The sequence below is a fragment of the Theobroma cacao genome, chromosome 9, assembly GCF_053813885.1.
Source record: "Theobroma cacao isolate CCN51 chromosome 9, ASM5381388v1, whole genome shotgun sequence".
NCBI lineage: Eukaryota > Viridiplantae > Streptophyta > Magnoliopsida > Malvales > Malvaceae > Theobroma > Theobroma cacao.
In genome coordinates, this window is record NC_142647.1 from 39937650 (window position 1) to 40009738 (window position 72089).

Here is a 72089-nt window from a genome sequence, read left to right on the forward strand (position 1 = left end):
TTTTTCAGAATTTTTTTAGTCTGTGATGATTTTGCCATTCGGTTTAAGAGATTTATGGCTTAGGGTTTTGTGGGTTTAAGAAGGAAGAATTTTTGTTTCAACAGGGTTGATTTTAGATGAGAGAAAATGAAGTGAGAATGTGTTAAGTGAGGTTGAATTCTATCAAAACTGTTTGTCTCCCCCTCTTTAAATATTTTTAGTAACCTCCTCTTTTAAAATTTAAAAATTTCCCTCTTAAATTTTATTTTTAGTGAGGCGATTTTTCTTTTCTGTTCCATCACCCGGTTGGCAGTTTCTTTTCATTATTTAATTCCTCCTTTCTTAAACTGACTGAGTCTTATTATTTAAAGAGATATAATGTTCTTAGTTGATTAAGTAACTCTTTTAGTCAACTAAGTGCCTATTGTCTTTTGAGAAAATTTCAAAATTTTTCTTAAAGCTTCTGCACACTAACCATTCCTAAATTTCTTCTAATCTCACAAAATCTTTCCTCATTTAGAGGATTTGTGATCATGTCAGCTAATTGTTGTAGAGTATTGACAAACTCAATCTTAATATCACCTTTCACTACATGATCTCTAACAAAGTGATCCCTAATCTCGATATGTTTAGTCCTAGAATGTTGTACAAGATTTTTTGAAATGTTGATTGCACTTATATTATCACAATATATTGGTATGTTATCCATTGTTACCCCAAAGTCTTTTAGTTGTTGTTTAATCTACAAGATTTGAGCACAACAACTACCTAGAGAAATATATTCGGCTACAGCTGTAGAGGGAGTAACTGAATTTTGTTTTTTACTTGACCATGACATAAGCATACTACCTAGAAACTGGCAGGTTCCACTAGTGCTCTTTCTATCAGTTTTGCTTCTATCAAAATCTGCATCTGAATATCTAACTAAATTAAAGGATGATTCTCTAGGATACCATATCCCTAAAGTTTGTGTATCTAAGAGGTATCTAAAAATTCTTTTAACAGCAGTTAAGTATGATTCCTTGGGTTGAGATTGAAAACGAGCACACAAACATACACCGATATCAGGCTTGTTGGCTATTAAATAGAGTAGTGATCCGATCATACCTCTATAGAGCTTTTGATTAACATCATTTCCCTTTTCATCAACTTCAAGTTTGGTGGATGGACTCATTAGTGTGCTAATTGATTTCAGCTTCAGCATGTCAAACTTTTTGAGCATGTGTTGAATGTATCTTTCTTGGCTGATGAAAATTCCTTCCTTACTTTGTTTGATTTTGAGCCCAAGAAAGAATTTCAGCTCTCCCATCATGCTCATCTCAAATTCACCCTGCATTTTTTCAGCAAAGTTATTGCATAAAGCCTCATTAGTTGCACTAAAAATAATATCATCCACATAGATTTGAACAACAATTAAATCATTTAAGTATCTTTTAATAAACAATGTTGTATAAATACTCCCTCTAATATAACCTTTTTCAACTAAAAACTTAGAGAGTATTTCATACCAAGCTCTTGGAGCTTGTTTTAGTCCATACAAAGCTTTATGAAGTTTGAACACATAACCTGGTTTTTCATAGTCCTCAAATTTGGGGGGTTGTTCAACATAAACTTCCTTTTGAATGAAACCATTAAAAAATGCACTTTTTACATCCATTTGAAACAATTTAAAGTTCATAAAACAAGCAAATACAAGCAACAATCTTATAACTTCTACCCTAGCAACAGGTGCAAAGGTGTCATCATAGTCAATTCCTTTCTCTTGGTTATATCCTTGAGCCACTAACTTCGCTTTGTTCCTAATAACATTTCCCTGCTCATCTACCTTATTTTTAAACACCCATTTTGTCTCAACAATAGGGTGATTTAAAAGCCTAGAGACTAATGACCACACACGATTTCTTTTGAATTGATCAAGTTTCTCTTGCATGGCCATTACCCAGCTTTCCTCTTTTTTTGCTTTTTCAAAGCTCTTAGGCTCAATTTTAAAGGTGGAAGTTCTATTTCTCTTCCTAGGGACTTTTCTTCATTGTTTTTCTTGTCATCTAAATTCATTTATTCCATTTGTCTTTCAAGATCATCCGTATCATCTTCATCACCAGGAATTTCCTTCTGCAAGGCATTTGATTCATCAAAAACTACATGAATCAATTCTTCAACAGTTAAGGTCCTTTGTTAAAAACTCTATAGGCCTTTGAGTTTAATGCATATCCTAAAAATATTACCTCATCACTCTTTGCATCAAACTATCATAGAGAATATTTTTCATTGTTCAATACAAAACATTTACAACCAAAACTCCTAAGATGAGAGATGATTGATTTCCTACCCTTGTAAAGTTCATATGGAGTCTTTGATATCATGGCTCTAATTGAGACTCTATTAAGAATTGTATGCTGTTGGGTTGACAGCTTCTGTCCAAAAATATTTTGATAAATTATTCTCACAAAGCATAGTTCGAGCCATCTCTTTTAAGGTTCGATTTTTTCTTTCTACAACTCCATTTTGCTGGGGTGTTCTAGGTGTAGAAAAATTATGATCCAACCCATTTTCATTACAAAAGTTTTCAAACTCATCTCCTTCAAACTCACCACCATGACCACTCCTAATACTAACTATGACCAGTCCTTTTTCATTTTCAACCTTCCTACAATGATTTATAAATGCTGGTAGTGTATCATTCTTATGACCAAGGAAGTAGACCCACGTATACCTAGAGTAATAATCAACTATCACAAAGTCATATGATTTTTCTCCTAGATTAGTTGTACTAATTGGCCCAAATAGATCAATGTGCAGCAGTTCTAGTGGTCTAGAGGTTGACACACTTTTCTTACTTTTGAAAGATGTTCTAACTTGTTTTCCTAGTTGACATGCATCACAAATTTGATCATATACAAATTTAAGCTCAAGCAATCCTATAACTAGATTTTTTCTTATCAATTTTGAAATGGTATGCATGTTTACATGACCAAGTCTCCTATGCCATAACCGACCATCATTTTCAACATTGGCTATAAGACATGTTTAACAATTCACTTTAAGATCTTCAAGAAATATAACATACATATTCTTAATTCTTTTTCCTATAAATGAAACTTTGTTAGTACTTATATCTATCACTTCACATTTATTTGAGTCAAAATATACCTTAAAACCTTTATCACATAGTTGGCTGATACTCAATAAATTGTACTTCAAACCTTTAACCAGCAACACATGACTAATTCGAGCTTAAGAGTTCTTACAAATGGTTCTTATAGCATAAATTCTACCTTTTGAGCCATCACCAAAGGAAACAGTGCCTCTCTTTTTCTTGTCTAGCTGAGCAAATAACATTTTATTTCCAGTCATGTGCCTTGAACAGCCACTGTCCATAAACCATGGTTCCTTCTCCTTTAGTTGAGCTCTTGAACATATGTCTTTTAGATTTAGCTCAACCTACACAATAGATTTTTAGTTTTTCTTAATAAGTACCCATACTTTGATAGGTCCTTAAAGGTTAGCTGCAATATATGATCCTTTTGGAACCCAAATTTTTTTAGTTTTCTGCATGCTTCTATTTCTATAACAATTATAAGATAAATGTCCATGTTTTTCACAATTATAACATCTAGATGAAGCATTATCATAATTTTTCTTAAAGTATGTGTTCCTCCTTGATGTTTCTTTCCTCAAACTTTTAAGATCAGATTTTCTTCAACTGCCTTTTGCAAGGCTTCTGTTCTGTTTTTCAATTCCAATTTTAGAGTTTCAAAATCTGTTTTTGAATGCTCTAATTTAATTTGCAGAAAATTTCTTTGCTCAAAAATAGAATTAAAGTCATGTTTTATTTTTTGCAAATCAGTCTCAAGGATGCAGTTTTTCTTTTCAGAGTTTTATATTTTGATGCAAGTTTCTCAAATTCATCATAAAGACATTCATACTCTTCTTGTAATTCATCAATTAAAATATCACAAGGGGATGAAGATACCTCGGATTCATCATCCCTTGCCATTAGACACAGATTAACTCTTTCTTCCACATTTTCTTCTTTATCATCAAAACTTGAGGTATCACTATCTGACCAGGTTGCAGCCACCATTACTTTTTTTAATTTTCTATTTTTCTTTAGCGTTTCTTCCTTCAGCAAGGGGCATTCTGACCTGAAGTGTCCTGGCTTCTTGCATTCAAAGCATATAAGCTCTTCCTTCTTGTTGGATTCGTTTTTATTTTTAGTTTTCCATGAAAAGCCTTGCTCTCCTCTATACCCTATTCTAGCCAATCTCTGGTTTCTTTGGCCCACAAGCTTCTTGAACCTTTTTGCAACCATAGCAAGCTCCTCATCATCATCACAAGATAAACTATCCAACTATTCTTCAATGATGCTTGTTTTTAAGGCAATACTTTTTTTCTTTTCCTTTACTTGCCTCTTGTCTTTTTCTTCCTCTTCCTTGAGTTCAGCTCGTGAGTAAGAAGAGAACCACAAATTTCATCTAGAGTTATAACATTTAAGTCCTTGGCTTCACGGATGGCAATTACCTTTGGCTTCCAATTTTTTGGTAGGCTTCTAAGAAGTCTTTTAACGATTTCATACTCAAGAATTGGTTTGCCTAGCTGACTTAATTTGTTTGTGATGTTTGTGAATCTATTTAACATGCTGTTGATATCTTCACCAGATCCTATCTTAAACATCTCATAATTATGGGTTAAGAAGGCTATCTTGGACTCCTTGACTTGTGAAGTCTCTTCATGAATAATCCTAAGTTTATCCCACACTTGTTTAGCTATGGTACAACTTGACACTTTATTGAATTCATTGGGAGTTAAAGCATAATGCAGTGCATTGATTGCCTTAAAGTTTGTTTGGACTTTTTTAGTTTCAACTTCGATCCATTCAGACCTTGGCTTAGGAATCATCTCATTGGTTACAACATTTAAGGTTGAAGGAATAAAAGGAATATCAGTTATGACATCCCACATCTCATAATCTATTGTTTTAATGTATATTGACATCCTAGTACTTCAATATGGGTAGTTTGAGCCATCAAATAGAAGTAGTCTATTTGTGAACTGTCCCTCAGCAACTACTGATTTTTGAAAAGCCATTTGGATCTTCCTAAAAGGTGTTAGACCTTAAGAACAGGGAACTGCTCTGATATCACTTGTTGGTCCCAAGTAAATGTGCTAGAGGGGGATGAATAACACTTTTTGGCTCTTACAAGAATTAACTTCTAATTGGGGACAAATGTAAGATAAAAGAGAGATTTAAAGATGAATGAAAAACTAAAAACAGAGCAGATAATCACACCAAAATTTATAGTGGTTTGGTCTAAGACCTACATCCACTACCTTGATTGTTCAACCAAGGATTTTCCAAACCAATTCACTATGAACGGTGAAATTCTCAAGCTTTCACCAAGCTTGTACAATGACTTTTACCAGGCTCAGCCAAAACCTTTCACAATGATTTTTTTCGAGATCAACCAAAACCCAACAACTAACTTTTCTAGGCTAAGTTGAACTTATACACTCAATCAAGCAATCCAAGCTTGAACAAATCCCTTAGAGTGTCTCGCACACTTTATGTATGCAAAGAGACCTATGATCACTTACTTGATCTAAGTGGTACAAAGTGAAGTGTTTATCTCAAATACAAAGATAGAAGTGAAATGCAGTCAAAATGTAGAGAGTTTTTACTGGTTTTTGAGCTCTTTTTGGATTTGGAAGCCTTAATTACTTTTCTAGCCGTTGGAAACCTCTTAAATACTTGGAAAATAAGCTCTGATAGGTGTTAGGCAATTTTTGACCGTTGAAAATAGTTAAGTGGCAGATCTGGCCATTAATCTGTCTTTTAATGCTCAATTCAAATTTTTTGACAGAATGATTTTAGTTGACTAACTGCGTTCTTAGTCGATTAAGTCGTTTCTATTTTCTGATCCCAGTTTTTGGCAGTGAGCACTTAGTCGACTAACTTCTTTCTTAGTCGATTAAGTTGTTTCTATCTTGAAGTCCAGATTTCTGGCAATAGGCTCTTAGTCAACTAACCTACTTCTTGGTCGACTAAGTCTTCTCTGTTTCTCAAATCTCTTGAACCCGCCAATTTCTGATTTAAATTTTAGCTTACTAACCCTTTATTATTCAACTAAGGAGCTTATGTTTTGTTGATCAATTGTGACTTCTTACACATATAATTTTTGATATGTTCCTTGGAATAATTTATTTATCATTGGCATACAATTCTTGTCCTGCACATTTAAGTAGAAATATTAGACACAAATGAATGGGAATATTTTGTTATCATCAAAAACTAATGGATCCAACAATTGTTGTTTATTGTTGTAAATTTTTAATGTTTGTTATTCATGTTTATGTTATTAGAAGGTGATGGTGATGGATTAATTAGTTGAAATTATGGAAATTTGGCTGATGATGTGAAAATTTTGAATGAGAATGAAATTCCTTCCCAATCCCATATATCTGAATTTGAACAATTGAGTAAGAGGGCCAAAAAATAAACTTCAAATGTTCAGATTTATTTCACTAAAATAGGCAAAAAGCAAGATTGAGCAGAACGGGCAACTTGTAACGGTTGTAAAACGGAGTATAAGGTTGGCCCTAAACTTGGTGGCTCTAATTACGGCACTTCACATTTGTGTCGTCACATTGAAACTTGTAAATTCATTTCATATCTTAATCCACATAAAATGCTTATGAATCGTGAAGAGAAGTAAGGGCTATAAAATTTAATCTTAGTGTTTCACGTGATATGCTTGTTGAAGCCATAATTAAGCATGACATGTTTTATGCATTTGTTGAATATGATAAGATTAAAGCTTAAGCTAAGTATGTAAATCCAGATGTTGTGACGCATTTTAGAAACACTGTTGTATTTGATGTCCAAAAGATTCATTTAAGAAAGAAAAAGAAACTTAAACAAGCAATGGCCAAGGTACCTAATAGAATTTGTTTAACTTTTAATGTATGGACAGCATCTACTTCTGAGGGTTATATTTGTTTGACTGCTCTCTTTGTCAATGAATATTGAAAGTTATGTAGCAAGTCACTTAACTTTTGTCATATGTTTCCTCCACACATTGGAGTTGAATTAGTTGTTATTGTGTTTGATTGTTTGAAAGAATAAAGAATAGATGAAAAAGCTCTCTCTTGCTTTAGATAATGCTTCTGCTAACGATAACATGCAATCTATCTTGAAAGGCCATCTCCGTTTGCAAAATAACTTGATTTCTTTCATGTGCATTGTTGTGCTCATATATTAAATATTATTGTTCAAGAGGACTTGAAAGTAATCAATGAAACATTATTTAAAATGAGAGAGAGTGTGAAATATGTAAAGGCATTAGATAAGAGGATGAAAGAGTCTCAAGAATGTGTTTAACAAGTTGGCATTGATGTAAGTGTTGGGTAGCGTTTAGATGTGTCAACTAGATGGAATTCAACATATTTGATGCTTGAAAGTGCAATCAAATATCAAAAAGCTTTTGTTAGCCTCCAATTTGTTGATAAAACTTATAAATATAATCCATCCGATGAAGAATTAAGGAAAGCAACGATAATTTGTGAATTTTTAGAGCCCTTTTATGAGATCACAAACTTGATATCTAGTTCATCTTCTCCAACTTTCAACATGTATTTCATGCAAATTTGGAAAATTGAATCCATTTTAAATGAGAAATTACATAGTGTAGATGAGGTTATCAAGGATATGTCTCAAATGATGAAAATGAAATTTGACAAGTATTGGAACGATTATAGTCTAGTGCTTGCATTTGGAGCTATTCTTGACCCAAAGATGAAGCCTAATTTCTTAAAATTTTGCTATTCTAAGATTGATATTTCTACTTGTTATGAAAAGTTAGAAAATGTGAAGACAAAGTTGTACAAGCTCTTTGAAGAATATGCAAGCAACACTTGTGCATCAAGTATTTCTTCTCACTTAATGAGTAATTTGCCTAAGCAAGCCAAATGGGGAACTAAACCCAAGGGGATCAAAGATCTTTAATGTAAATTTTGTGTCTTTCTAACATTTTATTACATGAGAACTTATATTATTGTACTTATGTTTTGATAATTACTTTTTTTTGTCTATGTATTTAAAAATTGTAGGAGTTCAAAATGTTTCAAAATGAAATAATTTCTATTACCGGAAAGTCTAAGTTGGATGTTTATTTAGATGAGGCAAAACTTGATTATGAAGTGTTTGAAAACTAGGATGTGCTTAAATGCTAAGCGCTTTCCTAATCTTTCTATTATGGCACAAGATGTATTGAGCTTTCTGATTACTACTGCAGCATCAGAGTCTGCTTTTAGTATTGGTGGCCATGTTCTTACCAAGTTTAGAAGTTCCTTTTGCCATGACAATGTTTAAATGCTTGTCTGCACAAAAAATTGGTTGTGTGGCTTTTCTTTAGCTACCGATGGTATTATTTAGTTTATATATTTCAATGTCTTTAATCTTTGCTTATCAAATTAATAATTTTAATTAAAATTGAAACTCACTCTCTCTTTTTCTTTTATGGCAATGAATATTAGATGATAATGATTTAGAGCTTAAGACATCATTGCTATCCAAATAATATTCAAATTTTTTGCTTGAGGATGAGGATTAAGGGAGATATAAATAAGTTTTGAAGTTTCTATTTATTTGGTTATGTACTTATGTTGATGGGATTGTAGTTTGTGTTAAAAATTGAAACTTTATTTATATTTGATGTAATTAATTTGCTTATTTATGTTTTGTGTAATTTTTTAATTTGTAATATGTTTTTATTATTCAATTTATGGATTAAATCATAGAATAATTTTATGGATAGAGAGTTTGTAAGGTAAAATTGTAAAAATGAATTTGTTCTTTTTTGAAAAAAAAATAAGTGGCCCAGTCCGACCTATGGACACGCAAAGGATGAGTTGGGTTGGAATTTTGATAACTCATATAAAAAATGGATTGACTCGGCTCAACTCATTTTTTTCCAACCTACAATGTTTTGGACCAGACTAGATCGGACTAACCCATATTGATACCTCTAACTATCATCAAGCCACATATATAGAGAAGCAAAAAATCCACTTCCCATCTAGTTGCCAACTCTCCTGGATTTCCCAACGCATGACCACCAACGGTCCATGAGGAGGTGGGCACCAAGCTACTGAGCCGATCTGTGGCGACAATTTGTGTTTCACAAACAACTCTTTTTCAAACAAAAGATACAATAAAATAATACTCCCAACACAAAAAAAAAAAAGAAAAAAACTAAATAAAGGTAATTTTTTTGTAGGGTTAGGCTTTGTTGGAGTCCGTATTATAAATGAATTTACATATGACCAATAAATTGATTTCACATATGACCTTCCTGAGAAAGAAAAAGGCAAAGAAAATTTTCAACATTTTGAATAATTTTAATGCAAACAGTTTTTTGCATTGACAATAGCACCTTTGTCAATGCCTTACAAGCCGAAAAAATGAGGCCATTGTCCAAAAGTTGATAAAAAACAAGAGAAATAAAAGACGAAAAGGAAGGCAACAAAATAGAAAAAAGGACAAGCAAAGTTTACTTTGCATGAGGGTACTTTGAGTGTGAAAGCAGTGCGGAGCCTCACCCTCAGTCGATGGGAACGATTCTCGTCTTCGTCCCCCACGCATTAAAAAACAAAGGTTTTACAACCCCAAGCTGCCCTATACCACAGGCTGTTGAGGTCCCCCACGCTTGCTCTGTTTTTTATCTTCTTCTGCCCTAAGCTACCCTAACCAGCAAGAACCTGAATATATACGTAGGCATTGTTTTTTGTATTTGTTCCCCCTCATGTCATGTTTCAACACCAACAAAACTAGAAACATGTTCTCCTCTCTCTCTGACTTTTTTTTACCACAAAACCATTTTCTTGAGTTTAGAACGCCCTTGCTTTGGTCCTTAAAACCCTAAACTTGTATCATCCTTTGGGCTTGAAGATAAGATAAGACTTTCAAGTTTTAGTGGTTGGGTTGTCTCAAAGTCAACTTATTTTATACAATAATTATACGTTAAGATTCTCAAATAATTATAATTAATTTATCTTAAACATCAACGATAAAGTTTTTTTAAAAAAAATTTACAAAACAGATTTAGAAAATTACAGACATCCAATATTACATTGTATTCAAAAAAAATAATCAATTAATATGTTTGTTAAATGAACAAATGAAAAATTTTATTGAGGAAAAGAAAAAAAAACAATTTCCCATAGTTTTTTCTTGCATAAAGAAGGTGGCATGATCAGCTATGACGTGGCACTCACTTATATGAGAATTGGTGACCAACAGGACAGTGACTCAACCATTGCATTGCATCCAGCTGTGCCCAACATGCACATATATATCTACCCCTCACCATCATCTTTGCATCTTGATTTTTTGCATTTTCCATAATGCAAGAGGAACCCATTTACAGGCAAAAAGAATTTATGGGTAAATGCTTTTTAATTAATTAATCTGACATTGAGAGATGTAAATAACTAATGATATGAAAGGTAAATAATTATGTCAATTTTAAGAAGAAAACTTCTGCGTTTGTGTTTGAATTTGTTCAGATAATTGTTAACACTTCCAAATTTTATAAGTACTTGATTCTTCATCTTGATTTACTTTTCTTTAATGATTTTTATTCTTTAATTTCAAGCATATGGAATGGAAGTTTAATAATGAAAACAATAAAAACATGGCATATTAACTCCCCTATTTTGGACACTTTGAGAGGAAAGGCCCCTTCACATGAATTCTCAAAGAAAGGAAGTTTTCAAGGACCACTAGTTAGGCCGACCCTTTTCCATATATTAATTGTTAAACTATATTATTATTTCATAAGTCAGACCAAGTTTTAGGTTGGTCTTCCTTTTTTTTTATACAAAGTCAACCACAAACTAAATTAGATAACTTTTTAGTGAAAATTTTATAATAACCGATTTCACTTATTAAAAAGGTCTCTAGCTGATGAAATATATTAGTGCAGTGTTAAAACTTGAAATTTTAAATTTGAATCTTAAGATGCGAGATATGAGATCATATATCTCAAAAAATTTTTAACAAAAATTTGCAAAAGTTGAAAATCGTTATTACATTTTATAATCTTTTACCTTTTTTTAGTATTGAATTTTTTTTTTTTATTTAGGAAATGGGATTCGAATTTGTCTCTTTTATTGTTGAATTTAATGCACTCCTTAGTATGTTGGATTCTATGTACATGTACATGATGACAAAAAAATCTATCTCCAAAAAAGAGAAATCTTTTCGCCATCACGTTATAATCCAATTAGGGTATCATGAGAAAGGAGGAAAAAGCAAACCAGACTAATTAAGTTTTAAGAGGAAGAAGTTAGTTAGTCTTTACTGTTTTGTTTAAGCAGAGGGGAAAGAAAGATTCGAATTTTTTTTTAAAAAAATAAAGATATTATAAGTCAATTGCTAAATTAAATGTTAAGATGCTTAGTCGTGATTACTATTGTTTATAGCTTAAAACAGAGAATGCATTTTCACCAACAGACAGATGATGGTGGTGGGGCTCAACTTACTTGGAAAGGAAAATTGAAAAGGCCCAAAGAGGGATATGAGATTAAAGAGAAGCAAGGCAATTTATGAGACTAATGAGAGAGAGAAAAAGATGTTACTGGTAAACCAGTTGGAGAGGGATATGAGCCAATTTGCTTTCTCGACTTGTTCCATCAGGCACCAGTAGCCCCCTATGTATTTTCCCCACCCCCTACCCTACTTACTGCGACAGCTGCCCAAAATAGTATACAAACCCTCTTCACTTGTTCCAACAGGTTTTTCAAGATAGAAATGTACGTGTAGGGTGCAGCAGCATGCCACAATATCATTCTGACAAGCCTTGCCAATCTCAGTTGTTGGCATATCCAAATGATAATGAAAAGCAGAAATATATTAGGTAAATGATGAGATTTATTATAAATCTTATACACTGTCGTAAGAGTTGTTAAAACCCTATACAATAAATACATGATTAAAACTTTTATTCGACACAACAATAATTTTAAATTCATGACTTTATTTATTGATAAGATGGATTCGGATTCATTTATCTACCCAACTCATATGGTATTTGAGTATTTATTTGTATTGAAAAAAAATCAAAATATTCATAAAAATAAGCCTAAAACAATAAATAAACGTAGAAACCCTACATAATCATGAAAACATAAAAATCGTTTGTTACTATACAGCTGGATGGGTGTCTATTTATGGCATATGAAAGGGTTTGGAGTCTACAGTTGGCTTGTAGCAGCCTTTTTATATCGAACCCACATAATAAATGCCTCCCTATTCTCGTTGATCTTCAGTGCAAAAGAGAGACCAGCTTTGCTAGCTGCTTTTGCAAATTCTAATGCTACAGCTTCTGCTTCTGCTTCTGCTTCTGCTTCTATACATAATAATCAAATCAAAGTCACAACAACCAGACCTTTTTCCATTAGCTATTATCGCTGCTGCTTGTTAGAACACGAACACTTTGCACGATTATCCGAGAGTGTCTGAAAAATATTGAAAAATGGAAAAGGAAAACCAGATCAATGGACCAAAACAAAACGCTAGGCCTTTTTGGCTGGGTGCAAGGTTTTCATTCAAGAGGTCTCTGCAACATACCTTGACCTGGTTTTGGAGATCTTTGATGTAATCAACAGCCAAATCTAACATGTCTGCAGTGTTTGTTTGCTGCAAAAATGGAAAGGAAATATGAGATGAGCTTTCCACATATTTCAAATAGCAGGAAGCAATTCCAAATCAAGCATTTATACCTTATCCATGTTTGGAACAAGGTCTTGTAGTTTCCTCATGCGCTCGCTTATTTTGGTTCTTCGCACCTGAATAGAAAACAAACTTGGGCAAGGAGGTTCAAGATCATAGGGTTTCTGTTTCCAGAAAGCCAAAGTCATTAATTTGCATGCCGTGTAATGACAACGGTCTAGTTAGGTAAGCGTTACCCTCTCAGCAATGCTTCTAGGGTGAGTGGCACAGCCTCTCTTGGCCCGAATCTTACAAGGCACAGAATCCTGATACTGCAAGAACTTGTCAATGGCAGACATTTCTGCTGAACTCTTCGGTAAACTCAAGTGATGAGCCAAAATTGGTGGTGGACGGTTTCCGGCATCTGTGTTCTGTTAGAGTTGTGACAACAAAAAAATGACCAATCAGATGAGAATATGACGTAAGAAATGAGGCATTGCGATAAATGAGTACTACCTGAGTTTCTGCTCCATCTAAGTCTAAGCCAGAAAGTGATCTATCATCCTCTCTGAGTCTTTTTACGCCTGGCATGTTATCAGAGATCATCATGGAATCCTCCCAAGAAGTAACTGGAAACCCTGAGGAATAATTGTTGTGACGATTTTCACCAAATCCAGCATTTTCTGAGCTATTTGGAACCACGTTTTTGTTCCCCATCTCGGCAATTGGACTCATCAGCCCAGAGGGAGGCGGCCTGCTTGCAGAAGGAAATGATGCTTCTCTGTTACTGTTATTAACTCCTCCATAATCTCCCATACCTCTCACCACACCATAGCCTGAAACTTTATAATAAGACTTTTCTTCAGTGTCATCCTCAGCTTTTTAAAGCAAGAAATATCTACCCTAAATTCTCAACGCTAGTCGCAAAAGATAACAAAAAGTCGTCACTGATAAATATAACATCAGAAGGTAATCAACCTAATCCATGGCATCAAATCCTAATAAAGAGCAAAGAAAATGGTGACCGGATTTCTTTCTTTGACTTTTAGTATTTACTCCTACCTTCTTAATTTGATTGGTCTGGTACAAACACAGCTCATGTCTTTAAAAAGAAACTTTTTCAGTGATTCTTTCTCATTTTTAATTGAAATTTCAGTGGCCATTAGAAGGCAACAGAGGAACGAACAGACAAAATATTCTAAAAAGAAGCCTCTGTATGTACTACCGTGAAACATATTTCTTTTCTTTTCTTTTCTCCCCATTACTCTGGAAACCCAAAAAAGAAAAAAAGAAAGAAAGAGAAAAGCTTCTTTGACAAAGAAAAAAAAATCGATTAAGAACGTATATGTAAATAAAAATCACTTACTATTGTCAATGTTTAAGTTGGAGAATAACCCTGCAGGTGAGCTGCTGTGTCGTATAAGATTGGAATTATTGCCTCCACCCATCTTCATTTGTGTTGGTCGAGCCATCCCCATTGAATTTGGTATTCTATAATCCATCGTTGAACCTGATTGCTGATTTGGCAAATGCTGTTGAGGTTGGCTCTGATAAAAATTCTGTGAAGCAGAGGAATAGTTCCCCTGTTGCGGCTGCTGCTGCTGCTGTTGTTGCTGCTGCATAACCCCTGTTTGATTATTCATTGGTGTCATAATCTGCGTTGGCTCCTCAATTTTTATAACTGTTTCTCTAACAGGTGAGTTCTGCGTTATTGCGCAAAGATTCTGGTCTGAAATGTTCACAGTATTACCGCCGCCACCGTCACCGCTGCTTGACAAAAATCGCTCGATAATTCGTTCTGTTTCAGGACTTGACGGCCGATTTAGAAACTCTTGGCAGAAATCTCGGTCCAAGATGCTTGAAAAATACGAACTAGGTGCAGATTGGTACCTCATCAAGCCAGAGTTCATCTGTTTTTGATGGTGTTGTGGTTGATGATAATCTATAAGATGGTGATGGTGGTGTTGAAGATCGGACTCCATTTCCCTTTTCAGTTCTCCTTCAAAAAATCGAAACTCGAAGGATTCGAAAACCCCAATTCAGTAAATTTTCCTTGTTGTCAGGGTATTCAATCAGATCAAGATTGAATATCAAAAGCTCAAGATTCTAGACGGACCCACTAAGAAATACAGAACCAAAGTCTCTGTTTGTTTCCCAAGAAAGTAGCTCCAGAAATTTTTTTCTTGGAAACCTTCATCTAATCTAACAAATTGATCACCCAGAAATAACAGCTCCTTAGTGTGGATCTAACTTAAGAACCTAAAAGGTGAATCCCAAGAATCTGGTTGGCTTGAAACTCAAGTACTATCACTGCTCTGCTATCACAGTAGCTCCAAAAGCAGAGGAAAACAGAGAAAAGTACAGAGAGCCAGAGAAGAGATTCCACCACAGTTCTTCACCAAAAACAACCCTTACAATCAAATCTGGAAGAAACCCAATTTTCTATTCTTGAAACCAAAGCACTTAGCTGAAGAAGATAACATTAATAAGAAAAAAAAAAGTGAGCCACTCAATGAAAGGAATATCTTAAATTAGAACAGCACAAAAACAGAACAAGGAACCAAAATACAATCACCACCCTACCTCTCTGTCCCTCCACTTTCCATTTGGTTTTTTTCTTTTTTAATCTTCAGTTCTCTCTTGACATGTGTTTCAGGGGTAATGGAGGTAGTGCTGTTGATCCAAGTGAGTGAAGACAGAGAAAGAAAGTGAATAAAATTTGCAACACAGCAAAAAAAAAAAAAAAAAGAGAGGGGGGGTGGTGTGTTAATTAAAGAGTGAAAGGCATTTTCTTTCTCAGTTTTGTAGGCTCAGCCAATAGGAAGTAAGAGAGGCAAGAAATGTAGTCCCTCAGATTTGAGTAGTACGTTTTTATGATAAGATGTTGTTGACAGTAATGGCCTCTGGTTTTGTTTATTATTACAAAGGAGCCTCAACATTTAAAGATGGTGGAAAATTTAGGGTGCTGGTGTTTCACGGTTTCAAACTCATTTAATGGGGGGGGTACCCCAAGAGAGAGGAACTTAGGTGATAGCCAATTTTAGAAGAAAGCAAAGGATTTCCCTGATTATGCATACCCCACAAATAAAATGGCCTTCTTATCCTTTGTTGGACCACAACTCCATATGTATTTTCATCTCAATGGAAGGTTAAACCATGGGATTTCATTAGCCAAATTACACAAAATTCAGAGTTCTTCTTGTCATAGCAAGACTATAGTTGAGAGTGGAAAAATATCAAGGTGTTGGTCAATTATTTAATGCACAAACTCAACTCATGAGCTAAAGGATCTCAACTTCAACATTTTATTTTCCCTCTATATATACTTACATAAATTAAAAATAAAAAAAAGTAAAACTATAACCTTACTTAAGCAATTACATTTACATCTGATCTCAAGTCAACTCTCTCTTTTAATTCTTGTTTCTTCCCTTTAATCTTTTGCATATTTGGATTTTTCTTTTTTTCAAAAACAATGAAAGAGAAACACTATTTTGGCCGTTCAATCAAAATAATGTAACCAATGGATGTACTCTTCTCTGTTATAATATTAGGGTAATGATTAAAAAAATTTAACTCAAAATCCTTTCTCTTAAAATAATTAAGAGACTTCCATTTGGATAATTTAATCATTTAAGATGTGATAATCAAATAATTAAATGCTAGCTTTAATGGTCATATACATACCTGGTGTAGTATGGCTTTGTATGGTTAATTTTTATATACTTAAAAAATACTTTCTTTGTTTGGAACTTAGAAAATACTTGAATAATAATAATAATACATAATGGCTTTCTAAAATTCGAAGAGTTTTCCTTAAAAAAATATATACTCATACTACTTTATTGGAATAATAATTAAAAATAAAAAGTAAACAAAATTTTAAGAAAACATAACAATAAAACCAAAAAATACAATAAGAATCGCCATGTAACTTATAAAAAAAAAAGTGAGAATAAAATATCAGGAAAGTAAAACTCTATCATCTTCCATTATAATGACTCTATATATAAATTAAATATAAGAGATCAAAAGTCATAAATAAACAAACTGATAAGAAAGCACAGAATGAGTACATAAGAGATACAAAATCATATATAATGAGTGTTACAAAAAGGTAAACACTTTTTTTTTTTTGTCATTTATTGTCAATATAGAAGTGCAAAAGCTAATTAGGTTAAATAGAAAGCTACATCATATATTATTTCTTGAAATCATTAATAAATAAAATATGAAAAGACTGAAATTAATATGACAATATCCTATCAATTTCCCTTTCCCTACCATTCTATTTAATTTTAGCAGTAACTTAGGTACAATATGCAAAGTCTTTGTGCTGAAATTGATTTTTATTTTTTTTTCTTTATAAAGGTTTTTTTTTCAAATATTAATTAATGAAATATGAAAAAATTGAATTTTATTATTAAGAATATTTATAACTTTTCTTCTCCCTACCGTTTCAGCCATTTTCAGGGTTTAGTATAATATAAAAAGTTATTTACATGAAATTGCTGTATATTATAATTGTTTTATGCTTCTTCTCTGCTTACTATTAATGAGCATAAAAAAGAAGTAATGAGCAGTTTACAAAAAGCTTTTTATTTAAAATCAAATGTAATATTAATTTATTTAAGAAGAAGGCATTTACTAGTTACATTTATTATGCAAAAACTTAACTTTACACACACACATATAAACAAATGTAAATACCAATTTATTAAAAAAATTAATACTTGCATTTATTATGCAAAAACATAATTTTACCTATTAAATATAAATGTAAGTATGCATGCATGTATACATTTAATTTCTTCTTGCAGTGTTTCAGTTGATCTCCACTTAACACTGTAAAACAAATTTCTGCTTGATGTGTGGTGAATGATCATCTCATTATTATCAAATATGAATATATATTATGTGGAAAGCAATTGAGTCCTGAATTGCATCATGACAAGGATAAAGTAACTCTCTCTGAATCTATGAACATGCCCTTAATTTTCATTTTAGAATTGGAAGTTGAAATGTTGAAATATTAATTGTTGAAGGGATTGAGTCTACATCATTGATTGCGGATTTTTTATTTGATGAGAAATAGAAATATTATTGCAGTCAGTCAAAGAAACATGAGCAGTTAAGAAAGGCTCCAAAGATGCAGGAGCTCCCTCTCTCCAAGCCAATACAAAAGCAGCCTTTAAAGACAAACCCTATATATATCGAGCAACATGATGTGCTCTGCTGCCTTGTTCCCATCACGGCTTACAGGAAACCAAAGCATTCCTTGTTTGTTCCATGTATTAAGTCTCCACCCAAACAAGAAGAATCAAGTGATCATCTTGAGCAAAAACATAAACCCCTTCCCCTTACACCTATACCTATACCTATACCTATACCTATACCTACACCTATACCTTCCAGAGCAGAAATACAGTTAACAGGGTGTACTAAAGAGTAATAAGCAAGAACACCGATGAGGAGTTAGAACCAAATTAAGCCAATGATTCTTTTTCCAACCATCCACAAGAAATATAAAAAAGAATAGATAACGTGCTTGCCTGACCTACGCCTAGACCTAAGAGGTCTAGATATTGATAAAGAAATTATATATTGCCCTAAATATATTTGATTCTAATTACACTTGTATTTTTGTAGATTAAAAAGTACAAAGTATATATAATTAATGGGAGTGGAGTTCAAGGTGGTTTACCTGTTTGTACGATTAACAGCCAACAGGCATGGAGGGAGGAATCTATATTTTTATTTCTTTTTTGGATCTCATTGAGCTAGCATTGGGTTTTGATGGACTTGCCTTTTACCACTATCAAGTTAATTAAGCACTCATTAATCATTGGGTTTATTAGGGGCAAAATTGACAGTTTCTTTGCTTCTGAGCCCAACACATGAAAAAATAAAAATTCCCCCAAAAGGGACAAAAATCTCTAAACTATTTCTTTTTTGTCCTAAAGAAGATAACTCCATTAATATTTACCCAATGCATTTTTTTCTTCAGCTTAAAATAAATGATATACTGGTTTCTTTTGCTCCTATATGGGGGACCATCGGAGCCACGCGGCCATTTGTAGCTTAAAGAGAGGGACTAGGGCTTTATTTTTTATGGGCCCCTATGTTCAATAAGCACCGCAAAGACAATATTGCCCCTCGAAAATTAGTGAATGGAAGGATAGTTTAGTAATTTTAAATAGCTTTGATTCGGGAGAAATAGTGTTGTTGTCCGACTGTTGTGGCTTGACTTGCTGTCAATCAAGTTTTGCCAACATCTTGGATGCCAAATCCCACAAACAACATTTTCCCAAACTTAAAATAGAAAGCAAGATCGAGATGACACTCGTTTTGATTGCTAAATAAATTACTAAACTACTAAGTTATGCTTAAGATCACAAGTTATTTAATTAGATTTGACTAGATATCTTGATAAAGTGTCATCTTTATGCCATTATTTATTACTAATCATCATCATCCATCTAGTTGTTTTCACATTCATTTATACACTTAATATCAGCTATATCTCCTTCTTTTTTTTAAAAAAAAAAAAACCCAACCATTTTTGTCAAAAAAACGATAAGAAAAATAAAAACAATATGAGGATATGATTGCACACATGAATAAAAAAATTATTAATTTTGTATCCATTCCATCCATTGCTATCAATAATGAATGCTATAAAAATATGATTTGTGTTTGAGCATTTATATTTATAAAATTACGTAAAGTAAAAATAATTAGTGACGTTTGATACTGTAAGACATCATGGCAATTTGATATTATTGTTAACCTTTTATCATTAAGATTTAATTTAAGGTGATGGATACCAAATGCATTCTAAAGAGATTTGATAAAATTGAAACATGGTGGAGAAGAACCAAAATGGGAGGTCTAGCCATTTTTTAATAAGTTATGAACATCTTCAACCTCATTAATTGGACTTCATTGGGGTTGTGGCTCCCTTTCTTTTGAAGGAACATAGCAATTAAGGTACGTTTTAATGAAGACCCTAATCAATGAAATGGGTACTTGATTTTATCAACATGCTTGCCTACCAATCTTCCTCATAGACTCTTGATGATAATTTGCTTAAGCTCAATACCCAAAGTACAAAGAACTGGTGGTGACTTATTATAATTTAGTAATTTGTGACCTATTAGAATCTACAAAAGTGATGGAAACTTAATTTTGCTTTGTTTTAGATCTTGTTTAATGTAACCCAAGTCACTAAATGACAAAAAGCCATTGAGTGGAGAGAAAGCAGATTTGCAGATAATGTTGCATGTTCGAAGGGGCATTGTCCAAATGATGTGAAGACAATGACATTTTTTTATTTTATTTTATTTGTCATTAAGCCATTTCGTGCCATGTGACAAATTTGAGGGTCCACCAATAGCAAACTTCATCTCCTTCATTGATTTTAAATCTCATCCCTGACCCAGAAAAAGAAAATAGAAAAAAGAAAAAGAAAGATTTGAATTAATGAATGATTGGAACGATGTCGTTTTCTTGGCGTCATCACTAGCACTTGGTAAAAAGTGATATCATCTCAACCTGGAAAGTTCCAACCTTCAGCACTTCGACCTGCCTTTGTCGACCTACCTTTGTTAGACAACTCAGTGGGGGGCAAAAAGCCTTATGTACTCAAATGAGATTAGAGAAATGTAAACATGATTAGCCACTTAATTAGAGGAGTAAGCTTAATTACATTTATAAAAATAACAGTCTCACCCTTTTTTTTAATTCTAAAATTTAAAATCCAAATTTTCAAAAGAAAATTTCTAGTCTTTAATTAACAAGGTGATTTTTTAAAAAATTTTTATGGTAAAGCCAATTTTTTATTTTATTTTTTAAAATTAGAAATTTACTAAATAAATTATTTAAATATTTAATTAGAGCATGTAGTCTGTCCTATGATATTCTATGAATATAATAGTTAAATAAAACTTTAAACTATTTAAAAGAAATTCAAATAAGCTCTTTTTTTTGTTATATTCAACCAAAATTTTGTATTTTTATTTTAAATTAAATAAATTTTTAAAACTAATGATTAATTAATTATTATTAGTTAAAGTGTCATTTATCATTTTATATCATATGGTGTTGACGTGATATGCTTACATATTTTAATATAAATAATTACATGATATGTTGATGTGTGACATGACCGTGTGAGAATTTTTAACTACCATATCAATGTCATAAAAAATGATAAAGACATTTTGATTAATATCAATTAATCAACTATTAATTATAAAATCTTATTTGATCGAAAATAAAAAATATGAAAACTTAACTAAATGTAATAAAAAATAAATTTTTATTTAAATTTTTTTAATAATTCTGAAGTTTTTTAAAGAATTATGTTTATTCCGTATTGTGGTTGAATTTTAGGGATTTAGAGTAGAAAGCAAAAGTGATGATTGCATGTGGTATAAAAATTGTTAAGAGGGCTGATTGTCCAACAATTTATCTACCCTAGTCACCGACCACATCTAACACAAATTGTTATGGACACGTGGGGTGGGTTTTTCACCTTTTGTGCACACAAACTTTTGTTTTTGGATAACCAAACCCTCAATCTTGAAAAAGTTTAAAGATGTGACTTCACTTAATCATCGCTTTCCCTTTAATCATGGTTGTAAAGATTCTTAAGCTCTAAGTATATTAAGGTTGCGTATGACTCAGTCTTTTTTTGTGCTCTTATATAATTGTTTTGTTAACATATAAGAATCAATATAAAGTTTTGAAAAATATTCAAGTTCAAATTTCATTTTTTATGAATTTATTTTGATTTATTTTATTTTATTTCATTTGTTTCCTTTACTAGTTTGTTTATTAAATTTTTTTATTAAATATATTAATTATGTAATAGTAAAAGATATTTGATTTCTACTTCTATATTTAATTTCATAAAAAAAGGTTAGATTTACCATAAAACATTTTCTTAGTACATATATTACTCTGGATATCTCCGAAATGTATTAAAACACTTACTTTTTCAATTATAAGTAAGAGGTCTTAAAATCTGTAAGTCATAAGTTAGGTTTCACAATGTGCATTTCTACTTGAATATAAGCCATATATGTAACTTGTTTGATAGCTAATTATTGAGTCCAACTTGAGTTATTCATGAATAGTTTCATTTACAGCCCAGCATTAATTGGTGGATTTTCAACCAAAAACCATAAAAACATTAATTGAGATTACTTAATAAAAATAAAATCAACATTTTAATTCTTAAAATTGCGTGTTGTATATTATTCAATATACATAGCAAATTAATTACTTCAACTATATAAAAGTTATATCAGGTGCATCGAATTATGAGATTTGATAAAAAAAAACGTTAACATAATTATAACAATAATATAGAATTGATTATAGGTTAAATTAGAACAATTTTGTTAGATTCTAATACGATTACGATATTGTTAGCTTACAATTACAATAGTATTAGCTGGACTCTCCTTTGTATATATACCTCATTTACTTTTATCAATTCACAATTCAAAATACAAAATTTGTTTTCTCATAACATGATATTAGAGTGATCTTATTTATTTTCTATCTTTTTTGAAACCTCGTCTTTGCATTGTATGAGCTATCCATAGTTTTTACGAAAAATTGTCTCAACCAACATTTATCTAGCTTCACCGCCACTACACTACAATTACCATCACGGGAAGAACCTGAGTTTGAGGAGAGTGTCAACATAATTATAGCAATTATACGAATTACAGACCAAATCAGTGGGATTTGTTAGATTATGATATGATTACAATATTCTTAAATTACAATTACAATACTATGAGTTTGAATTCTTTCACAAATTATTGAGAATCTCTTGTATATATACATTTCATTAAATTTTGTATAATTTATAATTCAGAATATAAAATTTCTCTTCTCATAAGAAATCACAAGATTAAGTAAGTGATTTAAGGTGAGAGAGTATATAACATCACTCGCAGACAAATTAAGTGAAAGAATATAGGGAAACTTGTTGACTTAAAATTAATTGATAATAGATAAAGATTTTTGTTGTACTTGACGATCAAAGATATTTAAATTTTTCGTTAAGAGATTTATTGTTATTATTATTTTAACGTAGTTTCTTATATACAGAGAAAATAGATTTATTACATGATATATAATCTTTATATGCACAATTCTCACACGCAAAATATGTAGAGAGGATGGTCTCATGCAATATTAAACTTTATTATAAGACATTTGAAAGTTTGTTACGAGAAAATAAAATCAATTGAAAAGAAATGAAGATGTCGAATAGAGATATAAAATCATAAGCTTGCAGTAAATGTATTTTAAAAAAGATAAAACGAAATGAATGCGAGAAAAATCATGATTTGTCTTCAAATCAAAGACGTAATTAACAAGTCTAAATTGACTTCATTTCACCGACTTGTTGCTTTACACAAATTTATTTTTTCTAATAAACCACATTTCACTTAAACTTGTTCAGTTGTTTGACTTTTAAAAGCATGTTGTATAAAGGGAGTCGGGCAAAACTCCAAAGGCAGCTAAAAGAGAAAATAAATAAATAAATACAGATACCAGATGATGAATGCAACATGAGAGATAGAGGATCATGTTCCTCGTGGAGCTCCTTCCTCAAATGTCAATGCCCGTATTTAAAGCCTAGCCTCCTGACTTCATGTTTCAACCGTTTCAGCTACCCCTTCAGCTCAAATATAATAAATAAAATAATCCTAATAATGTTACAGGAATTATTATACCCACTAAGGTAATAAACTATATCAATGATTGATTGATTAACTGAACAAATCCTTTATTTTTAACATTTGTATCTTGCTAAACTATTGCCAAACAAACAAAAAAAAGGGATAAACTTAAATAGTGACCTACAACAATGCATAAATTAGACCAACAATCAAGATCAATGTCAAAATATGATTGGACCACCTCCCCAGTTTCAAGGGGAAAAAACACACCAAGTGCCGTAATAAGCTTTTCCTGGATTTGATGACCTAAATTTGGAACGGAAATCAAAGTTTATTTTGCAAATATAATAATGGACTAAACTTGATGCTTTGATTGACTGTTCTTAATTGAATATTTGACTATCGTTTTTTAAGCACCTTATATCTTATAGTTTGAATTTAAGAGAGGGTAATAACAAGAGGAAAACAGCTCACCGATCAAAATAAGCTGCTGGGTTTTAGGTGGAGGAAAGTAGCCAATTCGAACACTACATGATCTAAGGTTGCATTTGGTATATTACTGAGAATGAGATTGCTGAGAATGTAATTGTTGAATATATAATTGCTGAGAATATAACTTTACAGCATTTAATATAACAAGAGAAAGTGATAATTGTAGGGAATGTGATTGGTGAGAAGATCATATTGTAGTGTTTGGTTTGTAAACACTTTATCGGAAGTATAATGTAAATTGACAAAACCCTATTAATAAAAAACATATAAGTTGAATAAATTTATCATTTTTAATATTAAATTTAACTTTTTAACTTTAAGTAATTAAAATAATAAATAATAACATAATATTTTTATATTAATTATTTAAATATTAAAATATGTAAAATTACTAAATATTTATTTTCACCTTAAACTTATAAAAATTAAAACTAAAAAAAATTATCTAAAGAAAAATCTATCGATAAATAAAAAATTCTATCGATAGATCACATTATCTATCGATAGATTATACTATTTATCAATAGATAAAACTCGTTGTCAAAAGTTTGAATGTAATCTATCGATAGATGAGAACATCTATTGATAGATATATTATTTTAAGCTTACTTGAAGCTTTCTTTCTCTCATAACCATGGCACCCAAACACCTTTCCCTCTCAAATCCTTTGAATTTCTTAGTAAATTTTCTCGATTTTAAACCATTTAAATGTTTCTTTCTCAATTTTTGATATCAAAAACATATTTTTCTCAAACACTTTCAAATTTGTTAAAAATTTGAATTAGGGTTATATAAAACTCAAGGTTCCAATATCTTCAATTTTTGAATTTGATGGTGAAATTTGACCCAAATATGCTGGTGATGAGCTACCTCTCCTAAGGACGGTGAGAAGAAGGAGAAGGAGAAAAAAGAGAAAAAGGTGGGAAGGAAGAATGAGAAGAAGGCAGGAAGGAAGGAAAAAAGTGAACAAGGCAGGAAGGAGAAAAAAATAGTTGGGAGGTTAAGTTGAGAAATAAAAATTTTTTTACTTTTCATTTGCAGAGGGAAAGTAATTTTCCCTCCAAGAAAGAAAAGAATGACATCCCTTTCTCTAATTGCAATCACATTGCTGAAAGATTATTTTTTCATCTTAAAACATAAACAAAACACTGCAATGTGCTTTCTTGCAATTTAATTGTAGGAAATGTCCCTTACTTGTAATCTATCAAACGCTACCTAAATGTTGAGGCTGCAAAATCTACTGTATGGATTCAAACTAACCATCAAATCATGATTTTAGTTTTGATTAGACTTGTTAATTACGTTTTGTACATATACTACATAGTCATTGTTGTCCACGGACCTTACAGAAATGATGGTAATTTGTTATATGTATATATGCTTAAAGAGTTGGATGTTGCACTTAGGATTACACATTGTATGATTGAGTTTCAAATAGCACAAAATCTTTGTGCTATTTAAAGAAAAACAAAACCTTAATTAAGGTGGAAGGGAAAGAAGAGAAAAGGGAGATTCCCACAATGCTGGGTTGGTACAAGTGTCAACATCTACTAGTGCAGTGCAGTGCAGCGCTGCTATACTTTTGAATAAACTCAAAAGGAACAGATTCTCACCCAAAATGTGAATGCCACAAACTCCGAATGATTTCCACTTCGGGTATCAAATCTTTAAGCCCATTGTGGCAGAAACCTTCCCTGCCTCATCACAGTCACTCCCTCCTATTTCCTGCCTCCATCTCCATGTGATTCTACTCCTGCCAAAATGTTTATCATGCAGCCTTATCTTTAGCCCTCCGGTCCATATCTTCCAACTGCTAGTGATTTTTCTTTTCTATCTATGCAAATAACTGAGTCTAATTAATCCTACCATACACTGGGTTTTAGGGTGGGCATATATTCGAATAGGCAGGTGAGAACCAAATCCCTATACTATACGTCCTAGTCGTGACAAAGACATATGGCCCTGATTGATTACCAAATATTCAAATCCTTTTTTGATCTTATCTAGGGGTTTAAATGATCTTAGCTATCCAGTTCAATGGGGATTTTTATAATGGTGTTCAAGCTTCATTTCATTATAGTTTGGCTGAATTCCAGATTGAATTGGGTTCGATTCATTTAACTTAAACAAGTTTGATCGTAAACAATTAATGAATTTGTTTTTAAATAATCAAAGAAATCAATAATCAAATTAATTTGCAAAAAAATAAAATAAAAATAAAAAGAAAATTTTATTAAAAATATAATTATATTATTATTTTATACTAATCAAACAATAGACAAACTTGTTTTAAACGAGCCCTTAAGAAATTTATAAACGATTTTCAAAATGAATAATAAACATATATATATATATATATATATATATATATATATATATTCAAGCTTCTATTTTTTTTTTTGAAATTGATTTTTTTTTATTTTATTAAACGAACTTAATTTGAGCTTATTCACGAGCTGTTCGATGAACATTCTGATTTATTTGCCCTAAAAACATGCCCAAGTTATTGAAATGTTGAGGATGGAAAATGTTTCTTAATTCGGCTTTTAAACACTTTTTAAATGTTTTTTTAATTTCTTAATTTGGCTTAAAGTGAATGATATTGAACTCACCTTGACTTTAAAACCACAGTGGAAACTTTTACAGGCAAGTGCCAAGTTGCATAGGAATTTTAAAACTATTTCGTAGTTAAATCCGGAGAATTAAAGAAAGCAGAAGAAAAAAAAAAGGAGAGGAGTGAGACATTTGTGTGATTAAAAACAAAAGAAGATTAAAAGTGTAGGGGTATTGGATAGGGGGAAAGCATTCGTAAGTTATAGTAACAGGGGAAGCATTTGCTTTGCTTTATGTTTCCTCCCTTTACCCTGACGTGGACTGTTCCTTACGGGTCAATGTTGTAAATATCCTAGCATAAAAAGCACTGAGAAATAAGACGAGAGCATCTTAGGCATGCTGTACAACTTGGAATTATAATATTAATAGGTTGTAGCCTTTACTGGACATGTCATTCTCAAAGCCCATCATTCATTCTTATCAACACCCCAACCCAATTCTCATAACGGCCTTTCAATCATACTAATACAGCTTCTCTTCAAACCACTAGTACAAAGCTTTCAAGCCTTTTTAAGTCTAATTTAAGTAGCTATGCAACAATCAAAATTAACTAAATTTACCACAACAAATGTATTATACATATATAAATCCATAAAAAAAAAAGGAGGAGTTAGTTACATTGGTTAGACGATGCAATTAATATGAGCTTCTTTTTAGGGTCATTTTAACCTTACATTTAGAATTAGCAATTTTGAGTATTTAAGGCATAATATTTAAGGTATAGTGTCTATTGCATTCAATCAAGTTTTTATATATTTTTTTTGAAATAAATAATTTTTTATGATTAATTATTGATTAATTGTTGTTAGTCAAAAGGTCATTTGTCATTTTTATGCCATATGGCATTGATGTGAAAAATGAAAAATGTCACATAGTTATGTTATTATATCACATTAACATGTTACTGTTATCATTCATTATGACATGTTATCATACTATGCGATATAGAATAACAAATGACATTTTGATTAATAATAGTTAGGTAACCATTAATTATAAAAGTTTATTTAATTTAAAATAAAAATATAAAATTTTGATTTTATGCAATAAAAGAATAAAACGTAATTCCCAAATAAACCTTTGAACTATATAAAAAATTTAATTAAGTTTTTATACTTTTATTACATTTAATTAAGCCCCATATTTTTTATTTTAAATCAAATAAATATTTCATCACTAATTACAGTTAATCAAAGTTATAACTGTTAGTTTAATGCCATGTCATTTGCAACGTGATATATAATTTTGGATGAAGACATTGTCACGTGGTCGATGATGTGATAAAAATGCTATTGATTGAGATTTTAATTGTTGACTTAGATTTTTAAATAAATTTAAAGATTTAAACAAAAAATATTAAAATCCAAATCAACAATAAAAAATCCAATCAACAATATTTTTATCCACGTCATCGGTTATGTGACAATTTTATCATTTAAAATAACATATCACCTTACCATGTGAGTATAACAGATAACGTAACATTAAATTGATAATTATGACTTTAAGTAATGATAGTTTATCAATAATATGTGATAATGATTTATTTGATTTAATGTAAAAATATAAGAATTTAATTAAATATAATAAAAGTATAAGAATTTAATTACTTTTTTTAATAAATCAAGAGTTTATTTAAATTTAATTAAATAATTTAGAGATTTTTTAAATACGAGGTCAATATTTAAATAAAATGGTAACTAATGCATTATTCAATTGCTGAATAACTCGTGTTTATGTAAAAAACCTTGCACGACTAAATCTCAGCTTTATTGGCAAAGACATCCTAGTAAAATACTTTTTGGTAATAATTTTCCATTTCTATCACCTGCCCTGCCCTCTTGCTCTCTGCCCATCCCTTGTTTTTGTTTTTTTTTTTCCATTTCTATTTCCCATCCACCACAGATTGATTCGATGATGCAATGAAAAAAAATTCCCAGTGAAATTTTTTGTAAGAGGCCTATCAAGTCTTTCCTTTTTCGAATCTTCCTCCATTCTTTTTCTGCTCAGGTATTTTATTTAATGAATTTGTTGCATTTCTTTATATATCATTCTTTAAAGCATTTTGGATTAATATTCCTTCTGGGTCTCTGAGAGTTTTTAAATTTAGGTTGAAGATTTTTTGCTTGTTGTTGGGTTGTGTTTTGGGATTCTTTGGGATGCTTGATTTGGGTGTTTTTTTTTTCTCCTTTTTGGGTTTATGTAAATTAAGCTATGAAAGTAAAAAGTTTTATGAAGTTCTATCTTCTAAGAAGGGTACTGTTAATTCTTCTAGCTATGAAATAGTGCATGTGGTTGATTCGTGAACTGGGTTAAAGATGATGGAAGTAAAGGGGAAATAGGAAAAAGAAAAAGAATTCAATATCGAAAATGAATGTTTGCAGGAACTAAAATTAGGAATATAAAAGGAAGGAACTTTATTTTATGGAGTTAATATAACCTTGAATGAGTTATGAGTTTGGCTGTTGGCTCTTGATTGTGGTTAATTCTCATGTAGGAGGTTCTTTTGGTTGAAATGTTTTGGTTCAGTTGTGGCAGTGTAGCAAAAGAATTTTTGTTTTGGGAGCTAGTTTAATTTTTGTGCAATGTAAGAGAGGGTTGCTTTGGTTATTACTTTAACAACCAAGACTAGGGCTTGAGTTTGCTGGAAAGATTGGGGATAGAAGCTATGGTGTGAGCCTGTGAAGTCTTTGATTAAGTGCATGTGAATTGGTTTATTAAAGTATGAGGGGTGATGTATAGCCTAAAAGGTCTCCTTGCTTTTAGATTTTAAAGATTTCCACAACCATAAACATATATATGGATTGGTACTTTAGCTGCAGGGGAAGCAGAAATGGGGAAATCGGTTACCCTTGACAGAGTGCATCTTTGTTATACTTGTTGCATGATCACCAAGGGAGGAAGATAAGAATTAATTTGTACAAGGATATGGAGGTCTATTTCTGGAATGTGGTTGACATACGTGTATCATTTGAGGAAGGGGAATGATCCATTAACATCACGTTTGGTGTCTAGCAATGCACTTGTCCACAGAATGAATGCATTCAGCATAAGTATGATAGATAATATGATTGTTAATGTTGGGTGGGGGATATGCTACCCTTTTGCTTTTGAAATTTAGACTGTTAGAAGTTTGTGTAGCCATATTAAAGCCCATTTCTGAAAGTTGATGCTAGTACCTGCCTATTGTTTATTGTTCTTTTGATGAGGTTGTTACTTTCTAAGCTCAAACTGTTAAATGTTAGACTTAAGGCAGCTGTTTCTTCATTGATCCGTTGATGACTTTTTGTGATCCTTAAAAATCTTTTTATAGGGTATCTTTGTTTTTTTTTTTTTTTTTGTTGCTTTGGAAGAGAAGGAGGGAGGGGGTTGCTACATCAAAGCTCTCAGATCTATCTTATTGTAGAAGTGTAAAACTTACAATTGTGTGCTCATGTACAATAAGGAGTTTTGAGGTTTCAAGTCTTAAAGGATACATGGTATTAGGTCTTTTACCGTTTTCTGATGATTGCTTTGCTATAATCTGCATAGCATTTTAGAGAACCAAGTTCTTATTTTTCAGAAGGGGAAAAGTAAATGGTTTAAATTGGTAAGTCTATTTAGGTATGACATCCTTTCTTTAGGAGAACAGTCTTTTCTTTTGTCATATATTTTTCCTAAAAAATATCTCAGTAGTTTCTGGTGTGAAAAATCTCCTCGTGGTAATCATTAAATGGAACTACTTATTCTAACTTCAGGCAGGAGTTAAACTTGGTTGGATATAGTATAAAGTTAGTCTGTTGTCTCTCTTGCCTGTATTGTTTGAGATATTGTTTCCTTTCTTATTGCCATCTTTTTTTGTTAATGATATTCTATAATCCTGTATTGTCTTGACATGCAAGATTTCCATATTTCAGGTACTGTTGTTATGAAATCATTTAGTTGAAGGTTTCTTTTGTCTCCATTAAATGTTTTATGGTAAACTAAGTGCTAGCTGAGTATACATTTGAAAGTGCATCCCAGATGCAGAGTGGATCTGAATATTCCCTTTAAGATAATGGATTCTAGCATCAGCACCAGTGACACCATTTTAGAGCCACATTCAGATTTGGAATTTGAATCACATGAAGCTGCTTATACATATTACAAAGAGTATGCCAAGTCTGTGGGCTTTGGCACTGCTAAATTGAGCAGTCGTCGGTCCAGGGTGTCCAAGGAATTTATTGATGCTAAATTTACATGCATAAGATATGGAAATAAGCAACAGTCGGATGATGCTATTAATCCTCGGCCTTCTCCAAAAATTGGATGTAAAGCAAGCATGCATGTGAAGAGAAGGCAGGATGGCAAGTGGTATGTTTATAGTTTCATAAAGGACCATAATCACGAACTTTTGCCAGCCCAAGCACATTTTTTTCGAAGCCACAGGAATGTTGATCCACTTAAGAATGATGTTGGAAGGAGGCGGAAGAATCTTGCTGCAGTTTCTAAACTATTTGGTGCCTACCAAAATATTGAATTTTTGGAAGGTTATATGAGAAATCAGCATGATAAGGGGCGAAGTTTGGTTTTAGAAGAGGGAGATGCTCAAGTACTTCTTGAACTTTTTATGAATATGCAGGAAGAAAACCCAAAATTTTTCTATGCTGTTGATTTGAATGAAGAGCATCGGCTGAGAAATGTATTTTGGGTTGATGCCAAAGGCATGGAAGATTTCAGTAACTTTGGTGATGTTGTGTCTTTTGACATTTCATATTTCACAAACAAATATAAAATACCTTTGGTACTCTTTATTGGAGTCAACCATCATATTCAACCCACATTGCTTGGTTGTGCATTAATTGCAGATGAAACAGTTTATACTTTTCTTTGGCTGATGCAAACATGGTTTATAGCAATGGGGGAACGAGCTCCACGAGTGATGCTCACGGATCAAAACAATGCCATAAAAGCAGCTGTGGCCGCTGTGTTTCCTAATACACGTCATTGTTTCTGTTTATGGCATGTGTTGGAAAAACTTCCCAGGCATCTTGAATATCTAAGCCTGTGGCATGAAAGTCTAATGCTAAAATTTGATAAATGTATTTATAGGTCTTGGAATGAGGAGCAATTTGAAAAAAGGTGGTGGAAGATGGTTGACAAATTCCATCTTAGAGAGATGCAGTGGGTTCAGTCTTTGTATGAAGATCGCAAACAGTGGGTACCTACCTTTATGAGAGATATATCTTTTGCTGGATTGTCTACTGCTTTACGCTCAGACAGTTTGAGTTCTTCATTCGACAAATACGTGCACGGGGAAACATCATTGAGGGCCTTTATAGAACAGTATAGAGTAATTCTTGAGGACAGGTATGAAGAGGAAGCCAAGGCTGATTTTAATGCATGGCATGAGACTCCTGAGTTGAAGTCTCCATCACCTTTTGAAAAACAATTGTCAATTGTATACACACATGAAATTTTCAAGAAATTCCAAGCTGAGGTTTTGGGAGCTGCTGCTTGTCATCTTAAGAAAGAAAATGAAGATCAGGCGTCCATGACATATAGTGTTAAGGACTTTGAAGATAATCAAAATTATATGGTGGAATGGAATGAATCAAAATCAGATATATATTGCTCATGCCACTCTTTTGAATATAAAGGCTACCTTTGCAGACATGCTATTGTCGTGCTCCAGATGTCTGGTATTTTCAGCATCCCATCTAAGTATATTTTGCAGCGGTGGACTAATGCTGCCTTGAGCAGGCGTCCAATCAGTCAGAAATTGGATGAGGTCCAATCTAAGGTCCGTCGGTACAGTGATTTGTGTAGACGTGCCATAATATTAAGTGAAGAAGGTTCACTTTCTCAAGAAAGCTATAATCTTGCACTAGCTGCTATAAAAGGAGCTAGGAAGCAATGTGCAAGTGTCAATAATTCGGTTGAGAATGATGCCAGACCTAACACCTCAGTGATTTATGCTGTTTCTGGTGTCGAAGGACAAAATCAATGTGTTAATGCTCCCGAAGAAAAAGATCCAGACCCTAGAATGGCAAATACAATCAAGACTTCCCGAAGTGTTGAGGCTGTATTGGAGAGGCAAATTAATGAGAATAATCCAACTAGAAATGGAAAGGTCAGTGAGCAGTCTGTTGATATGTATAATTTCATATTAGAACATTTTGATTTATAAAGGGAAGGAAAAGAAAGAAAAAGAAAAATCACTAAAATTTGCTTCTGTAAACAGCAGGTATCTCTTGTGGGAGCTGCGAATGTTGGGTCACAAGATGGTTTTCATCAAATGGTTTGTTCAACTTTCATCTCTCTCTCTCTCTCTCTCTCTCTCTCTCTCTTTTCAGTAGGGATAATGTGGTTTATTTTCTTATATTCCAATGTAATGTAATGCTATTATATGTGACACAGAAAATTCAAAGTTGAATTTATTTGATGTTTTCTTGAAACTATTTTAATGCACTTAGTTCTAATGATTTTGATGCCTTAGAAGAATGTGGTGGCTGAACCATAGTGTATGCACCTTATTGTGTTTAATTGTGTGCATAACATGCTAATATGAGATTGGATCAGAATTTGGATCTGATGCTTAGGGTGACTTTAGTCCTGAACTTTCATCTAGCATGCTAATATGAAGATTGGATCAATTTTGAGTAACCCTACTTAATATAGGTTAATGTACGTGTTCTTTTCGTTTGATTTGCATAGTCAGAGAGCATGAATGTGCAATGAGTTGTATCTGGCAGCAGTATATGATAAAGAGCACTTGATTATACTCATCAAAATCATCATTATCATCATCATCATCTATGCTTTACTCAAGTTTAAGTTTTCCAAATGAGTGTCAATTAATATGCATTTGCCTGAAATATACTTATCGTTACTGATATGCAGTTTTTGATTGATTAATTATTATATTTGGATAATGGTATGCCGTCTTTAAACCTTAATATCTTTGTATGCTTGTTGCAGGAGCTGTCAGACATGAGGCCAACACCAATGCATAATGTGATGCCAACACAGCTACATAATATGGTGCCAACTATGTTAACAAATGTTGCATCAACACATTTTCATAACGTGGCTGCTACACATTTGCATGACAATCGACTCCAGCGATAACTTATATTTTTTCTTCATTTTGTAAAGATCATGTAAGGAAAAGCTACTTTAGGGTTGCAGGAAGAGCAATATTATCATTTTGCAATTGCCTTGACTTCACTACGAGGTATGATACAGCTGACTAAAGTTTCATGTTTCTGCCTCGAATGAGCTTTTTACACATGTATGTTAGCTTGCTAATTGGATTTCTCCCTATTCCATGTCTCATATATTAATATAGTTTGTGATGGACAAGTGTTGTGTTTTGTCAATTTGCATACTGATTTTTGGCAAGAGAAGCAACTTATTTTGTTTTGGAGAATTGCCTGCCAGAGTGCTGCATTGTTTTGTTTGCATGTGCATGGCACCGTACATACCGGTAAATGACATAGATTGTCACAGTGTGCAGGTGACCCTCAAACATTGAGCAACCAAACCGTTGTTTTGGGTGTGGTTTTACCTGGGCTTTTTAGGGAAAAGAAAAAGTTTGTAACGTAGTTTACTATTTCTAGTGCATCACTATGAGAGTATTAAATATTCCAAATATACATTGTTGAATAAAACGAAGTAAGGTTTTTCTCATATGATTTGTGTATCTCAGTGAATCAAACTGTATAAATCAAGAAATTTTATATTATTTCAAGAACCTAGTGGCAAAATCACTGGATTTTTGAGTAAATTTTATTTTATGTGGTTGGTCCTACCAAATGAGTTAAATTGAGTTTTACCAACACTCAAGTCCAAATCAATGCAGCATGGTGTAAAAGCATGTACATGATTGCAGTGGGGGGCACTGGCTGCTATGTGTTGATATTAAAATGTGTAGCTTCAAAATCCAGGCTGTTTCATAATCTCTATTTAATTATTGATACGGAAATCGTCCACTTGCAGCAAAGAAAAAGGTTGGCAAACAGCCATATCATTTCCGCATTTTCTGATGTAAAAGTAAAATTGCATGGTATGAGCTATGTTTGGGTTTTGGGGTTGTTTTGTTTTGCTTGAACCATGAATTAATCAATTACATAAACTGAAGCTCTTGTTTCATGCTTGTATTGTCCCTTTGGCAACTTTCCTTGGAAAGAAGAATTACTGTGTGCTTGCATTTGATTGATTTGACGAGAGGAGAGAATATACTATGAATGGCGAGAGTCATGGATGGACAACTGGTTTGACAATAACATCCGTGTTTATCTATATATTTCATTTCAACGATAATAAAACAGGTCGAGACTGTTGGCAAAAGAAGTGTGGATGTCATCTTAAGATATGCCTTTAATTACCCGCGTAGCCATAAATTATAGAGATACAACATGTTGACTTTACTATATTGGTATTTCCTGAAGCTCATTGGGATTAACTATCGAAAAGAAACCAAGCTCCCTCTCCTTGTATAAAGAATAAAAATGGTTGAGAGACATCCCATACCTGAAAGAATATGAGGAACAACAAGGGGAACTGCACGTCATTATCAAGTTTTCAAGGGGAGAGATGAGGTAGTCAAGGTTGAAGAAGGAGAGGCATGCAGATAATCAGGCAATTTCTCTCTCTCCTTGTTCAGAGGCATGTCTTGCGCACTGCACATGGCTTCATCCCAACCATCTGGACCGACATAGGATTTGGAGTATGTTGTTAGTCAACTCCAGAGTCACTGTTATTGACTCCCCCGGACACTACCTGCGCCAATAAAAGACAAGCTCAACTCTCACAATAATTATTAACCCACTCTAACTCATCCAAGTATGAGAAATGAAACCTTGTATACATTGTATATGCCCACCAATTAATTCTCCTTTTTTTTTTTTTTTCTGTTTTATTTATTTTCTGAAATTTAAGATGCAAATAGGTTGTTTTAACCCTAAACTCCAATTAGGGATAAAATGTCACTTTATAGTAAAATACCATATCAAGATAGTGTACTAGTAAAATTACATTTCTTAAGTCAAGAGGGACAAGCTTATCAATTAAACCATCTGTAACATTTATTGCTATAGTGGGTTTTGCTGTAATATAGTTTTTGCAAACACATTTGATCTTTGATTCTTGAAGAATCTTAACTTTAGTCTTGTATGAAAAATGCAAAACTGTTTATTTACTTTTGAGTCGGTTCTGACTCAAATTTGTAAAACTTTGTGTGTGTGTCTTTTTTTCTGGGTAATTAAAAATTTAATGGACTGTATTTCATTGACAAGAAGAAATTATGAAGGTAGACTGGGACTTATTTTATACCAAATCTGAAAAGCCCTTGATTAGCTTCTTGTTTTGGATTGTCAGAAGGTAGAGGCCAGTATAGCTGCACATGTACCACGTGCTGAATGCCAATCATGCAACAACAAGAAAGGCAGGCATGATCGATGTTTTTTTTTTTTTTTGTTAAACCTTGGTTTTTTATTCAAATTCATTCATTAAACCATTGTTTGCCAGCTACTCGTCCACTGTCGGCATCTTGTTCAAAATCTGAGAGAAGCCTAATCAAATTTACATTTATTTTATGGTTTCTCTTTATTATTTTTTTAATTGATATATATATATATATATATATATATATGTATGTATGCATGCAATCCAATTATCTAATATCATTGTGGATCCTGTACATTTGAGACATTTGAGGTTATAAAAAGTGTAATGACAAAAAAAGTATCGGATCAAAAAAAATAAATATATACTGAAATCTTTTACAACTTAATTGTCTACTTTTTCACTATAAATATATGGCTATAAAAGTTATTGTTTATTATTTTCCATACCGCTCAAGAGTAATATTAGTAAAAAACTTTTACCCTAAATTTTAATTCAACTAAGATAAGATTTTTGTACTTTAACTCTATAAAAAGTAATATGCAGTTAAAAAATATTATTAAGAGTTTGTTTGATTTGATTTTTTTCTTAAAAAATATTATAAAGCTGTTATAAAAAATAATAAATTTTAAAATTAAACCAGAACTGTTTGTAATTTAATTTTTATAAACTATTTTTTATAGATAAACAACTTATATAAATTCTAATTTTAGTTTAAATTATCATAAAAAGTATTTAATAAATAACTTTCAATTAATCACGAATTCATTTATTCATGAATTTTTTTTTCTAGTAATTTTTGTAGAGAGAGGTAGAGGTGAGGGAAATCTTGATTCGCAGAGAGAGAGGAGAGAGATCAATTGAAAGAAATGAGATTTTTTTTATAAGGTAATGTTGAAATTATTTAATAAATGAGGATATTTTTAAAACAAAAAAATTTCTCTTGTAAAGCGGACATGTTTTTAAAAAAAGAAAAAAAAACTCTTCTCTCGAGTTTTTTTTGAAATTCTTTTTTTTCTTTTAGATTTTATTCTTTTCAAAAAATTATTTTTTTAAAATCTTGTTTGACTCGATTTTTACTTTTAAAAAGTAAATAAATTATAAAAAACCTAAGCTTAGTCAAGAGTGAGTTTAATGAGCACCTCGATCTAAAAAAACAAATATTTGGACGTACGTGGAACAAAGATTGTGAGTTTGCTATTGAACTTGTAATCTTTTGACTTTTTTTTTAATGGTTATGTTTGTAAATATAGACAATTAAAAGATTGAATCACCTAAATTTTTATATTTTTATCTTTCTTTACTTTATTGATTGTGTAAGATTTAAGGTAAGTTTTTTTAAAAAAAATTTAGTTACTTACAAAACAATTAATTACTCTCTTTATTTTAATATATTTATTTTTGGTTAACTAAGTTTAACTCCTTTGTTTTCTTTGGTAATTTTATTATCATCTCACCTTTTTTTAGGATGAAAATAGGAAGTCATTTATGAGAATCTATTAATTCTCCTGTCAAATGAAGAGTTTTTTTTTTTTTAAAAAAAAGGTATTTGATAGCTGTCAGATATACTGCAAAATCTTAGGAGAAAACAAAAATAAATAATATAAATTGAGATTTGTGGAGTCATTTCTTGCTTTGAAGGAGAAGGATAGGGGATGTTGTAGCCTATGACTATTTCGCTGCTTTGTCGGAAACACCATTCGTGCTTCATGCTTACGACTATTTCTGCTAAAAATAGTCCCTTTTTTCGGTATAATTATTGCAGTCTCATCAAAATGCATATAATAATTTGGGTTCATCAGTCAAGTGCGATTGTTGTTGAAGTAAATTCCAAAGTATGTATTATTAAAGGGGCGTGATTTCGCGTTGATGTGCCCATCAATGCTCTTTAATTTCTGTCGTCAATCATTCTTTCAATTTATTACTTAAAACCTTTTTATAGGAGAATAAAAAAACTGAATCCTAATAATATATGAAGAAATTTAATATTTTTTTTTGTCTATCGTAATATTCTTGTCATTTTTAGTTTTAGGCTACTGTTTTATATGCTATTTTATTATTTTGTAAATAGTAATGTTTAAATTTGAAGTGAAAAGGTCTTCCCATATATGTCTTAAACATTTTAAATCAATAAATTACTAAAGTAATAGTCAAAAGTAGAAAATATGTAATCTTCAATATCTAAAAATTAATTGAATCGATTGGGGTCTTTAACTCATTAATTAGTGCGTGTATTTTCAAAAAATTGAATCTGATTTTTTACTTTTTATAATTAAAAAAACTTAAAAAGGAGCCTTTTGAATTAGTAAAAAGATCTAAAATGATTTTGCTAAAAATGAAAAATTAAAGGTCATGTCCCATCAAAGCAATCAGGTAGGGGGTGATGAATCACTTTTCTTCTGGATATGCTTTGGGCACATTGAAATCTACACTGGTTGCTTGACATCCACATAACATGAACAGCTCATGGCTTGTCTTCACGTGATCTCCTCCCACACATTTATGTCCTCAATTTAAGTGGGGCGTATGGGGATAATACGGTAGTTCAACGGTCCAGATCATTTCCAAGGAGGACACTTTCGTATCAAGTAGACTGTATTTGCTTCATCAGTTTGCATTAAATAAATGAATAGACTAGCTCCCGAAATGACCAAGAAGTGATTCCTTTCAAGCAGACACAGATTCAGGTACTCGTGGGGCAATCCACTGAGACGTTGACGTTCACTGGGTAGTAAGATGGTCCTATACTATTCCATCTTGCCCACGAATACCGTGCGGCTCAATTATTTGCCCAAATTTATTCATGGAAATAGTTAGTTTAGCTATCATCATTGTCAAAAACTGTGTATTTGTAGCCTAAATCCTCATGCAAGATAAGGACAAACCAACTCAATGCATTACTCTTAACAACATAATTATCATATGTTGGGTTTTATGTTGATTCTTAAACCCATTTAATGTTTTTTTTCTTTATATTTAGGGTCAATACTAATTTTTGTGTTTCTCAAAAGTTAGTATAAAATTCTTTTTAGATCTGTTTTTTTTTTTTTGAAAAGTGTTTTTTAGATTTGGTTGTGGTGTTATCATTGAAAAAGCTGTAAATACATGAAAATCCTAAGTGAGTGACTAGAGATAAAAGATCGATTGGGTTTGAGGTGAGCTTGATCGTCGTAATCTTAGATATTTGGTAGTTGATTTCTTTTTTATTATGCTTGTGGATATAAAAAAAATTTATTTTTAATAAATCACGTATATTATTGGTGTTTTTTCTTTATGTTTGTTTTCTCTTTATGTTTATTTTCTTATTTTGAGTTTTTTGATTATTTGTTGTGTGATTTTGATCGATTTAATTTTTAAGTTGAATAATTGATTCCCGAATCACGTATATTGTAGGTGCTCTCTCTTTACGTTACTCTTCTTGTCCTAAGTTTTTTTAATTGTATATTGTTTGAATTTTGATGAGTCTAATTTTGTGATTTGGATTAAGGGTTGAATCAACAAGATGACCTTGGCCTACAATTTGGAGCATCCTACTTGGCAATCATATTTAATTAGATGGAACAGATTTGTGGCCCAATTACCTAAATTCAAATTGCCATCTTCAGTTTCCCAACAAAGAAGACGCTTTTAGGAAACTCGCTAATTATACCTTTCTTGACTAATTAAATATTGCATAGTGAAAAGAATGTTTCTAATTTGCGTTACATTATCACTTTTATTCTTTCAAAACGAATTCTTAATTCCGAAAACTAGTATGAGGAGAGACTAAATTAAGAATGTTTCACTCTTTTTCTTTTTTGGACTAATTAAATAGTATAAAACCTTTGTTTTCTGAGTTACGGGGACACCACATATATTTGGATTTCTACGAGCTAAATCATATCGTGCATGAGTCCGAAGAAGCCACGTCGCACAGCGACCATGCTTCATGTTTAGACTCTTGAAACAGTAGCTCAATTCCCACCCCAAAGCTTATCCCTTCCCCATGTTCCGCTGTTTCATCCTTATCAATTATTAGACTTAACTCTCCAACTCTCGGCTCTTCCTCCCTTCTTCCTTATCCCCGCTTTGTAGTTTGTACTACATGCTTTACTTAGATTTCATTTTGGACGAATATATGCATTTTGCTTCGTTTTCCTAAATTACACTGAAACACAAGAAGAAACCAGTACACAGCACATGATGTTTCAAAGTACTGATCCATACCTCAGTTGCATATGCTCGGAAAGTTTTTTTTTCCGGCTAATTTATATATATTTTTGCTTTCAATTCTACCTTAATATACAATTCCAACAACAACTTGTAGGATTCATAATGAGAGATACTCAAGTGTTTGATTTTTGGACAATTCGACTACTTCTAATATTTATTACATTCACGTCATTTATGAATAATCGAATTATTTTCTCATCTAACAAAAGCATATTTCATGTTTTATAAATTAATTAACTATAAAGTGTTGCAGTAATTCAATATGTTGCATCACACTAATTTCTTAATCACATCCATGATTAAGCTTTTTAAAAAAAAAAAAAAAATCAACGAGACAATCACTCGTCGACGATATGATGTGGCAAAACTACAATGAACATTCTAAGAAGGCTCCACAAACTGCCACAGTAGACGTTAGGGGCAAAATCGTCACTAAAAGTTCACAATTCCCCGCTTATAAATAAACAACGTAAATCATGCTCAATTGCCCATCTTCAGTCTTCACTCCCCTCAACCAAGGTTTTTTATTATTTTTTTTAAACAAATTCCAAGACAAAAACATCATCTGTTTCGAACCAAACAACGTAAGAATGAAGAGAGTCTTCAGCATTATTTTGCTATTATTAGTTACCGTTATCTCCACCGTCACCAGCTGCCCGCCGTCTGACCGGGCTGCACTGTTAAGATTCAAGGGAGCTCTCCACGAGCCTTTCTTGGGCATCTTCAACTCATGGACGGGCACCGACTGTTGCCACAACTGGTACGGCATTAGCTGCGACCCTGAGTCACACCAAGTCGCTGACATTAACTTCCGTGGTGAGTCCGAAGACCCTATCTTCGAGCGAGCAGGCCGGTCCGGTTTTATGACCGGGGTTATCTCAGCCGAAATATGTAAGTTACCTCGCCTCTCCAGTATTATTATAGCCGATTGGAAAGGAATTACTGGCGAGATTCCTAAATGTATTGCTACGTTGCCGTTTCTTCGTATTCTTGATTTGATTGGTAACAAAATCTCGGGAGAAATTCCTTCTGATATCGGGAGGTTGCAGCGTCTCACGGTTTTAAATATTGCCGATAACCAAATATCGGGTAGAATTCCTTCTTCGTTAACGAATTTATCAAGCTTGATGCATCTGGATTTGAGAAATAACAAAATCTCGGGTCCGATCCCGAGGGCATTCGGGCGACTCAGGATGTTGAGCCGGGCCTTGTTGAGCGGGAACCAGATAAGCGGACCAATCCCCGGCTCGATATCTCAAATATATCGTCTTGCTGATTTTGATCTCTCCATGAACAAAATATCGGGGGTGATTCCTCCTTCTATCGGAAGAATGGCGGTTCTCGCGACACTGAATTTGGATTGCAACAATATAACGGGTACGATACCAACGACTCTTTTGACTTCCGCAATAAGCAACTTGAATTTGAGCCGAAACGCGTTGGGAGGAAAAATTCCGGATGTTTTCGGGGCGAGATCATATTTCACCGTCATCGATTTATCGCATAACAACTTTAGGGGTCCGGTACCGAGATCTTTGTCGGCGGCGTCTTATATCGGACACCTAGATTTGAGTTACAACCATCTCTGCGGGAGCATTCCGGCGGGAGCACCCTTCGATCATCTTGAAGCGTCCTCATTTGTGTATAACGACTGTCTTTGTGGAAAACCACTTCGAGCTTGTTGATCAGATCAGCCATATCTCCTCAATATATATCTTCTGTATTATGCTGGTGTAAACCTAAAGAGAAATTAGTATATGCATTTTGTTTACTTCAGTTTCCCTTATACTTGTCTTTTGTTTTTTTATTTCTGTTCAAATCTCTTGTAATTTGCTGCATCATAGCAACCATTAGTTTGTAGTAACGGGTGAACCAAATTATATTTCCAAAAGAGAAAAACAGTCATCTAACATGCATATTGCATATTACCCGATTGCATTTAAATAAATATTCAAATATTAGGTTCCAAGAAGTTATTTTTCACATAATATTTGAAAAAATTCTTGAATTATTTAAAAAAAATTAAGTTCTATTGTATTCAATTAAGTCTTTATATTTTTATTTTAAATCAAATTAGTCCTTATGACTAATGTTTAATTCATTTTCATTAATCAAAATGTTGTTTATTATTTCATGCACATGTAATGTTTACATAGGGAATGAGAATACCACAAGATCATGTCATTATATTATGTCAACACACCACATTATCATCAATTATGACATGTTATTTGACTAATTATTTTTCCTTCAATAGATATCTACTAATTTGCATGCATTTGTAAATACACTTTTTTCTCATGTTATTTGGATTCAATCAATTGTCTTTTTTATATTTTGTACCTTATAACGTCGTATTATTATTATTATTATTATTATTATTATTATTATTATTATTATTATTATTATTATTATTATGTGTCTATAAACACTAGTCTAAGTGATATTTTATAGATAAAAAAATTATATAATTAACGTATTGTTTGTAATTGTGTTCAGTGACAGTAATATGTTCAATGAAAAAGTATTTATTAAAGTAAACTTTTTAACTAATTTGGACATGTTCTTATAAACATAAATATATGTTAAGTCGGAGCATATTATTATAAATGCATCTTGGTCAACAAAAGAAGGAATGTGTTTATTAATTTTGGTGGTGCTTGCTTATTTTATATAGGAAGACATTACACGTGAAACGATGGTGTGATAACGACTCTACGAAACTGCTCATTAAAGGGAGTGGGGACTTAACCGTGGACAATTAAAAAGCTTGGCTTGGCCACTTGCACAACAATTAAAGCTGTGAATGCTTCACAATTCATTGGGAATTAAACTGTTTCACTATATAGTTATACAGTTGGATTGTAATATATATGAAGCAAGTTATTTTGACTCTATTATTCATATATATACAAGTCATAATTTTGTCATCTAATTTTTTTTGAGATTTTTTTTCGATCTTCTAATTTTGAAAAATAATATTTTACTCACGAAATTTACAAATACTAATGTGTTAATTACTGGATTGCTTAAAAATTAACGATTATCTATCTTTGACCAAATAACTGATTTTGGACATGTGACAATGTCACAGGATCTCATTTATGTAAAATTATAATTTCTTTCTTTTTTTTTAGGGTGACCTATTAATAAAAATAAAAAGAAAGACGTTTAAGAAAGAATATTTTGGAGAGAGAGATTCTGAAGCTAGCTTCAATTGAGTAAAGAAGGGTTCGTTTGATAACCGAAAAATGACTTGCTGGAAAAAAAAATTTTCTGTGTAAAATGTTTTACAAAAATTTTTAATATTTTCTATTTTTTGGATAAACTATTGAAAATATTTTCTGTCGTTTGGATCATTTTATGAAAATATTTTCCATCATGATGGAGTTATTTAGGTGTTAAAATAATAAATAGGAGTTGAGTACAAAACAACATTGATATTTAATTTTCACTAATTTGGGATCAAAATTAAGAATGAAAATGAAAATGGATAAAATCAATAATGATATTTCCCAAAGTATTTAACCACAAATCTGTAATGAAAATAAACTCTAACTTTTAAAAAATTTTCCATCTTATCACTTTTTTATAATAACTATAAAAATATAATTCATCAATTGTGTAAGATATCCAAAACCTATACTTATAAATATGTATTCATTAAATAACAATTATTGAAATATTTTTTATTTTAATTATTAGTAAGATTTAAACCTACTATAAATGTGTATTTATCAAATGATGATAATTGAAATATTTTTTTATTAGACTTATTAGTAAGATTTATTCTATTTATAAATAAAAAATTTAATTGTATTGAATGGTTTCATTAAAATAATATTTTTTAATTTTAATAGAGTTGTATAATTTAAATATTAATATTTTAAATTAATTATTTTAAAGTTAAATATTAATTTTTTTATTTTTTTAATATTTTAAGTTAAATATTAATATTCATCAAACTTATACTCATAAACTTAGTATAAAAGTGTTTTTGTTATTATCTGAAAAATGTTTTATGCCTTTCAAGGGCGTAAGACATTTTCAGTGGTTAACCTTATTGACTCGTAAAATGTTTTACATCTGAAATTAATTTTTTGTCTACCAAACAAGCATAAGTCCTAAAAACATTTTTTGAAAAATATTTTACTGCAAAATAAACAAACCCAAAAAATCAAAAGCATTGGCTCCTTTCTGCTTTGGGTCTCCAAAATTCCAATAATGTCCAAAGGATCACCATGCACCCTTGAGCAACTCAAAAACCTCTTTTCCAAGATTGTCGTTTGAATCACAACATTGGCCAACTCTATTTCGCATTCGAGTATTTGATTTATTAATTGATGCATGATCTTCGTTTAAAAAGTAAAGTTCAAATCTCCCTTAAAAAAAAAAAAAGCCAACTCCATTTCTCTTTCACTTGTTTTCCTTTGCCCTCCGTTTAATTCTTCTCTCTTTTGTCTCTTTGTTTTCATTTGACATCCATAGCTTTCGCACAAGATGATTTTGGCAGTCTTTTTCCCTTTTATTAAAAGCCTTCCCAAAACATATTTTTCCTTCTTTTTATACCCAAAATTTTTTTCTTCTTTTTTTTTTCCAAATCTTGTATTTTCATGTGGATGAGTTTACATGTAATAGCCACATGACCAAAGTCAATTGATATGGAAAACCATGAAAGCCATTCATAAGCTTTTGATGATTAAGTGATTAAAACATTAATATTTACAAATGTTGATGACCAAAAAACATGATTTTTTAAAATTAAATGATCAAAACAAAAATTTTGAAAATTAAATAATTAAAAAAATATTATGAACAAATATATAAATGTTCATTATATTATGACCCAAGAAGTGCAGACCAAGTCAAACAACCTAATAGGCAAGATACAAGAAATGTAATATGATTTGAATTCTTAGATAGAATTAGATTAGGATTATGATTCAAGGGGTTGTTGACCTATAAATAGATCTCTCACTTCATTTGTAAATACACACTTGAATAAAATCTTCTTACTTCCTCTAAATACTTTCTCTTATATTTCTCTTATAATTGTTTTTTCAGATTTATTTCATAACACGTTATCAACACAATTCTATGATCTCTCAAGTTTTAGAATTATTATGTTTTCAACATTTTCAAGCTTCAAAAGGATTTCAATGATTGTATTTTGATTTCTGATTTTAGAAAATCAGGTAAGTGACTTGATATCTTGTTAGTATTTTCATTCCCTAAAAATCAACCTTAATATGAAATTTACTATCATGTTGTATATATTATATTTTGTCCCTTGATTGGAAAGTGAATTTGCTATTAAATAGTTATTAATGAAAAAATTATGAATGTTAATTCCCTGAAGTGAATGTGACAAATGAGTTACTAAAAAAAATTATAAATTCGTCTATTCCTTGAAGTGAATGCAACATCATTTAACAATTATGGTAATAATCATGAATTCATCCATTCCTTGAAGTGAATGCAACATCATTTGATAATTATGATGGCCATAATAATTTACACTATCACTATCTTAATTAAGGATAATTTTGCCACTAAAAGTGGATGGATAATTTTACCATCAGAATCTAAGAATAATTTTGTCACAAGAAGTGGATAGATAATTTTGCCACAATAAGTAGATGGATAATTTTACCACCAGAAGTTGACGTACACCTTAACTCACTAACCCACGAGAAGTGGATCACCCACCAAAAGTGGATAAATACTTGTAACCTACCAAAAGTAGATAAATACTTTCAATCCACCAGAAGTGGATGAATAATGAAAAAGACGAAAATAGAAAAAAAAAAGAATATAGAAAACATATTGTCATTGATGTGGCATGAAAGACAATTGGTCATGTACTTGTTGTATGTCTTGAATTTTATCAAACATCACTGAAAACTACAACATCTTGTGATGATTTTAATCATCACCAAGTTGATATAGCACATCAAGATTTTTTTTCACCCTGAAAAAGGAATTGATTATATGATTGGTAATAGAAATATCCGTTATTGATTTTCTTATCCTGAAAAAGGAATTAATCACTCGATTGGTACTAGAAATATCTAAGAATGAACTTAATAGTAATTGGTATATTTTAGTGTAACTATATTATGAAGATGCTTTAATATGTTTTTATTATATTTAAATGATATGTTCTTATTATGTGTTTCAATTCTATATTTAATATTTTTTTGTGTTAACTTACAAGTTTCTTATTGTATACATCTTATTTTATTGAAGAAAATATGGATATTCATCTTATTAGATCCAAGATCTATGATATAAATATGTCTAACAGATATTGCTACAGCACACACTATATTTAAAGATAAGAAATATTTTTCTTACTTGGCAATGGAAAAAATTAATATCAATACAATACTGATAGTACAAGATTAATTGAAGGCTCCAGAATAGTTAATATTTTACTATCTTGAAGACAAAATTTATAGTAGAGGATGTATTATTTTCTATTAAGTCTTAAAGAAGATTATCAAGTTTTAAAGATATTTGTCTAAATAGATATTATATGGAGACAACGAATGAAAGAGACACTTAATACATATATATTACATCTACTACCTCAAGTAGAAAGTGCGTGTTGAAAAAAAATTACTCATTTTGTTCTTTGAATTAAACTTCACAAATATTAGAATAATTGAAACCCATAGTAAACCAGAAGTTTACTAATGATTTTAATGTTTGGCATAATTGATTGGACCATTCCGGATCAATAATGATGCAAAAAATAATTGAAAATTTATATGATCATTCATTGAAAATTCAGAAGATTTTTCAATCTAGTGAATTTTTATGTGCTGTTGGTCCCGATAATATGTGCTAGATGGGGGGTGAATAGCACAATTTGGCTCTTGATAAGATTGGAAACTAATTTTCAAAACTTAAGAAAACAAAAATAGAGTATAAAATGCACAGTAATTTAGAGTGGTTCAGTCCAAGACCTACATCCACTACCTTGATTATCCAACCAAGGATTTTTCCACAAATCCACTATAAACCGGTGAAATTCACAAGCTTTCACCAAACTTTACAATGGCTTTTACCAAGCTCAGCCAAAAACCTTTTACACTAGTTTTTCACGGGCTCAACTAAAACCCAATATGGTTTTCCAAGGCTCAACCACAACCTTTAACAATCAAGCTATCCCAAGCTTGAACAATCCTTTAGAGTGACTCCCTCATTCTAAGAATACAAGAGAAGTAATAAAGAAGTACCTATGAGCACATACTTGATCTAGATGGTACAAGATGAAGTGCTGAACTCTGTTACAAAGATTGACGTTTAAGTGCAGTAAGGTGCAGTGAGCTTTTATGATTTTATCTACTTTTTATGACTCAAATCTCATTCAAGGCTTCAAAAAACTTGTTTCTCATTGTTGGAAGACCTTTTTATACTTAGAGATGCAACTATGATGGCAGTTTGACAGTTTATGGCCGTTGAAAATACTTGAGGATGAGTTCTAGCCGTTAATCTGTCTTGTAGTGCTCTAGTGTAAATTGCAAACAGAGAGCTCTTAGTCGACTGACTTGGTTGACTAAGTTGGTTCTGTTTTTGGTTTGTAGATTCTGGCAGAGAGCATTTAGTTGACTGACTTGGTTGACTAAATTAGTTCTATTTCTCAAACTCTTCAGCCCGCCATTTCTCCAATTTGAAATTTGGTCAACCAATGTTCTTCCTTGTTTCACCAATAAGCTTCCTCTTTGTTATTTAGTTACATCTTGTTGATTTTATCTCTCTTTTTCTTTCAAAAATACTCTTTGAAGAGTCAATAAATTAATTTCACATATTAATTTCCTGCACACTCAAGTAAAGGTATTAGAAACAAATAAATGTGAATGTTTTATCATTATAAAAAACTAATGGAGCCAACATGTGCCGCTTGCTCTGAAGGTAAATAAATTATAAGGCTATCACTAGCTAAAGTTGGGATTGAATTTCCTACGTTTTTGAATAATATTCAGGGTTATATGCGGATTCATACATCCACCATGTGAACCATTTAAATATTTTATGATTTTAATCAATGTATCGATTAAATAGTCACATGTGTGCTTATTATTAGCTTGCAATTTGGCATTTACAGTCATTCATTGGCAAGCTTATTTTCTTGATATATAATCAAGATTTTTTGTCTTGACAATTCTGGTGAATTTACATCTTAAGCCTTTAATATTGCATATTAGTTTGAATAACTATTGAACAGCCTGTTACTTATGTTTATACACAAAACGGTCTAGCAAAATTATTTATTAAACACTTCCAATTGATTTCAAGGCCATTACTTATGAAATTCAAACTCTTAATGTCTGCTTGGGGGCATGCCATTTTGGATGCAATAGCATTTGTATTCATCAGGTCAAACGAGTTATTATAAATTCTTCTTATACGATTGGTTTATTGTCAGGAATCAAATATTTTCTATCTAAAAATTTTTGGATGTGCAGTATATGTTTCAATTGTTCCACCACAATGCACAAAGATGGGTTGTCAATGGAGGTTAGGAATATAGGTTAGATACGAATCTCCATTTGTGATTAACTATTTAGAATTATCAATAGGAGATTTATTCATGACAAAATTTGTCAATTGTCATTTTAATAAAACAATTTTTCCAGCATTAAGGGGAGAAAATAAGCAACTGGAAAAGAAAATTTCTTAAAATTAATTATCATTATCTAGTTTTGATCCTCGCACTAATTAATATAAACTTGAAGTTCAAAAGATTATTATTTTGCAAATATAGTAAATCAGTTGTCATACGTATTTATTGACCTAAACAAATAACCAAATCTTATATACCAGCAGCAAATGTTCCTATTAGAATTAATGTCCTTCTAGGACAAGGCATGCTAGAAGGGTGGAGACCAATCGATTCCAAAGATAAAATCCTCAAAAAAAAAAAAGAGCAAATATTCAAGATGGTCAGAGAGAGGAAGTAGAAACTCTAGAAGAGACTGTTGACATAATTGATAAAAAAAATTTTAACAGAAATTTAGGTACCTGAAAGCGTTAAAAATGAAGAAATCTCAATCAATTATGTCATGATGAGAAAAGATGACACTAGTAAATAAACATCGATGATATTTTTGTATATAATATAGAGCTCAATATTATGAGAGAAAAAATGAGGATTTTGAACTTATATTTATTGAAAAATATAGACAACGAAATGATTGGCCAATGTGGAAAGAAGCAATCAAAGTGAAATTAAATTCAATTGCAAAATATGAAGTTTTTTTACTTGCAGTCCGTACATCAAATGGTGTAAAACCAATGAGATATAAATGGGTATTTGTGCGAATATGAAATGAGAAAAATAAGATTATAAGATATAAACTACGACTTGTCGCACAAGGTTTTACACAAAGACCTAATATTGTAAGACATATTCTCTGTGGTGGATACAATTATAATTTTATAATAACTAGTCTGACAATAAATAAGAAATTGAAATGCATCTAATGAATGTAGTTACATCCTATTTATATGGCTCATTTGATATCGATATCTATATGAAAAATCTTGAAGGATTTAAGTTGCTTGAAGCACAAAATTTGAATTCTCGAAAAATTTATTTGATTAAATTAAATCTTTATATGGATTAACACAATCTGGACACATGTGGTATAATCGCCTTAGTGAATATTTGTTGAAAGAATGCTATAAAAATGATTGTATATACCAATGTGTTTTTATTAAAATTTCAGATATGAATTTTTAATAATTGTTATTTATGTTAATGACTCGAACATTATTGAAACTTCTGAAAAGTTATCAAAAGCCATGAATTATTTAAAGAGAAAATTTGAGATAAAAGACCTTAGCAAAAAACAAAGTTTTATTTGGGTCTTCAGATTGAACACTTGGCAAATGAAATTTTTGTCCATCAATCAAATTATATAGTAAAAATGTTCAAACAATTTTATATGGAAAAAGCATATCCATTGAGATCACCAATGGTTATAAGGTCACTAGATGTGAAAAAAGACCTTTTTCGACCTCGTGAGGATAATGAAGGACTTCTTGGTCCTGAAGTACTGTATCTTATTGCAATTGGAGTATTAATGTATCTTACTAGCAATACATGATTTGAATATCAATTGTTATGAATTTATTAGTAAGATATAGTTCTTCTCCAACTCGAAAACATTGGAATAAAATTAACCATATATTTCAATATCTCCGAAGAATAATGGACATGGGCTTATATTATTCAAATGTATTAAAATAAAATTTAATTGGTTATGCAAATACAGGATATTTATTTGATCCACATAAGGCTCAATCCCTGACAGGTTTTTTATTCACATGTAGAGGTACGATTATTTCATATTATTTTATAAAACAAACTATAGTTGCTACTTCTTTTAACTATGCAAAAATTTTAACAACTCATGAGGCAAGTCGTGAATATGTCTGGTTAAGATTTCTAACTCAACATATTCAAAAAATGTGTGGTTTGTCAACCAAGAAAGAAATTCTAATAACGTTATATGAGGATAATACTGCTTGCATGACATAGTTAAAGGACAGATACATTAAAAGCGATAAGACAACACATATTTTGCCAAAATTCTTCTTCACTCATGATCTCTAAGAAAATGGTGATATTTGTGTTCAACAACTTTGTTCAAGTGATAATCTAGCAGATTTGTTCATCGAAGTCATTCCTACTGCAATATTTGAAAAGTTGGTACAAAAGATTAGAATGCATCATTTTAAAGATTCCTATAATGCAATAATCAGGGGGAGTAAAATACGCACTATACTCTTTTCCTTTATCAAGGTTTTTCCCACTAGGTTTTTTTTATAAGGTTTTTAATGAGGCAGTATTTCAAAAGCGTATTCTTGAAAAGAGTTATATACTTTTTTTCCTTCACTTGGATTTTTTTCTTATGAGGTTTTTTCCTAATAAGGTTTTTCCTAATAAGGTTTTAACGAGGCATATTCTTAATATAATGAACATTCAAGAGGAAGTGTTATGAACAAATATGTGAATGTTTATTATATTATGGCCCAAGAAGTGCAAACCAAGTCAAACAGCCCAATAGGCAAGATACAAGAAATGTAATATGATTTGAACTCTTAGATAGAATTAGATTAGGATTATGATTCAAGAGGTTGTTGGCTTATAAATAGGTCTCTCACTTTATTTGTAAACACACACTTGAATAAGATCTTCTTACTCCCCCTAAATACTTGCTTTCCCTTTAGATACTTTCTCTTATATTTCTCTTATAGTTGTTCTTTTAAATTTATTTCATAACAAAACATAATTTACTCTAAAATTTTTAATAAAAATTTAATTAATTTCACTATCAAGTCGAACTCAAACTCAAGAAACTCAAATAATGAGTTTAGTTGAATTCAAGTATTTGAATTAATAATTGAGTTAAGTGACTTCATGGCAATAGTGTTAGTGTTAAATTGATAATTGTTTTGAAATGATAAAAGTTTTAAGAGTATCTTTTTCAAATTAAATTTTTTTCAACTTATGACTGTTTATTATTTTTATTTGGTTTTAAAGGTTTAATTATTTAGATTGTATTTTATGATATGTTATCCAATTAATCACATCTAACTTCTAAAGACTAAAACAGGAAAATAAAAGAAAGTTCAAGAACTCTTCTGCTTAGAAAACTGTCTTTCTTAGAATACTTTTTTCTTTTTTTAAAGTTGATAACAAAATTTTCACTAATTTTCCAATAAATATTCATCTTTTTTATTCTTGCCTTTTAAACAATACATAAATTAACACAATTTGTTTAACTATTTATACATTACTATGTATTATTTTTATTAGAACAAAGTCTGTTTAACTATTTATCCATTATTGTGTATTATTTTTACCATAGCATAATTTGTCCTTTTACATTCGCATCATAACAAATACATCATTTTATTTCTTTTTCTTTAAACAATTTAAACAACTATAATACTAAAAATTATTAACATTAATAAATATTTTTTGATTCTACTAATTTAAATTTTATATACTAAAATTTTAACATTAATTGTTCATAAAATTTACAAACCCGTCACGTAGCACACAGGTATTATTCTAGTTATATATAAATCTCACTCAGAGGCACTTATGAAATCAATTAGTAACAAATTCTGTTGAATTTTCCCATTCAGCCGAAGCGCCAAGGAGGAGCCCAATAATAAGCCCAAAAGTATTGCATCTTCAAAAAGCATATGATCCATTCCATGGTTACTATTGGTGATTTGATTCGGGTTTTGTTAGTTGTAGACTTTGATGAAAGGAGACAAGCTTGGGACTGGGACTTGAATGACATAGTGATGAAGAGGATGGTGGACGGATTAAGGACAGAATGGAACATTATTAGTGACTTGGTTTAGGAAGATGGATTAGAGAATGGCTGGACGCAGCCTTGGTTAATCTGGAGCCGAAGCAAGTTTTTCCTAAAACTCCATAAGCTTTCATGTGCCACCAATAGGATCTAATGTATCATTCACGAACCCTGTTTGATTTAGATTCAAGTTTGAGCTTCTTTGGGGCACAACTTGCGAGTGAAGATATTATATAGGAAGGCTGGCAGTTGTAATGCATTAAGGGCCCTCATGCCTTTTAGGCTGCTACTGCAATATATATATATAATTGTTTTTTTTTTCTTTTTTTGAAAGTATACATAATTGTTATTGAAGAAATGAAAGGGAAGACAGCAGAAATTCAAGCAATGATTGTATGGATCAAGCTTAATTCGTCCTCTTTAAAATAGACGGAAGAAAAACTTAGGGAAGAAAGGCAGGTTGCTAGTTTCAAAGGTCTCGTATTATGTTGTTGTTGTTGTTGCTGTACGGTAAACAAAATACAAAGTTTTTTCACTAAGTTACCTGTCAGAGAAGACAGATGAGTAAGGTATTGAGGCTTAAGGATGGTCATGGAGAATGATAGATCAAGAACTTCGGATCATAACATGTTTTATACACTTTTGCAAGTCTCTTATCCAAACTGGAGGGATGTACTGTCTTATATTCATGAATTGAATGAATGAAATCAAGCTTGGCCCAAGGGATTCATGAAGAAGAAGTTTATGAAGCTGTGATTCGGTTGGGCATTTGCAAGGCTCCAGGGCCTACCGGTCTCAATGTTTCTTCTTTCAAAATACTGGCTGCCAAGAATTTTTCCAAGAATCAAATATTATAATGCATTCCAAATATTCCCAGCAAAAATATTATTTCAGACTTGGAGTAAGGAATAGCTTCATTCCTGGCAAACAAAGAACAATTGCCGTTGAATTTCTTACACGAGTCTATAACTCCTATTACAGTGAATTCATTTGTAAAACAATTACAACCTACCTCCAAGTAATGTAAATGAATAAAAATACAACCCCAACAGCATAAGGAAATAAATGGTAGGAGTGCTGACGTCTTGTTCAGTCCTATAACCAAATTCATTATGGTTGAATGTTGAAGTAAATGGTGTAAGATTCATCTCTGAAGCTCTGTAATGGTACCATAAGGAAATTCCTCCTTGCCCCTTTTGCAACAAAGCTGATGGGATGATATTCAGCTACCCCTTTGTTCATTATATAGCTGCTTGCTTGATTGAATCCAGCCTCGGATGATGCTGAATTGCAGCTGAGCTTCATGTCCACACTGGAACTGTAGTTTACACCACTATATACATAGCACCCCTCTTCGCTCTCTGATTCCAAGGACACACTATCAGCCTTTCCATCTAATCCAGCAACTAAACGGAAACCAGAAGTAGCCTCATCATTAGGAGAATCAGTTACCGCCAGGTTATTTTCTGTTCCTTGATGCACTAAAACCATTCCTGGAAAGTCAAATGGCTCAAGCATGACAGTTTTACCAATGGCTTCTCTAATGTTTGAAATTTTTTCTGAAGTTTCATCAAAGACGAGCCTAAAGGTGGCATGAAGAGCAGCATCAGTACCCGCTTTAGGGAACTTCTCCATTCTGATTGATTGGTTTGAGTTTGTTAAGACAAAAGTTGAGTCACCAGACTCTTGGGAAAAAGTAACAAGATGATTGTTATAAGCAGAAGGAACAGGAGCTATCCAGTCTGCATCTGAACCAGTTTTTATGTCCCAATCACCACTGCTATAACCACTAAGCAGGTAAGGACCATACAGTATTGCCTGAACAGAAGCATGTTCAGGGCGATCATCTGAAATTTTATTGAAGGAAAAAAGTTAAAAAGTGTTAGATTATCAACGATATTTTGCAGATTATAGAAACATATACGGAGGGAACACATTTTTTTTTGCATATACAGGGGACTGGGAATTTATCATACAATGAAGATACCTTTAATTGGCTCTGCTCTCAGACTAATTGGCAACTGAAGGGTTAATTTATCCCCAGCACTCCATTTTACCGGTAAGAAGCTACCTGAATTGTAACGCAAGTCATAATGGTTCCCACATTATTTATATAACATTAAGAAAGTGCACATGAAAAGAATCAGCATATTAGAAAAACTGACAATCTTCTGAGAAAAGAAGAGCAGAAAATTCTCAACATATTTCACACCTGGTGCTGGTAGGTCTAGATTCTGAGCATTTAGTGTTGCCTTGGCACCTTCTGACCAGGTCCAGATTGGTATCCTCAAATTCAAGGTAGACGATTGCCCTGCTCCCTACATAAACCAGATTCTAAATGATCTTTCTGCGTTTCCATTCCATATATATAATTAAGTATGATTATTAGGTGCACTCCTGATGAAACTGAAAACTAAGTGAGAACTTGCATGGAGTTGAGAACAATACAAGGTAAACAGGATCTTGGAAACAATTTTCTTTCAGGTTTCAGCTAAGAAAATAAAGAGTGGGGATAAAGAGAAAGCACATGGACATCTATTTGAGTAAAAAGGCTCAGGGCCACTCATAGACAGAACTCGTGCAGAGAACTATCATCTGGTTCTCTTTTACAATTTGAATTCTATAAAGGATATTACCATGACTAGAAATTGTGTTATAAACTTATAGTCATAGCCTCCAATACACAAAGAACTACACCTGTTCATTTTGATAATCATGTGATGCGACTCAACTGAAACAACTAGTAAACAACTTCACTACCCCCACCATAAAAGGTTTACTTAGAAAAAGAAAAGGAAAGAAAATAATTTAGCAATCTTTGCTTCTTCTTTCATTTTTTCTTTATTCATTCCAAGTTGTATAGAACCATTTACGGGTGAAGCTTTTGCTCTACCATGTGAAGCCTTAATCACAATGTACCAAAGATAATAATATAAACAATAAAATCAAAACAGAAGACAGAAGCCAAGTTTCTTATATCATTAAATACTAACATTAAAAAAATATATATCTGCAATGAAGTCCTGCTTGGATCATAAAATAAATTAGTTTCTCTAAGTACCTCTTTCAAAGAAGAAGTCAATGTCACACGAAGGTAAGGATCCCAGGAAACAACAGGATCAACTTTCTGGTTGAGCACAATTTTTCCAGATTTCCAATCAAGATTGCTTGATATATATTGGATGATGTAAAGGCCAGGGTCGCTCCCTTCCTCTTCAAAGTATATAGAATCTCCTAACTTGGAAAACGATTCAATTCCTGCAGAGGGATCAAGGAAAACCACTAATTATGGGAAGACCTGGAGGCATCATCTCTAGAGCCATGAGATTGAAGAAAAGTTTATTGCAGTTCATTCATCATGAAAGGAATATTTAAATATGGGCAATGAATCCCAGACCTGTACCATAGCAGCACCAAAAAGAATCAAATGGTGTTCCCCACTTGTGGTAGCTTGTGGCCTTAGAGACCCCACGACCTTGTGGTAGCATGTAAATCATCACTCCAGGCTCTGTTCCCCTTTGGATGCCTAGTACGCCATTTGTGAGGGCACGCTCATAATAATCTGCATATGCCACTTCTTTGGTCCATCTAAATAGGTGGCGAGAGACCTAAAACCGCCACAGAAATGTGATTTATTTCTGGTAGCAAGAAAAGGAGTAGAGATGCAACACAATTGACAGATAAAAATAACTTCTCATTAGCTAAATAGAATTTCTTTTGAAAAGGAAAAAACAACAAAAGGAGAGAGAGAGAGAGAGAGAGAGAGAGAGAGAGAGAGAGAGAGAGAGAGAGAGAGAGAGCGAGAGAAGGGCAGGTCATAAGGAAATTCCCACACAAAATTATTTTACTATTGCAAGTCATCAAAGAACTTTCTGGATTGTAATTAGTGAGTTCCAGCATAACCTTCCAGAATTGAAGAGCAATGGACATACACACCTTCAGCATGTTATAAGTTGTGCACGATTCTTCATTCTCAGTCTGTAAAGTACTTGCCAATCGTTTTGGATCTGACCTTCTCATAGCAAATGCAATGAACCACAAAAGCAAAAGGCCAGCAATGAAAGGAGCAAAAGTAATTAGACAAGCTTCAGACCATTGTTCTAAACCACACATCAGGAGAGCACATTGAAACTCAGTAGAAGGAAAAGATTCTTTGAGAACAAACAGCAACTTAAATCTTGAAAATTACAAAGTCAGTACCAGAATTCGCTGACTGATGTTCCTCCTGTTGCATAGCTATGAGAAGAATTAACAATGTCCATAAAGAATGTCGCTATTGTCTGGCATCAAAAAATTAAAAATAAAGCAATTAAAACGTTTACAGAAGTATTCATAACCACCTTTCAGAACAATTTGAATCATTAGAGGAAAATCAAGGTAGCGCCATTTAATTGAGAACCCCTAAAAAATGGAAAAAGAATTCTGAACAATACTTATGCAAGACTCCCATAACACAATAAGCAAATTATATATCCAACAGCAGTCAGAAATGGGCAGAGCAGTGTTGGTATAGTGCACATTACCTATATTTGATGAATTTATTATATATTGGATGTCTTACCACAATTTCAAAATCATGTTTTTTGCTGCCTATTATTGCTTAGTGTTTGTTGTCTGTCATTGTCCTGTTTTCATAGCCCATATGATAGAGCCACTTGTCTAAAATTTTACATTGGGTTAAGTTTGGGATTTGTAGTTGCCTTATTTTCAAGTTGGGCCAATCCACCTATCTCCAATTGATTTGAGGTCAGATGCCTTAATAGGTTGGGATACAAATGGGTACCGTACTTCAAAGAGATAAAAGCATATCCAGCGATTTACCTTGTAAAGAGGATCACCAGTCACTTCATACCGCATTTGAGATCCAATAACAACAGGAATGTGTGTATTGGCGTGAAAGCCTGATATATCATCAGCCTACAAGAAAAAGAAAGAAAATTGTCAAATTAGCAGGACTTAACAATACACAGTATCAAAAAAATCATTTGTCTTGTACACTTCTTTCTGCCTTCTTCATACTACAAAGGCCTACTTCTTTGATAAACCAGAAACCACTAACCACCTCTGCAGCTCTGCCATACCCAAGGATACAGGATCTATATTTTTTGATGTCCAGAAACTAAGGCTCTCATAATTTCATTAGTGAACATCTAGGTCAACTGGAACATATTTCTTCTCCAATCCTAAGAATTTAAGATGTTCCACTGCAAGAACCTTCTGCACTCAACTTCAGAGTAATTATTTTCTAATGAAGAATTTCATCTAAAATTTCCAAGCATTCTCAGTTTTTTTGTTGGACCAAGACAACAAGATATATTTTGACCAAGGGGCAGAAAATTTCACCCAACACTTCAAAAACCAAAGCTCCATAAGATTGATGAGTTCTCAATGGTTTAGGTACGAATGACAGTGTACTGTCACTTTGGTTTGGGCAAATACTTACAAAACCAGCAGCCTGATATAAAAATCAAGAGGTTTTAAACAAAAGAAATCTTCAAAATTACCTGAACTGCAAGTAATCCTAGAAAACACGGTTTGTCAAAAAGGTGAGCCAACAACAAATGCTTTGGATCTCCCTGCACAAAGTGACATGGAAGACTCTATCAAATAAAATTTAAAATTATCTGAAAACTCTGAAACTACAGTGAGAGTGACAGCGGTAAGAACGCTGCCAGCTTTACAAATTCAAATGCTAGATGAAAAAATTACAGCTTAGAGAAATCTGCTCTCAGACTTTTCTCCTTGCGAATAAATATAAGGGCATTAGTATGATAGTTTGCACAAAGCATAATAGTAGATTCTGTATGTATTAGACCCTCCGATGGAAATTTGAACCAAGTTCACAAGCTTTACCATCTGGTTGGATGGCATCACACATCTGTTATATTAGGCAAACTTCATGCCGTAATGTGCTACTTTTTTCAAAATTACATATGTTCTTTGTAAATTATTGGGTCATAAGGTTGGGTCAGTTCGATAGATGCACAAGTAGCTTCCTGTGGTTATGTCATGCCAAGAACATTCAACGGCAAGAATCTTGCCATGCATTGCAAGTTTAATAAACTTTCCAATATTATTTGCAACTGTTGGAGAAAGAAAATTGTATATTCTAGTGTGAGATTGTCAAACTGAGAATGTGCAGTGAACATCATTAGAAAGCATGATGAGATTTGCACAACAAAAATCACATCTCCTGATTAGTGTATTCAATGAAAGTTGCAAATCACTCTTAAATCTTGCCATGCCAGACAGCACTCAAATCAACCAAGCCAGCCAACAATTTAAATCATGTTGATGAAGTAAATAATTCAGGAAGAGGCTAAAGGAGATATATGAATAGCTTTACCCACCGTTATGGTAAACAACCTGTAGAGGACGTCATTCATACCACCAGTTTCTTCATTAAGGGACAGCCAATGTCTCTCCACACTGTGCTTTGTTATGACATCCTGAACACGATTATAAAAGTAATCGACCATCCATCTTGTCATATTTAAAGCTTGAGCATTATCAGCTAATATAAATTGATCCAAGAGACCTGCCAAGATCTGTGAAAGTAGACCAAGTTAGAAGCTATTATACACATCCTTAAAATAAACCCCATAAGCATCCTTCAAAACCATAGAACTATAATCAACCTTGTGAATCGTGTAGTATGGAGCCCAGACAGGTTTTATTGCTTCAAAGCGATCAAAAAATTCAGATGGAAATGCAGAAAGATATCCCCTGCCCATTTTCTTCTGACAGGCAGATAGGGCAGACACAACTGCTGACATCTTCTGTTTGAGAGTGATATTATGAGTGCTAGCCCACATCTGTGCTGTTGCACTCAAGTAATGCCCTTCAAGATTCCAAAGACAATTTAACCATTATAAACTTTACAATGAACACTATAATTTAGAAAACTAAACGAACAGTTGAGAATGTTTACTTGCTTCAAGCACATTAAAACTTCATTGATACTTATATATAAAAGGGAACAAGATAGTGGGAGAATCTAAACTATTTTCAAATAAAATGAACAGGAACTTTAATAGAATCTAATTTTCAACAGTTACAAAATGGAAGAAATCCAACTTCAGACTACTGAAATGTAAAATATTGCTCAAAGTCCTCTCATAATGCCATAAAGAAAAGATACACAAAAAAGTTTTACTTGACCAACTGAGCAATGCTTTATATACCAATGACTAGCGTCATAGGACCAACCTATTATTTTCATGTCAATTAAGATTTAATCTCAAAAGGACTTACAAATGACTATGTAACAACCAAAATTAACCTTTAAAGTCCCAACTCAATGGTAGCCACAGGAGAGGAGGCATAACAGTGAAAGGTATGAATGGCGAACATATCAGAACATAAAGCAAAATCCAAAATAAACACGTTAGATTCTAGCATCATACACTGTTGCTTTGGCTGCAACAACTAGTAAAAGGTATGAATGGACAACAGAACTTTACTGAGCATGCTCAAAGAGTAGGAAAAGGGAGGAAGTGATGTATCAGTGGTGTATTCTGCATTCCTTATTTTATGGCAATCCAAATAGTAGATGAGAGTTCTTTCCATTCAAGATTGAAGCGTATATTAAACAAGAGAAAAGAAAAAGAGAACACGAGAAAAATTTTAACGAGCTAAAACCTTACCTCCCAAAAGGAGGTTCCAAAGTTTAACCCCCCGTCTCCCAAGTTTACAATCAAATATTTTTATTAGGAACAAGCTAACAAGCACAAGTGCAAAAGTTACTGTATGGAAACAAGAAGAACATTAAACTTAAAGAACAAAAAGAAGAATGGAATGATTCGTGTCCTATTCATTCATTATAATTTTTAAAAGACTCCAAAGGAGACCTTTCTAAAAAGGCAAAAGGTAATTGAATCAATCTTTCTGCATCAGAATATATAACAAAATCTTATAATAATTTGCATCAGGAAGGTGGTATAATTAAAAGTTTTTGACAACAAAAGAAATCGAACTAAAGCCATGATTACCGACAAAATGACCCCGGAGTTCAACATCAGGGGCCTCCCACCCTCCATATGGCTTCCCAGGCGTTGGCAAACCTGCAGTTTTCCTAAAACTCCAAACCAAATTATCCACATCCAGCATCAATAAATACTCCAAGTTCGTCCGCTGTGCTCGCCCGTGAATGGAATTAGGATCCAAACTAACATCATGCAATGAAACCTCCTTCAAAAAATCTCCAGCCAACTTGAAACTACCAGGATTCTTCATTGTCTTATACATCATTGACCAACTGAATTCATCTTCTTCTCTTAATATTTTCCTTGGTAACAAATTAGACCAAGCAGAGTCATCAGTTGGGATCAAGTGGTAATGAGCAAACATCTCTTCTTTCCATGTCTCATTTTGTGATTTCAACAGTTCATAACGGACAGAATGCGATGAAAGCTGAGTTGGAATGTTCGTACACTCCTTACTCGCAACACTCCCACATAGTAAGAAAATACCAAACACTCGAAACAGAACCAAACCCTTCATAATTTTTTTTTTTTTTTACAATCAAAAGTTCAAAAACAGAAGAAAAACACCAAATCTTTGTGCAGAATTCAAGTGAATATGATAGCAAAACTCAGAAAAGAAGTCAAAGACATTCTCCAAATTTAAGGAAAACCAATGATCATTATCCAAAACCCAGAAAGGACAGCCTTAAACTTATTGAATTGGATATTCTCCACAAAGCAAAAATCATTTACAAAACATGGGAATTAAAAATTTTATAACTTTATAAACAAATACCCAGAAAGCTAAAAAGAAATCAGTAAAGAACAAGAGTCCAAGAAGGCAGCGAAGGCGAAAACTTCAAGCTAAAAAGACTGAGAAAAGAATTATTCTAGTAACAATTTAAAGCATAGAGCAACATGTGACTCCACATTCCCTGTATTTATACACAAAACCAAACAGAGCAAAAGTCCAAGCATTTCAGAGGAAGCTCACAAAAAAAAAAAAAAATACATCTCGTGAAATGTAAGAAATGCTTGTTCCTTGAAAGGTAAATTTAAAAAAAAAAAAAACAAAACAAAGATATTTACGAGAGGAAGAGACAGAGAAGAATCACGGATACAAAGTCATTTTCCAAGGGGATTGGTTTGGGTAAGTTGTTGACCGAGGCCTAGAGAGAGAGAGAGAGGAGATGGGAATATATATATATATATATATATATATATATATATATATATATATATTTACAGTGAGAGAGAATCAAGAAGCAAAGTGAGGAGGAATCTGTTATCATCCATATTTCAACTTCCTTTGCTTTAAAGGCGAGCCGTTCTAAAGGGATATTTTTTCTGTTTTTAGTTATTCTTTACTGCTAACACTTGTTTATTTTCTTTTTCTTTTTATTTTTATTTTTAAATTTCTTGACAAGTAAAGGATTAGCTATTAGAATTGCCTTTGGTTATTTTCTCTTTAAGAGATACCAGTTTTTCTCGTTTTTTATTATTATCCTTTCTTTTGTCCCATCTCTTATCCCAATTTACACCAACTCTCATAGAATAGCGTGTGTCTATTTTTTTATTACTAACTAATACCTATTTAGTTTTAATTTTTTATCCTTTTTTCTCTCTCATATTTCCTCTTCCTCTTCCTTCTTGGGTTTGTTTGACACTGAATTTGGTTTAGTGGGTATGGCATTTCACCCAAACTAAGCAAACCATGATCGCTTCTTTTTATCATTCAGTTGTGCTAAGATGAAACAACAAGGGTGTTGTGCTAGATGTTTATGCAACACAAACGTAACTTGTGATCCCTCAGCGATTGATTGGTGCTGATAATGGGATCCAACCATGTCAGTACCATAGTTCGTTTCTAAAACCACATACCATGTGGTTCTAATGGAATTACATTAATGATTTGATTTCGCAAGGCAAAAAGAGCAAATCCACTAGAGGTGAGAAGGATACTGATCTGTTAAAGAAACCCAAACAGAAAGAGGAAGAGGGAATAAGAGAGAGAAACAAGGAGGAAATATGAGAGAGAAGAGAAAAAAATAATTAAAACTAAAGTGAGACGTTTGTTCTTTACTTTTGACGAGGCATGGAAGTTTTGGAATTTATGATGTGCACAATGAAATGTTTCATGGGTTTCACCGAATAATTTTTAATTTTTATTTTTATTTTTTGTTATGGAGATTAACGTACTTTATTAGTGAAAAACAACATATTTGAATACTAGCTTTCCATGTAGTTAATGATTTGTAACGAGATAGTTTTTAGTTGCAAAGTTTAGGGTTGTGTCTCAAGCTTAATATCTTATTAAATTCGTATTGCACGACAGAGGAAATATTTATTTAGATGTCCGATTAATGTGCATCACATATAATGAGTTAAAATTGAAGGACCATATGTAGATGGCTCCATTAAATGGTTGGATGAAATTGAATGTGAAGGATGGTTCATCTGCAAGTACAAGGGAGGTAGGAATTGGAGTAATTTTGCGTGATAATAGTGGGTTGATTAAAGTTGTATTCTCAAAGTCAATTGGATTAGGATATTTTACTTTTAGTACAACTGTTGACAATTAGAGAGACCTTCATACTTATCACAAATTCCACAAGATATTAATAGTTTAATTTGTGGATCAAAAGTACCTTGGAAAGTGTAATTCTACGAACGAACAACCTCAAAACAATCCCTGGAAGATTAAGGAAATGGTTAATGCATATTGGAAAGTTTGCAACACAGTGTGAAGCAATGGAAATAACTCATGTTCTAGGAGAAACTAATAGTGATGTTGACATGCTTGCCAAGGAAGGTGTACAACGAGCAACCGAGTTAACACAAGTGTTTGATTAATTTACTTAGTGGCTTGTGGGAATTAATTGAATGGTGGTAATGAATGGACAAAAATGAGGAAGGCGTGATGGTAGGTGGAGTTTCTAATGTAGATACTGGCGGACAGCGGTGGTTTGATTGGCCGAACAATAGTGAGATTAATTATCAAACAAATGAGGTGGAAGTTTAATTTGATGATAAGATAAGGTCAGCAAACTCTTGCAAATGCTTGAATGTGGTGTGTTGATTGTCCCTCTCAGAGGCTGTAATTCAGAATCCGAATGGAGGACTACTCTTGAACAATTCAATTCGATTAGATTAGTGTGGAATAATATATTTGGATGGGATGAAATCTCTAATTCAATTTCAGTGAGGCTGGAAACGTTTACAATACAATCAGTGGTAACTTTTAATGAAATTCATTCAAAACAATCAGAATTCTTATCTACAAATTAGATAAATTGATTAATATCCCATTAATGATTTGCACGTGTAGAAAATATACAGGAGTAACTTACTTAGCCGAGATCTAAACTAGGATACTAAAATTTACTTGAAACGGTTTACATGAAAAGAACATAGTTGCCTTTTTTTCTTTTTTTTTTGTCATAATTTATATTTTATGTTATTGAGAAAAAAAAAACATATGTCATGGATTTAATATTTATATACTATAATCTCTGCATAATCTCGTCAATCAGATTTTAGATTTATAGAAAAAGGAGTTACTTTACATGATAGCTGTATAGTTCAATGAAAGGTCTATTATATGCTAATTACCAAATAGATTTTAAAAATTTTATTCCATGCAACAAAACCAGATTCATTGGATTACCATGTGTCAAATCGAATACACATATAAACTGACTATAAAATTTTATTAAAAATTCCATTTTATGACATAATAATCTATTTATAATTTATAATCAATATCTATATCAATCTATATCTATTTATCAACAATCTAAATCTGTCTATCTATCTATCTATAATTTACCTATATCTAATTATCTATAATTTATAATAATACACACACATATATATAAATATATATAAGTATGAATGTCAAAAAAATTTTAATTAATAAAAATAGACATTTTAACTCGTTATGTTTTTAAATTGCCATTTTAAGTATAAATATTTAGTAATCATATTATCCAATTTGAAAATAAGAATTTTAACAATGAGTTTCAATTAAATGGTATATCTATATTAACAAAGTTATAATATAATTTAATTATCTAAGTAATCTATAATGCTACTCGTTCTTAATTAAAAGTTAGAAACCTAAGAACATTTTACAACTAATGACTTCACTAATATATAATAGTAGTTCATCCCAAACTTTGAAACATTGGATCCATTAGAAATTTTTAAGTTCCGATTTCTTACTATGCAAATTTACCTTTTCAAATGACAATTGGTTTTCCCTTATAATCTTATTATTCAAGTAGATTATTATTTTCAAATTTAAAATTATTATTCTTTGTATTCTACACATTCATAGTATTATCACTCAACAAAAGTTTGGTCTATCTCATCAAAAGTTTATAATTTTATATACTTAATAATTAATAGTATGTATTTTTCTTTCTTTTTGGTTTAAATAAATTTTATTGTAAATATGCATAAATTGTAAATAAAAATTTTAATTGTATCGAAAGACTTTTCATTAATTAAAATATTTTATATTATAAATAGGAATAAGATTTATTCAATTCAATTTATATTAAATAAGAATTCTAATTGAAGTAGGAATATATTTGAGTATAAATATTTTTAGGATTGGCAGAAATTGGACAGACAATTGAGGGAAAGGACAAGCAATGCATCAACATTTATTTGACATTATTACGCAACAGCCTAAGGACAAAGCAGCCTGAGAGAGAGAAAGAGAGAGTTGATATTGATTTATAATCACGTGGTATGTTATTGAGATATGAGCATGGACCAACCCTTACCCTTCCAACAACAATGCATCGGCTCCCCAACAACATTTTTCGCTTTTAATTTCCCTTTTTGCTCACATTTATAAAGTTTCCCATTAAAAACAAATCAATAAAATTGAATTTTGAATATCAAAACTAATATACATACACAAATTAGTTCTATGACTAGATCAACAATATGTTTAAAAAAAATTAAAATCAATATCTATGCATGAAACTCAATCATAAATAATTGAAGGGTGAAATTTTTGTCATTATTTTTAATAAAAAATATCTTGTTATTAAACCTTGCTCAATATTAAAAATGTTTTATCTTTTTATCAGTTTATATGTTGGGATTTTTTATTTTAATTTTTATTTAGTTCTTTTTATGTAAGGAAGAAATTTATAAATTGGGCTTAGGGTCCAACTCAATTTTGACTTATGATTTATATATGTTCGGATTCTTTTATAAGAAATGTTGTTCAGCCTTCAAATAGAGCTGTTGGAAGTATTTTAAATACAAGTTAAAATAGTGTTTGACAAAGTTAATGCAGAAATGCTATATGTTTTATAAATTAATTTGATTATGTATTTTATATTTATTAACTGAATTACTTGTGTTAATTGTATCCATTTATTTGTTTACTTACTAATGATAAACATATAGTTGATTTGATCATATAATTACTATGTATTTATTTAATATTTTTGAATGTTTATTTATACAATTATATAAATTTATTTATTTCATTAAATGAATAGATAATTTAAAACCTTTAAGGAAGAAAAAATTGAAAAATAAACTTTTTTTTTTTGAAAAATAAAAGAGAAAGAAGCAGAAGGAGACAAATGGCTATAGCACCAAGGGTAAAACAGGGCAAAATTGTATTTGGGGATGATCATTTTCCTACTGTTCAGATTGACTTTGTGGAGTTAATGCCTTAATTGTCAACATAGCCAAGAAAAAACAAGGCCACGTGTCAAAACTTCAAACCTGATTTTTTGTCGCCAATTTGCTCATGGCAGTTGAGTTGGGGTCTTTCACTCAAACTTAAATTGCTTTCATTGGTCAATTGGATAATGGCATCCACATGTCGGCAGTTCCTGATAAAAAAAAAAAACCTTTTGTTTCGGGGGATGTTCCTGAATGAAGTATTTTTTTTTTTCTGGACACCTAATAATTTTTACTTTTTTATATCATAAATTAATTTTTATAATTTTTTTATTTTTCATATTAAAAAGTATTAAACATCAGCATTCTACACTATAAAAAATTCAGATTTTAATATAAAATACATCAAAATTAAAATTTTAGCTTTAATTTTCGTAAAAGTTAAAAAAATTAAAAAAAAAAAGATAAAATGAGTAACTGAAAGAAAATAGAAGAATTAAAAACATAAGAACGCTTTTTTATTTTTTTTTCTAAATGCCTGAAAGATTTAAATTACTTTTACTATGATTAGTTATGACTAGTAACAGAAAGCAGGGTAATAGTTTTATTTATTCAATTTGTTGTTCTATGTTTTCTCTAAAGTGTCTTTTTCTTTAAAATTTTTCACCAAATGAAGCCACTACTAACATAACCAAAGAAAAAAGGTACAACATAAATTAGCTCTTTTAAAAATTGGCTTTGAGAGAAGGATGTTTAGGGGAATAAATGACTGCTAAATAATGAGGTTACCATGGTGATAAGTGGGAAAAAGGTAGAAGTTCGTCCTAATAATGAAAATATTTAGAATCAAATTTTTTCAATAGTGAAAAGTATTAAAAAAAAGTGACAACGTGTATTTACAAGTGAAATAAGTAGGATTTATAAGTTAATATCTCCTTATTTAAATAAAAATTAATAAGTTAAAGATCATACTAAAAAATTTAATTTGAATGGATAATATTCAAATTAAATCTTAATTTTAATCTAATTTAATTTAAATCCAAATCTAAATATATATAATCAAATCTTGTGTCTGGCTTGTTGGGTTATTTGGTTTGCCTGGATTGCTTGGCTTGCTTAGGCTCCTAATTTTTAGATTGCCTGACTTGGTTTGAACTCTTGCATGTGACATAATGGACATTCACAAGTATATTTATAACATTCCCTATAAATATCCATTATATTAAGGATATACTTCGTTAAAACTTTAGTAAAAAAAACCTTTGCTAGAAAAAAACTTCATAAAAAAAACCTAGCAAAGAGAAAAGAGTAAATAATTCTTTTTAAGAATACGTTTTGAAATAATGCCTTATTAAAAGCCTTATAAAAAAAATCTAGTGAAAAAAATCTTGGTGAAAGAAAATAGTACCGTGTGTATTTTACTTTTTACTGCATTATTTGAGATTTGTAAAATAGTCGCACACTATTCTTTTGTATCAACTCTTCAAATATTGCACAATTTATGATATAAAATAAGCAATTAAAATGACAGAAAAAATGATGTATGTATTATGTGAGATATATGTGCTCCTAAAAGTAATTTAATTAAATCAAATTTAAGAATTGTTTTTCCTTTTCCTCTCTAGGGAGACAAGTGTACGTGTTTTAATCCACCTTTGTGCTTTGATGAACTTTTATTTATTTTATCAAAAAGTTGAAACTAAATATATTTAGGTGTCGTTTGATATTTTATTGGGAATGCGATTATTGCGAAGATAACTTTGCAGCGTTGTGTATAACATGAGAAAGTGATTATTAAAAAAAATATGATTGCTGAGAAAATTATATTATAGTGTTTGGTTTAGAAATATTTTATCATAAATGTAGTATAAATTTACAAAATTACCCTTAGTGTGAAAATTAAATAACTTTACATTTTATAATGTAAAACTTTAACTTTTCAACTTTATCCCTTAAAATAATAAATAATAACATAACAAAAATATATAATATTTTACTATTAATTATTTAATTATTAAAATATATAAAATTATTAAATATTTATTTATACCCTAAACTTATAAATATTAAAAATAATTTATATTTTTACCATTAGAAAAAGGAACAAAAAGAAAAAAATAGTGAAGGAAAAGAACAACCTTGATGCTGGAGATGAAAAAGAAAAAAAAGCTAAACAAAAGAGTAGTCTTTGACGTAGGAGAATGAAAAAGAAAAAAAATGCTAAATGAAGAAAGTAGCCCTTGAAACTATTAGCAGGGAGAGGAAGAGTTGACCCAAATGTCCAAGTGAGCGAGAAGAAGAAGAGTTGATCCAAATGTGCAAGTGAATGGACAGACGAAGAAGAAGAGCAACATAAAATAGGAGGAGTGGCATGGAGAAGTTGGGAAAAATTTTTTTTTTTTACTTTACCCTTGCTGAGGGAAAGTTACTTTCCCACTGTGAGTTAAAGAGAATGACATTCTTTTACCTAATTGCAATGATATTACATTACAAACACATTCTCTTCCTTTTATTACAAAATAAGCGTTGCAAAGTCATTATACCCATTTAAATTGTAAGGAATGTGATGCCCTTCTACAACACCAAACGCCCCTTACGTCATGTTTGGTTGGGGGAATGGCTAACCTCTATTCCTTATCAAATTTTGTTCCTTTCGTTTGGTTGCCTTTTGGAGAAGGAATAGCCATTCCAAAAGGAATGACTATTCCTCAAAATTTGGCAAAAGTTTGGAATAGCTAATACCACCATCTTCTGTGGTATTAGCTATTCTACACCCATGGGAATAAAGTTTAAACTTTTTTGACTACTATGTTCTTATTTACTTTAAAAAATTACAAACTTAAACTTATAAAATTGATATTTTAAATTATAAATTAAAAAAATTATTAATATTTTCATATTTTAATTATAATATATTCAAATTACAAATAAAATATTAATTATTTTTAAATTATTAAGTGAAAATATAAATTAAAAAATGAAAAATGCAAATAGAGAAAAAATAAATCTTATTATAATAAAAAGTTTAAGTTATTAATTATATAATATAAAATATTTTAAATTTAAAAATTAAATAAAAGTAGTAATATTTTAATCATAATAATATTTAAATTATAAATAAAATATTAATATTTAAATGATCAATTATTAGTATTTTAAATCAATTATAAATTATTAATATTTAAAAAATAAAATAAAAACAAATAATCATAATAACATTAAATTATAAATAAAATATTAGTATTTTATAATGTTAATGATTAAATTATAAATAAAATATTAATATTTAAATAATCAATTATTAATATTTTAAATAAAAATATAAATTACTAATATTTAAAGGATAAAATTAAATAAAAATAAATAATCATAATAACATTTAAATTATAAAAAAATATTAGTAATTTAAAATTTTAATAATTAATTTATAAATAAAAATTAAAATGTAAATGATAAAGTATTAATATTATAAATAAAATATAAATTATTAATATTTAAAAATAAAATAAAATAAAAATAAATAATCATAATAAAATTTAAATTATAAATAAAATATTATTATTTTAATACTAATTATTAAAGTAAAAATAAAATATTAGTATTTAAACTATAAGTTTTTCATATTTTAAAATAAATTATAAATTATTAATATTTAAAAATAAATAATCATAACAACATTTAAATTATAAATAAAATATTAGTATTTTATAATGTTAATGATTAAATTATAAATAAAATATGAATATTTAAAAAATAAAATAAAATAAAATAATCATATAGATATAATAAAGGATATTTTTATTTTTTTTTATTTTATACTATTTTCTTATTCCAAAGTTATTGTTACCAACCAAACACTATAATAAGTCATAATAATTATTTCTGTCCTATTTCATTCATTATACCAAACTACGTAATAATTATTATATTATATTCCTATGTTATAGCTATTCTATTTCATTTCTGTCTATTTCACAAACCAAACGTGTTATTAGTGCCTTGTCCTCTAAAAGGTGAGTGGCTAGTTGTCCATTATTAGTAACTTTCCCGTTTTAATGTCAATGATTAAACATGCATACTGCCATTATGCTAAACGATGTATAAACAAAAGGTGATTGCCAAATTTTAAGAGTAAAGAATTAGCATCTTATTCGGATGATTATAATTTTTAATTTTTTTTACCGTATTTCTAATACTTTTGCCAACTTCAAGGGCAAAAGGTTTCTATTTCTACTTGCATCTTTTCAGACCATCACATGATCAAGGTTCAACCCCCTCGTGCTCGTGGCATGAATCGCATTTCTCGTGTGCCAATCCATTTTTAAGTTTCAAGAAGATTTATTGATGTCAGCTTATGCTAACCTGGTCTTGATCCCATTGCTTTTTTAACACAAATATTACACAATGTTATAAACAACAACAAATTAATGAGTTATATATATCTATATATGATAATGTTTATTTCATAAGGAAGATGTCTTACATTCACGCTTGTATGAGTAGGAGTGTAAGAGATCTTCCTTATGAAATAAACATTTATCATATATATATATATATATAACTATTGGTTGTGATCAAGTGCTAATATTTTTATAGCGATTAATCAACCTCTTAAACTTCATCATATAATTTAGTCTGACGTGTATATATATATATTTTGCTTTTGTTACACCATTGACTAAAGATATATATACTTCCTTCATTTCAAATTAAATATTCACTTTACTATTTAAGATATTTCAAAATAAGTTTCACTTTCTCCAAATGAAAATGTTTTTCCAATATTGTCTTTCATTTAAAATACCTTTAGGAACTCTTTAGTTTTTATGTCACTTGAAAGGTAAAATATGTAAGTAAGAAATAAAATTTTTAACTTCTAAAATTTTATACCATTTAAAGAATAGACTTTCAATTTGAAATGGATGTTGTAAAATATTAATTACACGCAAATATTAAAATATTTTAAAACATCTCTCTCCCAAAGAGTAAATAGCATGGAAAATAAATATAAAAAATTATCAAAAAAAGGATTATAAGAACTTTTTAGAAACGTAAATTTAGAGTGAGATTATATTTATTGTGCTTAAAATATCTTAAAGTCTTAGAGAAGTTGAATTCATTTTTACCATTTTAATCATACGAGAGCATGATTTCTTCTTCTTTTTTTTTTCCTCTTTTGCTAGAGATGAGAGTATGATTGTTTTGGGATATAGGAAGAACTTACCACAAATGAACATATGTACCAACTTGAGACACTCATGATCTTTGAGCAATATATATAGCTTCAAATGATTATATTTCTGACTAGGAACACAAATTAATATTGATTGTATCACAGTTGTTCTTTGGTAGTAGTCATGTCAGATAGAAAGAGTTGTCACAAGTAAGGCCCTCGTTTAAGCAGAGATATAATCAAGTTCTTATCATGTTCTCGGGCACCACTGAGGCAACATGTAGTCAACCGAGATTCATAATTGCAAATAAATCGTAGCCATGAATTGGAAAGCAGTAATTAAATAGGAGGAAAAGTTGTTGGGTTTCTCCGTTGTTTTCATCATATAATTAAGTAAGCAATCATGAACCATATGGTGCAAGTTGGGTGGATCGAGTTCAAGCTGTAGAGCCAGATGGTTTAAGGAGTAGCGAGCAAGTGTATCCCACTACATCATCATTCATCACATTCACACCCCAAAAGGAAGCAATGAAGATAATTTTTCTCTTCCAAGACAAGTAGAGATACTAAAAAAAGAATATATCTCTCTGAAACAAACTCTTTCCCCCGTTTCCTAGTTCAAGTAGCTTCGACTCAAGAGGAACTCGATGGCCATTCACAAGATTTGTCTCCATGTAAGTGGAGAGAGCTAGATCCTTTCAATAATTGTGACCCATATGTAAAAAGCATTAAATACAAAAGGGCTATACCGTTGAAGAATGGTGCATTTAATTGAGAAAAACTTTTATAGGTAAGAGATGAACATCATTGGAAAAGGATGCATAGATCAGGAATGGGCAGAAGTGAAGCAAGCAGCAACCATACAGACGGAGTGCA

The 72089-nt window shown here is 31.2% G+C and overlaps 4 protein-coding genes across 7 annotated transcripts; 2 read left to right on the forward strand and 2 right to left on the reverse strand.

Moving 5' to 3' along the window:
- Positions 1-12128: 12128 nt before the first annotated feature.
- Positions 12129-15518, reverse strand: LOC18589770 (transcription factor bHLH122-like). Of its 2 annotated transcripts, none has more exons than XM_007014888.3 (7): positions 15272-15518; positions 14055-15155; positions 13205-13524; positions 12946-13119; positions 12760-12825; positions 12608-12676; positions 12129-12495 (listed from the first exon to the last, which is right to left on the reverse strand). In XM_007014888.3, the coding sequence occupies exons 2-7, from the start codon at positions 14668-14670 to the stop codon at positions 12442-12444; spliced, it is 1299 nt and encodes a 432-aa protein (XP_007014950.2). In that variant the 5' UTR covers positions 14671-15155; positions 15272-15518; the 3' UTR covers positions 12129-12441. The 2 variants fall into 2 exon arrangements, with proteins under 2 accessions (XP_007014950.2, XP_007014949.3); XM_007014887.3 differs by having other exon boundaries at positions 13205-13530; positions 15272-15514.
- A 12743-nt stretch (positions 15519-28261) lies between these two features.
- On the forward strand, positions 28262-34213 carry FRS4 (FAR1-related sequence 4). Of its 3 annotated transcripts, XR_016028485.1 has the most exons (5): positions 28264-28509; positions 30396-32590; positions 32702-32758; positions 33439-33694; positions 33970-34213. XR_016028485.1 is itself a non-coding variant. In XM_088810156.1 (4 exons), the coding sequence occupies exons 2-4, from the start codon at positions 30536-30538 to the stop codon at positions 33586-33588; spliced, it is 2259 nt and encodes a 752-aa protein (XP_088666282.1). In that variant the 5' UTR covers positions 28262-28509; positions 30396-30535; the 3' UTR covers positions 33589-33870. The 3 variants fall into 3 exon arrangements, 2 of the variants coding, with proteins under 2 accessions (XP_088666282.1, XP_088666281.1); XM_088810156.1 differs by lacking the exon at positions 33970-34213 and having other exon boundaries at positions 28262-28509; positions 32705-32758; positions 33439-33870; XM_088810155.1 differs by lacking the exon at positions 33970-34213 and having other exon boundaries at positions 33439-33870.
- A 6348-nt stretch (positions 34214-40561) lies between these two features.
- On the forward strand, positions 40562-41853 carry LOC18589772 (Leucine-rich repeat (LRR) family protein). Its single transcript, XM_007014894.3, has one exon. It carries the CDS (start codon positions 40668-40670, stop codon positions 41760-41762), a length of 1095 nt encoding a protein of 364 aa, XP_007014956.3. The 5' UTR covers positions 40562-40667; the 3' UTR covers positions 41763-41853.
- Positions 41854-53317: 11464 nt separating this feature from the next.
- LOC18589773 (uncharacterized) lies at positions 53318-61556 on the reverse strand. The gene is made up of 12 exons (XM_018127935.2): positions 60413-61556; positions 59060-59262; positions 58772-58969; positions 57926-57997; positions 57243-57338; positions 56622-56701; positions 56358-56433; positions 55819-56029; positions 55483-55679; positions 54634-54739; positions 54409-54492; positions 53318-54268 (listed from the first exon to the last, which is right to left on the reverse strand). The coding sequence occupies exons 1-12, from the start codon at positions 60921-60923 to the stop codon at positions 53532-53534; spliced, it is 2571 nt and encodes an 856-aa protein (XP_017983424.2). The 5' UTR covers positions 60924-61556; the 3' UTR covers positions 53318-53531.
- Positions 61557-72089: the final 10533 nt, after the last annotated feature.

Bases quoted from the DNA above. Each gene is read 5' to 3' on its own strand.
- LOC18589770 (XM_007014887.3), bottom strand. From the start codon at position 14,670: ATGGAGTCCGATCTTCAACACCACCATCACCATCTTATAGATTATCAT. The intron at 13,531-14,054 runs GTAAGTGATTTT...CTTATTATAAAG, and splicing joins CAACTTAAACATTGACAATA to TTTCAGGCTATGGTGTGGTG. The intron at 13,120-13,204 runs GTAGTACTCATT...CAACTCTAACAG, and splicing joins TAGATGGAGCAGAAACTCAG to AACACAGATGCCGGAAACCG.
- FRS4 (XM_088810155.1), top strand. From the start codon at position 30,536: ATGGATTCTAGCATCAGCACCAGTGACACCATTTTAGAGCCACATTCA. The intron at 32,591-32,701 runs GTCAGTGAGCAG...TTCTGTAAACAG, and splicing joins ATCCAACTAGAAATGGAAAG to CAGGTATCTCTTGTGGGAGC. The intron at 32,759-33,438 runs GTTTGTTCAACT...TGCTTGTTGCAG, and splicing joins AAGATGGTTTTCATCAAATG to GAGCTGTCAGACATGAGGCC.
- LOC18589772 (XM_007014894.3), top strand. From the start codon at position 40,668: ATGAAGAGAGTCTTCAGCATTATTTTGCTATTATTAGTTACCGTTATC.
- LOC18589773 (XM_018127935.2), bottom strand. From the start codon at position 60,923: ATGAAGGGTTTGGTTCTGTTTCGAGTGTTTGGTATTTTCTTACTATGT. The intron at 57,998-58,771 runs GTGGGTAAAGCT...CACTTTGTGCAG, and splicing joins ACAGGTTGTTTACCATAACG to GGAGATCCAAAGCATTTGTT. The intron at 55,680-55,818 runs GTCTGGGATTCA...ATCCCTCTGCAG, and splicing joins TTGGTGCTGCTATGGTACAG to GAATTGAATCGTTTTCCAAG.